Raw genomic sequence first — 72,089 nt, 5'->3', positions numbered from 1 at the left:
CTGTGGGGTGCTTGAAAGTGAAGCATTTGAAGCTGTGTTCTCATTCGGGGTCCACGCAGATCTGAGCACCACGTATAAATGTGCAGCGCTGCGAACAGAGCAGCAGATTCCTGAAACGATGTCTGTGTCTGCCAGGATCAACCACAGGCCCTGCCAGATCCCCGTGGGTGACAAAATGCCAAAGAGCAGCCTGCCATGCCACACAAAGAAAAGCTGAAATGGCAGCGACACCTCCAGCGGCAGCAAATGGAGAAAACGTTCCTTGGAAACGAATTCCCCTTTATGCAACCATGACAATACCAAGATACCAACCCATTCGTTCCTGAGAATAACTGCAAGCAACATTTGCATAATCCTTGAGAGTTTATAAAGTGCTTCCGTGGGTGTGATCGTATTGATTTTATGTGAGCTTGGAGTGTGTGGACAGCTAGCTGAGGAGCCCTCAAGTCCTTGTGTGGCGGCTTCAGTCTGCTTGTCCCCTTTCCAAAGTAGAGCCATGGAAACTGTGGCAGCCCCGGGTGTGTGGTGGTGTCCTCCTGTCTTTAAATGACTTGCCTCCCAGCAATCTTGAACTGAAAAATCATGACTCTGAATCATGAGGTTATGAGACATTTTCTATTTTCCCCTTTAGATTTTAGAGTTTTCTAAATTTTCTGTTATAAGCATGAACTACTTTTGTAATTAGAAAAAAAAGATATTCAAAAAATCAGGGGAGTGAGCTTCTGAAATGCACCCCAATTGACAAGACTTGCCTCCCAGGGCAAGGCTGACCAGTGGGACTGGTGGGTTGCTTTGGCTGAGCTCCACGAACCAGAAGAGCCATTGTGTGTTTGAATTGGGGCCGTGGAGATCATCTAGTCAACGCCCTCAGCACACCAGCTAGCGTGCAGAGAACTCAACCAGCCAGAAGCAGTGTCCTACTTCTTTAAAATAGATACTTGGAAAGCTTTAGCTCCAGCAGAGCAAAGCCAAAGATATCGATCCTTTTAGCTGAAGTGAGATGATGCTATTTTCTCCTTTAATAGTTTATTTTTTTATTAGATAATATGAGCTTCTTAAAGGAAATGAAGTTAATTAAAACCAGTTCTATCTACTAAAGATGACCACAAAATTTCTTCTCTCTAGTCTCTTTTAATGTTTTTTATTTAACAATAATATTTACATTTATTTGGATTTCTGAATTTTCTTTTCCAGAATGATTTCTTCAACGGAATAATTGAGTGAAAATTCATTATAAATTTTTTGAAGTTTCATCCAGAGTGAAAGAAAGATTGCCTCCCACAGCCTCTAACAATTCTTGCAGGTTCCTTAGTTCTGGTGTGGTTTTTGCAGTCATAGCCCACAGACAGTCTGCCAGGCCCTTTGTAATAGGACTTCCTTGAGTTGAGTTTTCCTAATTTTAATCCTATTGTTAAAAGAAGGGCAAATAGATGATCTATCACCCTTACTTCTCCAACATTTTCTTTCTGTTCCATTACTCAGAAAGATGGCTTGGCTGGGTATAATATTCTTAGTTTGCAACTTTGTCTTCAAAATGTGCTAATCATTGCTTCACAGTTTTTTTAGCGTTTAGTATTAAAAATGTATAAGGCCAGCCAGACTTTGTGTGTAAACTACTTTTTTTTTCTGCCTATCAATGTATAATAATTAAAACTTTATTCTAGTGGTCATACATTTTTGGATGGGTCCATGTGTTTGCTATTTCTTTCCACTGATTTTCTTGAAACATGGCGAAAATGTTTATCAGCATACTCATATTTCTTTTTTTCTCTAGAGGAAGGTTTTCGTAACTATGACTTTGAATATCGTGTTTATTCCAGTTGTTCTATTTTTAAAGTTTGATCTCTATTTTGTGTTTTTTATATTTATCCTATCATTTTCATTTTTGTCTGAATTCTGGGAGAACTTCTGAAGTTTTCCCTTCATATTATTGATTTTCTGCAATGTTAATTATGCTTCTTTTTGTCTTTAATGTAGTTTTATATTCTGTTATTGCTTTTCCAATTTCCCCCAAATCTCTTCTGTTTGACTACATCACTATATCATTTTTAATCCTAACCTGTTGACTCTTAACCTCAAATTTTTCTCTTATGATGTTCTCTTTTTGCCTCACAAAGGTTAAATTGTTCTCTATTTAAATGAGAGGCTCAGACTATTTTTCCAGATTCTAGTTTTTATAATAAATATTTTTTGAGAACTCTTTTTATCCTCTGAGTTTTCGTAATAATGTTCTTTCCCATTTTTATTCAATTTACATGTTCATCATTTCATTTGTTTATTTTTTTGTTGTGTCCTCAAAGAAAGAATGCTCACTTGCTCTTGGCCTTGCCCTCTGGTGCTGGCAACATTTCTTTCTCAGAGGTCTCGCTAGATTCCATTTATAGGTGACTCTTCAGGACTGAGACAGAAACTTCTTTCCATGTTTCCCAGCTCTGACATTCTGAAAAGATGGAAAGCACAAAAATGAAAATTTCCAGCATGTAGCTGCTACTAGAGCTCTTGATTTCTCTGCTTCCCCATCCGTTATATCACATCACTGGGAAGGACAGTATCTCCTGTGATGCTAAATGCTACTCTAAGTTTCTCTGTGTTTCTTGACAGATTTATAAGGGCTGTGGAATACTCCAGTACTTACTTGTTTGAGAGTCTTGTAATCTGAGTCCATACCCTGGTTCTATTTCTATACACTTTGTGAACTTTAGCAAATTATTTCATATCTCTGGACTTCATTTTCCTAAAATGAAGATAAGAACAGCTCTATTATTATGAAGTGTTGCAAGGTTTAAATGAAGTAATGCTTGTAAAACACTTCACACGGTGTACAGTAAATTTTAAATAATAGCTGCTGTTGTCATTATTAATATTACTGTTGCTGACTTTGAATGGAGGTATTGATTGGAGTGGAGGGCATGAAAGAGCACACTGATAACTTAAAACAGGAAGCACCCCTATGGTGGAAAGTCAGCTGCCCAATTTTGTGATTGGCACAGATGTTGAATTACTGAATCTTGGTGGAAAATGGGGGCATATTTTCAATCAGGCACAGAACTGGTGAGTCACAGAACAAGTTTTCCAATCTAGTTTGATCAGCTTCTTAATTAGCAGAGCTTTCTCCAAGATTCTGGTAAGAGTTTGGCTGCAAATCCCAGTTTTTTTATTGCTATGATGTTTCCTCTCCTGCCTCTTCAGAGGTATTTTTCTAGGAAGGCTGATGGTGGTGCGTCCAGAGCTATAATCCAGTTCATAGTATTAAGTCAGAACTCTCCAGGTTTGCTTCTTTACAGTTTTCATATGCAAAGACCAAATTTAACCAGTTAGATACATAAAAACAAAATATGGTGCATGGGTGATTTTTTTTTAATTCCTTAGAGCTGCTATAGGCAGTTCTGTTTTTATCCAGATTTTATTTGTTAAATGTGTTCTCTAAGCCAGGGATGATGGAACCTTCTTTGTTGCTTCATTATCATGTTGCTATTCTACCATTCTCATATCATACCATAATGGAATTACACGTTTTGCATTCTTATGGACATTTTAAACCACTTATTTGTGTTTCCCACAGCATTCTTCAGGATCCAGCACAGAGATGAATTCAACGCCCTTGGCATTGAGCTGCGAATGTATTTGAAAAGGATGCTTGAACTCTACTGTATGACACAGCACTCCCGCTGAAACCATTGTTATGTTAACAAAATAAATCTTGGGATGTATATCTCCATGTTATGGAAGATATATTTTTAGTCACAATGTTTTTGAGATAACCTCTGTCTGGCTCACTAGAGTTCAGATTCTAAGCTGTTGTATTTTCCTGCTGATGGAGAATGCTGGGGAAACTTCTTTCGTAGTGATGGAAAGAATAGTGCCCCACGGGGTTGGGGCAGTGCTGTCCAACCTGAGTTTTGCTGAGGCTGCGTCCAATTATCCACTAATAAATTTAGCACCACTGTGGCACTTAATTGTAAAGTGTTTTCAGTTTTCTGAAAATCTCTCCTCAGACGTAGGCTATTACCATTACCATCCCATTGTCCACAGAGTCTAGTGTAATATGTCCTGTGGGTTTTTGGTTTCTTTAGTCAATTCATTTCCATTAATATTTACTAAGATGACATTTGGTTGCTTGCGCCATGACAAATGGTGAGGGTAAAATGCCTTGTTTTGTGGTTGGGTCATTGGGACATTGAGACACGAACAGGATGCCTTTTTTTTGAGCACAAGAAATACAACGAAATGAACCAATTAGCTCTTTGAGTGCGCACAGAGGATGCCAGGGACATGTGGTTAAGTTACATAATGATGAGAAAGTCAAAATAGGTACCATTCTAAGGCCAGAGAAACGGGGTCACTGCCTTGGGGAATTGGCCTTATCTCCAGGTGTGCTTGATGGGGGTTATGGGGGCTCTAGTTTCTCAGGTATCTGTTCCTGATGATAAGTAAGAAAGTGGAGAGGTAGATACTACCCTGAACTAGAAAGACTCAGTAGAGCCAAAGATTTTTCCAGCAATGCTTTCCTGAAAACTGTCAGTGCCTTCTGCTCACTTGTCTCTCTCAGTCTGATCCGAGGGTATCGACAGAGTCTCTTGAGACTATACTAGTTAACAGAAGTTGCTTCTTGCAAAATCCATGGGACAAAGCAGAATCCATACTCGGGTTGAAGTTAGAGCCATGTCCTGGGAATCAAAGTCTTCCCTGAACTGTAATGTGTGAGTCTTAGGGGAGAGAAAGGTAGAAAAAGACATCAGTATTTCCTGTGAAAATATAGCATTAGAAATGATGCATAGGCACTTTACAAACATTGTTTTGTTTAATCCACACAACACTCCCCTAGTGAATAGTAATATATACATATTTTTGAGACAGAATCTCATTCTGTAAGTGAAGTGGCATCATCGTAGCTCACTGCAGCCTTCAACTCCTGGGCTCAAATGATCCTCCTGCCTCAGCCTCCCGAGTAGCTGGGGTTGCAGATGTGCACCACAATGCCCAGTTTTTTTCTATTTTTTGTAGAGATGGGGCCTTGCTCTTGCTCAGGCTGGTCTTGAACTCCTGATCTCAAGCAATTCTCCTGCCTCAGCCCCGCAAAGTGCAAGGATTACAGGTGTAAGCCACTGTACCCAGTGTAATAATATTATTATTATCCTCTTTTTCATCAACAAGGAAACTGAGGGCAGGGAATTTGTGAGTCTGGATTCAGTCCTGGTATATTAAATGGTTCTCAAACTTTAGCAGGTATCAGAATCACTTGAAGAGCTCCTCAAAATACAAATTGCTAGTCCTCATTTTCAGAGTGGCTGATTAATTTGGTTTGGGGTGGCGCTCAAGAATTTACATTTCTAACAAGTTCCCAGGTGATTCCGATGCTGCTGGCTCAGAGACATCTCTTTGAGAACCCTGGTTTTATATGATAGTGTATCATCAGAAACATGAGTCCAACTGGAAAAGTGAGCTCAGTTGATTGACATCTTTGATTTGAGTGCTAAACATTAGTCCAAGCCCCATTAGAGGTACTTAGGCTGCTTTTGCAAATGTCCGTGTGTTCATTTTAAACTACTCAGTCTATGGTATTCTGTTATAGCAGCACAAAATGGACCGAGACAGAGGTGATGCCACTCAACACCAGTGCATGAGCTGGGAAGTGACAGGGAAGGAAAGGGAGCCAACAAAGGGCACAACCTGAAGCCCAAGTGGGCAGCCGGAGCTGTCTTGCTGAGGAATTCTGGCAGACATGCAGAGTTACCCAAACTGGAGGGAGAGAAGGTGAAGGTGCTTAGCCATTCCCCTCTAGTCATCTCTGGTTGAGAGCTGTTTCTGGTGGCATTAACTTCCCCACACTTCTGGCTTGTCCTGCTCCTGTGGCCAGAATAGAGCCCTCAGGCAGAATCAGTGAGCAGACTTCAAGGTGTACAGATGTGATGCCACCGAGCAGTGTTGGCAGGTGTCAACTGTGTACAACAATAAACATTGTGAGAACAAAGGAAGGAACAAGGGAACACGAAACACATGCAAAGGGCTCCTACTGCTCCTTGCCCACTGTTTCCTTCTAGAACACACACGTGCTTTAGGCTTTTTCTGTTTGAGCCCATCCTTCCAGTCTCTCAAGGTGCCTTCATGTTACTTCTCTGTCCTTGAGCATGTTTACAACATCTCCCAATTTAGTCTCATTTGAAAATTTAATTAACAGGCTATTTACCCCTCTTCTGGATCATTAATGAAGATATTAAATAAGACCAGATCAAACATCAATCCCTGAAGCTTCCTTCTTCTTCCTCCCCCCACTTTCGCTTGAGTTTTCTCACAACTCAGCGACCATTTACTGTCACTTTGGCCCGCCAGGCCTTCAAGCCATTTCTTGGTCCTTGTCACAAGTCATAACCAAGATAATCTGAGTGAATTTGTCAAAGAACATTTAATGAGACACTGTGTTAAATGCGCCGCTCTAATCACATAGTATTAGCTGCGTTTCCTTTGCCCAACTAATTTTTCAGTTCTCTCAGCAAATGGTTTCCTGAGGCAAGCATTCAAACAAATTTTAATAAATCTCAGCCTTGGTAGAGCTTTATGGCGGGGGGAACCCCCAATTATTTCTTAAAATGTCACTTACTTTGAACTATAATATTTCCCTGAGAGGTGTGGAAACATACAAACATACATAGTTCTAGTCAATAGGTGGGGTGAAATGATTCGTCAAAGGCACCTGAACAGGACATTGGAGCCCACATACAAGCACTGACTCTGTCACTGAATGAATCCCAGTCTCTACTTGTTCCCAGCACACTGTGAAGCCTTTTGAAGCCTATCTGACTCCGGAGATAATCACTCTCCCCTAGCTAATAGGCAGAGGTAACTTGACTTTGCCATACAGAAGAATTGGCCAACCCAGCCCAACTCATTTTAATTCATCAAACATTTCTTTTTACTCTCATAATACATAGAACAAGGAATTGTGACAATGATATTTTATTAAGGTGCTTTAATGCCTGAAATGTATGGAGGTGTAGAATCTGAGTGTTGGAAAATACTTTAGAAGTCATTAGTGTGAGGCTTCTTACTCTGGGGCCCATGGCCATTTTGAGATTGTGTACACACGTTTCTGCACAGCTGTGCAGGTGCTTCCATGGCTTCCAACTGCATCCCTAAGGATGCCACAATCCAACCCCTGCCCTCCAAAGGTGTGAGAACTTCTGAGAGGTGAAAGAAAGTGTTTAATGGTAATGCAACCCACCAAGTGTTCCCAACTGTGGTCTACCTCTGGACACATCTATTTCTCTGTGCAGACCTAAAAACGAGCATGCAAACTGGTAAAATTGGGAAGTCTACAAAATGAGCTTTTGCAAACTGACTTTTCTGTGCTCTTTCCTAGGCCTTCATATCTCAGTTTTTCCTTTTCAATGTCTTTGCATCTTCCCGTCTCTAGTGAGCATGTTGATTATTGCTCCCAATATCCCAACAGAACCCATTCCATTGGTGGACAGGCAGAATTCTTAGAAAATATATATTTTTTCTAACATCAAATTAAAAATAGGCCCCTGGGGCTCCTAGGGAGCCATCTAATCTCTTTTCCACACAACACAATTCTTTTTTTTTTTTTTTTTTTGAGACAGAGTCTCGCTGTGTTGCCCAGGCTAGAGTGAGTGCCGTGGCGTCAGCTTAGCTCACAGCAACCTCAAACTCCTGGGCTTAAGCGATCCTACTGCCTCAGCCTCCCGAGTAGCTGGGACAACAGGCATGCGCCACCATGCACGGCTAACTTTTTTCTATATATATATTTTAGTTGGCCAGATAATTTGTTTCTATTTTTAGTAGAGACGGGGTCTCGCTCTTGCTCAGGCTGGTCTCAAACTCCTGACCTCAAGCGATCCACCCGCCTCGGCCTCCCAGAGGGCTAGGATTACAGGCGTGAGCCACCGCACCCGGCCAACACAATTCTTTTAATATTTGATGGCAGCTTCTACGTCCTTCCAAGAAATCTTTTGCAGGAACATCATTAGTTCTCACAACAGGTACTGATAGGTGTGGTTTCGGCTGTTTTACTAACCCGGCTGACCTCTCCTGGACACCCTTCAGCTTTTCAGCATCCTCCTTAATGATTCAGGCACTTAGAACTCTTAAGCCAGGTGTACTCTAACCTGTTAATGTGCAGTTGATTTTTAAAGCTATTTTAAAAATCAATCAAGCAATCAGCAAGAGTTTATATCCTTTAAATGCTTCATATAAATACTTAAAGTATGAAGGCAAAACAAGGTCTGGAGAGACTCGGGGATGTATCAGTATGCACAAGTTTAAGGGGGTAGAGGCAATTTTATTTAATATCAGTTCTTTTTTTTTTTATGACCCCCACCCACCTCAATATCAGTTCTTGAAGCCCTCACAAGGAAGGGAAAGTGTGGTTTTAAAAAGCGTGCAGAGGCCGGGCGCGGTGGCTCATGCCTGTAATCCTAGCACTCTGGGAGGCCGAGGCGGGTGGATCACTTGAGGTCAGGAGTTCGAGACCAGCCTGAGCAAGAGCGAGACCCCGTCTCTACTAAAAATAGAAACAAATTATCTGGCCAACAAAAATATATATAGAAAAAATTAGCCGGGCATGGTGGCGCATGCCTGTAGTCCCAGCTACTTGGGAGGCTGAGGCAATAGGACCGCTTAAGCCCAAGAGTCTGAGGTTGCTGTGAGCTAGGCTGACGCCACAGCACTCACTCTAGCCAGGGCAACAGAGTGACACTCTGTCTCAAAAAAAAAAAAAGCATGCAAAGACATCTAAAACAGTGGTGCTCCAACATGGGAAATATTGCGGGCACGTTAGCATAAACCAAGTCACTGGTACCAACCTCCACTGGCAGTCACTGTATTATTCATCACTGCCATGCATTCGTGGAAAAAAGTCAGTTTCACTTAAGAATGTTCTTGATGAAGCAATAAAAGTTATTAATTTTATAAAATCTCAGCTCTTGAATATCTGTTTTAAACATTTTGTATGATCAGATGGGAAGGATGGGTAAAACACTTCTGCGGCTTACTGAGGTATGAGGGTCATTTCGAGGAAAAGTGCTCGTGAGGTCATTTGAGCTGTGAACTAATCTAGCTGCTTTTTTCACGGAACACCATTTTTACTTGAAAGAACGATTGGCAGGAAAATGAGAATAATTCAGATCTGTGTTATTTGGCAGACACTTTCTCAAAAATGAAAAAAGTGAACCTGTCACTTCAAGAGAAACAACTGACAGAATTTGTTGCCTATGATAAAAAATTGAGCTTTCAAGTGAAAATTAGAATTTTGGAAAACTTCTATCCAGCACCACGAACTTGACAGCTTCACAATACTTAAAGACTTTCGTGACGAGATTGGTGGTGATGGTAACAAATACAATTTTTTAATATTGTATAATTAAATGTGTCAACATTTGGAAGATCTGCATAACTCAGGGAACCAATATTTGCCAAATGAATAATGTATGATGATATAAAATCACGCATGGGCAACCAATCCATTTAATGTGTAAGATAGACCAATTGATGTTAATGTAACAGATTACAAACACCTCACTGATATGGTTTCACATTCCATATTGTAACCAACCTTAAGAAACGATACCCTTTTGGGGTGTTATGTAGTGTCACAGAAGAAAATCCATAATTATCTCAAAAGACTATGAAAATACTTCTCTGTTTTCCAACTACAGATCTGTAGGAGGCCAAATAGTCTTAATTTACCTCAACCAGTGCAACATATTGCAACAGATAGAATGCAGAAGCAGATATGATAATCCAACTATCTTCCATTAAACCAGATACTAAAGATATTTGCAAAAATGTAAAATGTCAGTTCCTACTGCTCTTGTTTTGTTTTGTAGTATAGTTAATTTTTATAAAGATATGTAATGTTAACATATAATGGGATTATGATTGTTTACTGTAAGGTACATTAATAAATATTTTCAGAATTTCTCAGTTTTAACATTTAATACAGTAAGTCCTGACAGATATAAATAAACCTGCATCAACAAAAGCTCATTGGCCTCCTCAATAATTTTTTAAAAGTGTCAAAGAGTCCCAAGACCAGAAAGTTTGAGAAGCACTAACTAAAGCAAGAATGGAAGATGAATGGATAACTGAACAGGAGAAAGAAATAAATCATTTGGAAATGATGTGGATGGAATTTTGGGGGCTCAGAAAACAATACTCCCAAATAAAGGCCACAGAAACAGCCTCAGATGCAAAAGTTATTCTCTGACCCTCTCCTGTTCTCCTGTCTTTTAGTTCCATTCTCCCCTGAAGACAGCAATAGAAACTGTAATCCCGTTTCCCCAAGGCAGGTCATAAAAGCCAGAACTTCTTTTCCTGAAAGCTGGCCAGGTTTCCTGAAACCTAAAATAATTCTGCGTAAAAACTGGCCACAAAAAAATTATCTGACTTACCTTGTTAGACTGTCATAAGACCCCAGTCCAGAGAGGGGCTTGTCCCACACCCAGAAGGAAGGATGCTGCTCAGAGAGGCCACGAAGAATCTAGACAGACAGGCCTTGCTGGGTTTCCCCACTCAGTCTATTAGCATTAGATCATACCCTTTTTGTCCAATCATATTTCTACATGGCTGTCCATACTTTGTTGAACCTAAGCAGACAAATGGTCAATGTCTCTTGTACCTTTGGGTCTTCATTCTACAGGCTCCCATGTATACCTGTTAGATAAATTTGTATGCCTTTTCTCCTATTAATATCAATCTATCTGCTTCATGCCAGTGATTTTTCAGTGAACCTTTAGGAGTTCCAGGGCCTTGGTCTCTACAGGATCAAAAGTGCAGGCAATAGAGAGAGGGCTGTGATATGAGAAGGGTGTAAGAGGTAGGCTTGGAGTGATGACTGGTCTACAAGGAGCACTTAGGGAGGACAGAAAGAATAAAGACATCAAAGGATTGAAACTTTTATTATGAGCTTCAAAAATGGGAAAATATGAATATAATTGTTATACTGCTTATGCTCCTTTGTGCTAATGATAGAATGGACTTAACAGCCATCTGGGGATCTGAGTCATAGAGACGGGATAAACTTATTTCAGTGAAGATTAATGTTGGACTCCTGAGATATTTATTTAGTAATAACAATAATGCTCTAATTCATTAGGTATAATCTATGTGCAAGGTAATGTACCAGGTCCTTTATTATTTTATTACAAACCTCTTCAAGTGAATTTACTTTTGCATGTGCATTATTAGTTTGCACTTCAACACATTTTATTCGAGTGGAGTTTAGCCTCGAAAGGTGAAAATGTAGTACATCTAAGCTTTGATCCTAGACATGATTTCGGTTTTAGGCTTTAGAATCATGTGGACATTTTTCTTAAAGAAACATGTTGTCTTTTGTTGTAGACATTCTCTGTCACTTTATTGGGACATAGCTTTTTAATCTTTGTTCAGACAATGCAATCCAGGTAAAACATTAGAAAACAGCTTTTTCTACAGCATATTTCACTTAAGTACAGAGTCGATGGCTTGAGCTCGTATCTGATGATTTACCCTAAGACATCTCTTCCCCATGCTCTCAGTTCAGCTTTTTTTTTTTTTTTTTTTTTTTTGTTTGAGACAGAGTCTCACTTTGTTGCCCTGGCTAGACTGAGTGCCGTGGCATCAGCCTAGCTCACAGCAACCTCAAACTCCTGGGCTTAAGCGATCCTACTGCCTCAGCCTCCCAAGTAGCTGGGACAACAGGCATGCGCCACCATGCCCGGCTAATTTTTTCTATATATATTTTTAGTTGTCCAGATAATTTTTATTCCTATTTTTAGTAGAGATGGGGTCTCGCTCAGGCTGGTCTCGAACTCCTGACCTTGAGCGATCCACCTGCCTCGGCCTCCCAGAGTGCTGGGATTACAGGCATGAGCCACCGCACCTGGCCAGCTTTTTTTTGGATGTATCTGAAGAAGCCTTGGATAGAGCTTCTCTACTTAAGAGGTGTCTTTCCTTGACAGCTTTATGACTCACCTTTATTTGACTGTCTCAGATTTAATACTTAGCCTGTTCTTAAATTAGGGGCATATTTCTTTTCATTTCTGTTTTTTTGAGTAAAACATATGAAAATGTTATAGATCATAATTTTTTTCTTTATAGTTCACAGGTCTATGAAACTCCGGATTTGACCTTTCCCTTCCATTTCTTTGGGTCATTTCTTTTAGTCTCATCCTTGTCAAAGTGGTGTGAAGTAATTCATCTTGATGGAGAGATGGGCTTTTTTGTACTCTCAGCCAAACACTGAGGACAAATCAGCAACCTGAGTGATTGGTGGTCGGGGGCCTGGGGTGCTGGGCACACTGGGGACCTCAGAGTGCCCAAGACCTCTCAACAGAATACACCCACCTAACCCACTGCCATCTCAGTACTGCACAAAGCTTACCCCATTTACTTTTGACGATGGCCTTATATCAATTTTTTGGCTGGGCAAACTAACCCTTGGAGAAGTTAACTAACTTTCCCAAAGTTCAAAGACAGCCAGAGGCAAAACTAGGATTTGAACCTCAAAATGTCTGACTCTGAATCCTACATTCTCCATTTTCTCCAAGGATGCTATAAAAACAGAATTAAATCTTATCTTCTGGCACATTTAGGCAATGCTAGACCAATTTTAGACCTAGGAATTTTTATGCCATGAGTTTGACATGACATGTAAAAAAAATAAAAAAAAAAACCTGTTCATTATAGATGATGGATAAAAATAAATTAAACTGAATCACCTACAAGTTCTTCTCTTAGCTCTCCAATTCCTTTTAAGTGATCTACTGAATACAGAAAAGTGTCAAGGAGTCATAGATACAGCACTGGAAGTCTCAACTTCAGTTGCCTCATCCTTAAAAAGAGGAAGTTGCTATGGAACAACTCAAATTCCTTTTCTGGTTTCAGTCTTCTATAAAAGAATTCATTTTTATTTTCGTGGTCCAACATATACAATCAAGTACATCACCTAATAACCAACATCTCTATTCTGTTACTTCTACAGACTTCAGTTGAAATTATGTCCACATGCTTTACTGGAAGAACCAACTTCTTGATTTGTGTTTGATGTTAATGGTAATGGTAACGGAGATTGTAAAATCCATTCACTTTAAATGTTATCTTAGATCGTGAGTAATAATCGAGCAGAAAATTCTCACTTTCAAAAGCGTGTATATGGCAAAGAACTTGTCCCAAGTTTTTAAAAAGTAAAGAGAGAGAAACCTTAAACCTCACATACCCAAATCTTCTGCAGGACACACATGGAATCTTTTAAATTACATTTGTATCAAATTAACTTGGGTGGTCCGAGCGTCATCAAGCATGCAGAAAGGGTCCTCTTAAAAAGCTAATTTAAGAAAGTTGTTAGGACACTGACAATAGAAGCAACCTGTTGCCTTGTTGTCAATATGTTTTCTTTTAGGGAAATTTGCTCTTTCCTGCCCATGCTGAAAATATCTACAGCTCTCCAAGAGCTAAGCCTTAACATCTTCATGGGTGGCTCCAAATGGCTGCCATTTTTGCCATGTGCACAGTGATAGCTTCACTTTATGTTTTCAAATACCATAATGATTAAAATATTGTTGGGTGGATTCATGTGTGCATTGAAGTCGAGAAGTGCTCGAAACTTACCAACTTTTTTTGTAGTCAAATAGTATTTCAGCAATTCAGTCATTTATTAGAAAATGAATAATACCTCTGGAAAATTTTATCACATTGTTCTTCAAAATATCCAAGAAATGGTATTGTACTAAGAAGCCCTAAACAGCACAGGGAGATTGTGAGTGCTGGACTGTAGTTGGAAGAAGGAGAGGGAAGACAGAGAGCGGGGTGGGAATAGGATTGATGAAGTGCATATGTGCAGAGGAAGATCACAACTCAGCAGGGGAGCCACCTATGTTGCCTCCGGAAAGGATAATGATGCTGATCTCAGCTAGAATTTACACGAAGTCTTATTAAAACAAGAAAAACAAAATTCACCATATATGGTTTGCCTCTTCTCAGGACAAACTTCAAAGGCCTTGGGAATTAGGTTGGTCTGTAGGACCAAAGAATGGAAGCTTGATTCCATCTAGTTCATTTTTACATTGTTCATCCAGGTAAAGTGAACAATGCATTACAGGATAAAATGTTGGACTTTGCAACATTTTATCCTTTAATGAATATATATCCTTTAATGAATATATAATGAATACTTACCATAGTATGTGTTTAGTTATGGATATTACACTAGGTGCTGGAAATCTCATTAACCTGAGTTCATCAGCCTGTGTTGGCTATCAGCAATGTGTGCCACTTTAAAGATCTATAATCAGGAAAAGAAGCCCTTTGTTTATTAATATCCAACAGCCATTCAATAATTACTTGGTGCTAGGCACTGTTTTAAGTGCTTTACTTCTACTAAACACATTTGCTCTTGTAATCTGTGAGGTATCGTAATAACCCTATTATCATCCCCATTTTACAGATGAGAAAACTGAGGCACAGAGAGATTAATCAACTTGCCCACAGTCACTTTGTAAGTGGCAGAACTGGGATTTGAACCTGTGCAATTTGTCTCCGGTGTCCATGCTCAAGGGTGAAGCTCCTCCATCACTTGGCTTCAAAGGTTGATGATTAGGACCTTGATGGCATTCTGATTGGCCACTCCTCAGGAAGACAGGTCATGCAGACCTTGCTCCTCTTAGTGCTTCTTAAGGAGACTACTGTTCAGATGGGGACTGGTTCTTCACAAGCTCTGTCTCAATTGGGGCCGGTGTATTAGTTACCTGGGTGAGAGTTAAAATGCAAATCCTGTCCCCTCTTCTGGTTCTGCCCCCTGGGGCAAAGCCTGAGAATATGTAACTGTGATTGGTGGTTGGTTCCTCATGGTTGACACAGGTGATCTGATCTGCAGTCCAAATTGGAGAACTAAAAGCATTTTAAAGACAAGTTCCCAAAGCCAGAATATCTTAGAAGGTCCTTCCAATGGGTTTCCTGAGGGGGCAGCTTGTAGGGTGCACAGAGCAGTTATTTTGTGGGTCCAAGAAAGGAATTCTAATTTTTGTTTTGCCTCATTTATTTAACCCTTCCGAACCCAAGTGTTTTCATGTGGAAAATAATGCCCTCTTTGCCTACCTCAACAGAGTGTTATGACAGCACTTTGCAAACTGACGTGCTATACAGATATGAGACATTAGTATTCATTGTTGTTTTTTCTGCTTATCACGAGTACTGTCAACTTCACATATGCACTGTTAATAGCCCGCTTTCAAACTGTGTTGATATTTTAGGTGATTCTTAATGGACTTCGGTGTATTTCATTTGGGGGCTCTGTACTGCTGCTTCTGGCTGGCTCTGGGGATAAGAAGATGAGGGACAAGAAATGGCCCAGACAAGAAGGGCTGGAAGAGGGGTTGGCAGCTGCTGAATTCAGTTGGCGGATGCTGGATCTGGTCAGACATTAGGTGCCCAGACCAGATCCAGCATGAGGGGTTGGGGCTTCCGGTGAAGGGATGTCGCCTGTGGACCATGTGGCCTCTCTCCAGCAGTATTTGCTGTTAGAAATAAGACAGCAAGCAGGATGAATGTGTCTCCAGAGGCTGTATTTTGGCCATAGCTGCTGGGGTATGTGTGTAGGGAGGGAGTAGGGGATTGATTGGGAAGAGGAGAGAGAGAGAGAAAGAGAAAAAGAGAGAGAAAGTTGTTTTAGGAAATCTTCTCATGGAGCTGCCAAAGTATTACACAAGGTTTGCATTAACTCTGCATCAGTTATTCAACTAATTCATCTTTTGATGTTCTGTATGTTCATTTGGTTGTCTCTCCTTTAGATATATTTTGCCTCCTTTTGATATATCTGAAGCTAGGGCTATCTCATGCTACTTGATCAATGGTTTTTCATAGGATGCCTTGTCATTTTAATGAAATAATCAACCATTAGGTCAATAATTGACTTGACCTCCCTCATAAATACATTATTGTGTGGTATATTATGTAGAGCCCAAAAGGGCAGTGGCTCCCTCTGTAAACTATTGGGTCTCTAGCACAGAGTTGTGTATAAAGAAGAGCATAGGTAGCTAAATATTATATATACTTGTTTTGATGATGAAAAATAACTTTTGAGGCAACTATGTAAAATATTTCAGGTGCAAGAGACCAGAATTATTTTGTATGTATGCCTGACCTGTCTTGTTTTAATGGCAAATAGCTCAGAGTGCCTAATCTGTTGGTAGGCCAATCTGTCATGGTACCCAAAATATATTTTTTAATTTATTTCATTACATTTGCTTACTTGAAACACTGAGTGAAATCAGTAGAATTTAGAAGTGATTATAGAACTGTACAGTGATGAACTTTATGATTTTAGTTTTTCGTTCTTTCATGTGAAAGTAGCATCTTTGTCAAAGTACCCAAGAGTTCCTAAACAGAGTTATATGCTTAGTTCACCCATTTATTCCTTCAGTAAGGAGCATTGATTCCATGGCATGCCTGTGTTAGAGTCTCCCATGGGGAAGGGAAGGATTTATAAATCTCAGGTTCTCACACTCAAGTTCAAATCAATAGATGACAGTATTCAGGTTCAGAATTTTTAAAAATGGCCCAAACAATAAAAATTTGTGCAATAATCTGTGCAACCCTAATAATTTTCATTGTCTATAATTTAAGGAGGTGATACATTTTAGATAAATATTAATAGAATGATTATTTCCATTTCATAACAGTTATTATTTTTTCGTTATTTTTATTATTTTCCAAGACTTGAGACATTCTTAGGATGAGAAAATTTCTTCTCATGTTGAAACCTTTTCTTACTTCCATTTTGTTGAACATTTCAGATGAACATTAAAATGTTCAGTGAAAGAAAGGAATAGAGAAGTTAAAGGCTGGAGAATTATACAGCTGGGGAAAGAAAGAGAAAGATGCCATTCTAGAATTCAATAGTCTAAACTCCAGTCAATTAAATTAATATTAAAGTGGAATGAAGTGAAAACTAGATTGCTTACATTACTTTCTTCTGGTCAAATTCCTCCAAGAATTCCTGTTTCCGTGAATATTTAGCTTTCCTAGACTTGGGAATGAATATGATTTTTACCTTGAGGAAACACATACCGTATATGTCCTGAAAAATACAAATGCAAATTCAATGAAACCTCCCAATATTGAACCCACCTGTATTGAATCCCTGTGTATAGCAATCAAATTGGAAATCCAGGTCTATTACACGCACATGTAATATTTCTAGAGTATATCAAATTCCATTCTATATCAAATTTTTTCCTTGGGTTCCTAGAAATTTAATATAAGCAAGTTTCACTCTATTTGAAAAGGACATGATGCAATGTAATGTGTTTTTCAATGAATAGAATTCTCGGTAATTCAATTTATGTTCAGAACTTCTTAAAGGCGACTAATTTCCTAGAAGCTTCACATCGCAGTTCAGTTCTGAGAACCCTACTCAGGTAACATTTCTTTTGGCTTGAAAGACTGTGAAGGAAAATCAGAAGTTTGGTAATTCATACACAGTGATTTGAAAAGTAACTATTCCGCATCCCGGTCCAGTAGAGAAGGGTGGTATATTTGGGCGACCAGGCCAATCTTTGATTCAGGCTTACAGCATATGGCCATCCTCTGGACAGGTGGCTCCTTGTGGGAGGAGACCTGTTCCCATTCCTTTTTGTATCCTCAGTACTGGGCTCACACTCATTAAGTGCTTAGGAAGACTTGGCTGAATTACTCAGTTCACCTAGTGACAGGACCAAGGTTACAGGCACATAATAGAGCTTAAAAGTCAGCACTTCCTACTGCTTTCATGGGGGCAGGTTTTTAAAATTTTTTAAAAAATCTATTCCTGTAATTTGAAGTTTTCTTCAATAATCCAAAATTGTTATTTTCTGTTGGTTTTCATTTTCTGCCAATGTTTCTTTAAAAAATTTTTTTTAGATATCTAATTCTAGTTGATTTTCATTTTATACACACATCTACGTATCACATAACTCCGATTACGGTTGTTGTTAAATAAAATATACTGTTACATTCTGTGTTCAGCATCCCCTGAGTAGTAAACCTGGCCTGTTACAAATGATATGCACTCATTAAAGAAATTTCATTTAAAATCTTGGAAAGCCTACATTAAGAATACTTTCTCGTATTGCTCTGTCAATCTTTCCTGCACCTGTTAGCATGTTTATAAAATGGCTTTTTATAATTCACCCATCTTATTGCAAGTGGAAGAGGATTCACAAAAGTAATTCCGATTATTCAAATTGTTTTGTAAAACATAAAATTAAGAACATATCCTATAATAAGCACTAATAAACTTAGCAACTAGATATAAATAAAATATAGGTTATTAAAGCATTCTAATATGATGGGAAAGAGTTACATGCTCATATAATTATCCTTGCTAAATGTAAACAGTTTCTGAGATAGTTTTAACTATTTTTAGTGCTTGAAATCTTGAAGGCTTCTTGGATATACCAGTAGAATTGGCACGACTTCCATCATTACAGCTCTTGTTTTTTTAATTCTCCAACACATCATAAACTTATGAACTCCATTAACTGTAATCGATACGAATGCAAGGATGGAAAGGCCTTTCCTGGCCCTCTTGCTGACTCAAACAAGAAGCCAAAATGAGGATGACGCCAAGTCCCAGGCAAATAATCAGGCACGTCATTTTTCATTTGAAAAGAAGTCCTCTCCAATAATATAAATGCTGAGAGAGGTTATTACAATAACAAATGAGTTGGCAGGGTGATTTATGCTCGAAACAAATGTACCTTCTGATGGAATCCTTGTGAATTCCTTATAAATCCTGAGCTTAGTGGACAGGGTTTGACTCCGGAAATCGGCACTCGAATGCCCGCAGTACTTGGAATTCGCTTGATTCGTTTCTTGTGGACCAAACAGCTGTTTTCCATAGTCCTCCCGGCAGGTATCTGTTTGGGGATTAGTAATGCTTCACGTGGTCATATATCACAAGGAATGGTTGTGTAATTACATTTAATATGCTTCATTTCTTTGGACTCACTTATCCCAGATCACTAACATTGGAGCCATTCAATAAACTGGTTTACTTTTTAAACAACAACATCTGACATTAATGCAATGGTTTTTAACCCTTCAAAATGCTTCTGAGAGCTTCCTCTTTAGGTTTGTCTCTGAATATGCCTGAGTGTGTTTACCGAAACCTGGTGTTCCTGAGTGAGAACATCCTTATGAGTTTACCTGAAGATAGAACTAGGCACGTTCATCTTTAGGATCTAGATTAAATTATGGTGAGAACTTAGAACCTGGAAATGGTCCATGCAGGACCATGGATTTTTGAGCTGCCGTGGAGGCTACAGGGGGGTCAGACCACTTTTGCATTACCCCAAACATCTACCATAGTAGATGCTTAATAAATTTGTCATACATTAAATTACATTAATGAGATGAATGATGCTTGAAAAAATGATTCTGCTAAATCTAAAACAGTGTTCATGGTTAGGGCAATTGTTGCATTATAAAATACTGTTGGTTTGTTTTTCAATTTCATTCACTTATTTGTGGTATTTCTTGAGTATACACCGTGGGCCACGTGTTGCTGTAGGCACTGGCGATACAGCAGTGAACAGGCAAGTAAGATCCTTGCTCTCATTCCAGTGGGAAGAGACAGAATAAACAAGGAGGCAAATAAGTTTGGTAACTTCAGAGAGTAATAAATTCTGTGAAAAAAGTGAACCAGGGAAGTTATGTGAGAATGTGCCTTGGTTAGGGAGGAGAGGAGGACTTTTTGAGAAGATGACATTTAGGATGAGACCTGAATCATGAGATGAAATTGTAATGTGGCAACAAGCATGGCATGTTTTTGGCATATACAAAATAAGGAAGACCAATATGACAGCAGCCAAGTGAACTAGGGGAAAGTGTGGAAGATAAGAATGGCGTGGTGGGTACACTTACAGGGTGTGCAGTGAAGTGACGCTTTTTGGAGTGGGTTGGATTGAACCAGGGGAAATGATGGTACTGCTTTCAAAGTGTTGGAAATGGGGTAGTGGGATCAAGACTTCTCTCCTCTCCTCTCTCCTTGTCCCCTCCCTCCCTCCCTCCCTTCCTCCCTCCCTTCCTCCCTCCCTTCCTCCTTCCCTTCCTCCCTCCCTTCCTCCTGTCTGCCCTTCCTCCCCCCTCCTTCTTTCCTTCCTTCCTCCCTTCCTCCTTTCTGCCCTGCCTCCCCCCTCCTTCTTTCCTTCCTTCCCATCTTTTTAAATTGTGAAATACTAGCATTTGTTTGTGTTCTGATGGAAATGAATCGTTAGACAGAGGGAGAACAATGACACAGGGGAAAAAAGGTTAAATTTCAGGGGGGCAGTCCCTGAGAAGGCAGGAACACAAACGCCAGCTACAGAGATGGGGCAGAGGTGTTGGGATGAGAGGGATGGGAGAGGGTGTGGATGCTTTGCAGGTGAGTTCTTATGTTTGCAGGTGAGACTGTGAGGGGGCTCCAGGTGGTTTGCATTTATCTTCTTAGCAGCGTCTGGGGCATAGCTATCAGCTGAGGGTGGGATGCTGGAGGAGGTGTAGGCAGTTTTGGAATGGAGAAAGTACAAATTGACCTTTCGGGAGGGTGGGAGAGCAAACCTTTCAGGGAGGTACAGTAAGGTTGTCTGGAATTGTTGACATAGGGGGTTGGTCATTGTATGCGGTTAATTTTGAGGTTGGCACCTTTTAATAGAAGTATTAAGAGAATCCTGTAAATGGAGCAGGATTGAAGAAAGGTCTAGAACGGGAGTCCCCAACGTATGGTGAGTTTTATAATTAGTTCATTATATATTACAATGTAATAATAATAGAAATAAAGTGCACAATAAATGTAATGTGCTTGAATCATCCCCAAACCATCCCCTACCCCCACCCCAGTCCGTGGAAAAATTGTCTTCCATGAAAATGGTCCCTGGTGCCAAAAAGGGTGGGGACCACTGGTCTAGAGAAATGTTCCACATGAGGAAGGACTAAAAGAATTGGGTTAATAGAATTGTTTGACTTGAAGAAGAAATATTGAGAAGTGAAGTGTAGTGGTTAAGAGCACAGGCTGTGAAGTCGGGCAGACTTGTATTTAAATGTTGGCTCTTCTGTTAGGTGACTTTATGTTTCTGATATAAACATCTTATATCAGATCACTACGCCGGGGATCCAGTGATACCCGCTATTATTTGTGTGAATGTGTGTGTCTGTGTGTGGAGGGGTGTTACGGTCTTAAATAAGCAAAGAGCTGTTATGGGAAAGAGACATCAGACCTATATAGCACCAGTGAACAGATCTAGAACATGAGGTAATAAAAGAGGACAGCCAAAACTACTTTCTTGTAGCGGGGGCCGTTCCCACATAGAATAGGTCTCCTTGTGAGGCAGTGGGCTTCCCCCACTGGAGGTGTTCACACTGTGGCAGGGTGACCACCTGTGAAAGGTTTTGTAGGGGCTATTCCTACCTTGGTGGGAAGGTTGGATTGAGATGCTACAAATTCTATAGCAAATGTATTGATATGCAAGAGTATGTTCTATATATTTGCATGTTCAAGTCCTCATAGTAAATAATTTGCATCGCAAGTTTGATTTGTGTATGTACAAACACTTTGGTTCTTGTGAAGCCTGAGAAATCAACAGTGTTATTTTTTGTGCACACATTATATTATTGGATCATTTTAAGAATCTATTAGGTAGATATTATTTTGTTTTATACACTAGGAGTGAAAGTGAGAGGTGAAGTTATTTGGCCATGAACTTATAGGAAAATTAATGTAAGGATCAAGACTCAGTCCTACGATTTGCCCAATAATTCCCACATCAATTCCTTCAAATTGAATGTCTTAGAGTTTATAGACTAAATATTAAGTGTTATTAAAAGTCCACTTTCTTTATTAAATATAATAAAAGGGATGATTTTTATATGATAGTGTTTTGGATTTAATAATTCATTTTTTATAATGCCCTATTATTTTAGCTAATTTATCTCAACAGTTCTCTTATGTTGATGAACAATCTTAGAGCCAATTTGTAGACTACTATAGCAATTTACTAGTATTGTAGTATTTCTAAGGTACAAAGTGTTATTACATCTAAATTTATGATGAGCTGGGGAAATGGCTGGAGACATTCATGGGAGATACTGCAGGAAAACTTTTAAAAGACATTTCATATTATTAACTAAACAGAAAGGCTTCAGCTAATAGAGTCGCATAAATCCAAATGGATTAGTTTTTGTTGAGAGAAAGACTAGTTCTCATAAGACTTTCTCCATCATTGAAGGCTTTTAGCAATTATGCTCAAATATTGTGTGAAAGGAAAAGATTTTCTGTCAATATTTCTGGTTACATGGAGAAAATATTTCACTCCAGCGAGAACCAGAGTAGCATTTAGGATTTTTTTTTTAAATATTCAATGCAAGCTGCCTAATGCTTCCTTCTAAATTGGAGAGGAAATATCACAAAGCTCACTTTCTTAGAGATGGAAAATAATACCTTGCTTTGGAGGAAAATTGAATACATTGTTAAGCAGATCAACTTCTGAGTTTTCGGGAAAATTATATAATCTAAGGAAAATAGCTGAGGCTTCAGCAGCATTTGCTAGAAACTGGAATGTAGTCAAAGGTGGCTGAATGGGGGGAAATTAGAGGAAGTGGAGGAAAGAGCTGTGCAGTGGATATAATTCTATTCTGGTGGATTAAATGTGATGGTAACCAGATCTTTTTATTCAGTAATCAGCCTGATACTAAATACCTTCAGAGCATAATGACTTACAGAAGAACTCTTTTTTTTTCCTCCCAACAGTAATATGAGGTAAAAATAAGGAAACTTTTCTCCCAGTTGTAAGAAGAGTGGAACTTAACCAGTGATATAAAAAACAGCATCTTTGATCATTGGAATGTCTCCAAGAAAGCATTGCGTAAAGATTGACTCATGCAGAATTTGCTCACTCTCCATTACTGTCACTTAAATAATTTCTGAAGGGATTTCAATAAAGTGCTGTCTTAGTTTCCCAGGGCTCCTGTAACAATGTCCCACACATTGGGTGGCTCAGAACAATCGGAATTTATTGTCTTGCAGTTTTGAAGTCCAGAAGTCCAAAATCCAGGCGTCCGCAGGACCGTGCTCCCTCTGCAGGCGCCAAGGAAGGATCTGGTCCAGGCCTCTCTCTTCGCTTCTGGTGCCCGCAGGTACGCCTTGGCTTGTAGCTGCATCTCTCCGTCACGTGGTTGTCTTCTCCTTGTGTGTCTTCCCACAGTTCTCTCCCTGTGTGTGTCTGCGGCTGTGCCCAAATGTCTCCATTTTATAAGGATACCGTATCATATTGGATTAAGGCCCCACCTCAAAGACCTCATCTTCACTTGATCACCTACTATTTCCAAATAAGGTCATATTTGGAGGTGCTGGGCTTGGGACTTTAACATGTCTTTTTGGGGGGACACAATTCAACCCATAACAAGTGCCTTAAACATATTTTCCCTTTGTTGAGAAGAGAGCTGAAGAGTTAACCCTGTATGGAGAAGTCACAATTCTTTCCATTTCTCATTACAGCACCTGAAAGATATGTAAGCGCATTAAAGTGCTATTTAGTGTTATCATGGGAGTTTGGCACAAGGCACGCGCCCAAGATATGCTTCCTGATAGCCTGATTGTGTGATCACGTGGTAGGGTCCTTCCTCAATGTTCTTTATAACCTTTAACTTATTCTGGCACCAGTCAGAGTGAATGGCTTGATTTGTAAGCTAAAGCCAGAGAAAACCTCCTCCAGTGTCCTTGTCACACCTAAATTATTTATCAAAGAGCACATCTGAGCAGAGGAGACTCTGGATAAGAGAATAAGGACAAGATACCTTTTGATAGTATATCTAAGACCCATATGTGAATTTAAATGGGATTCAGAATCCTTGACTCCCGGGCTCTGGAAGAGTTAATGATGAAGCTACTGGCTTATTTTTAATTTGGTTCTGCCAAGGCTCCTTTTCAGATCTCTGAGATGAACAATACATTTGCTTGGCTCACTGTCTGCCCAAGTGGGCCTGCCTCCCTCTTCATCCCTTCTCTTCATGCATCCTAACTCCGTCCACCTCGGAGGCCTAACACTTACTCATTTCTGCAGTATAGATTTCTCTGCTTACAATTCTGCGGGTCTGGTGAATGATCTTTCAGCATATGCAACTGTCTCATTTTGTGACAAACTTGTTTTGTTGTTATTTAACTCCCAAACATTTTGGGTCTATATTTCATATCTCTCCAACTTGATTCTGAGCTCCTTGGGGCCAGGGTCCATTTCTCCCCTAGTCCCATGGAACCTGGTACATGGTGGATACTCAATGAACTGATAATTGAAACTGTAAAATGCTACTCACTTCCAAATGGGGATTCTCTTTGTGGTTTTGCTTCCCTAATGTGTGCATTTTCTTAAAAAATGGAAATGATGGTCTTCAAATGATAAGCCACATTTTCAGAGACTCTCTTATTATTTCTGTTAATTATACCAAAGGAATCCTTGGAACATTCCAGCAATGCAGGAAGGGGGCATGTTCACCTCCCTGATTTTATAAATGATAATATCATGGGTTGTGATTCCTTGCCTAGATCCCATGATTCTCACTCAGATAAGTACAAAAATAAAACTATAGCATATTTCATGTGATTGGATGTTTTGTGGAAATGAGTGAAAGAGTTAATTTTGTGTTCAGATTGCCTTAGGAATAAAACAGAGCAGCACAAGTAGACAAGTGACCAGCCAACATCTGGATGACACACCCAGATGTTTACACGTAGAGGGTAAAATGTAGTCACATACGTAAAGCTCAAGGGCTAAATCAATGGAGCGTTCATCCTGTGATGGAAGTGCTATTTATTGACAGTGTATATATCCATATGTGTATATCTATGCAGTGGAATTAGACACCATTGAAACAGAAATTTTAATTTCCTGAAGAGTGTCTTCCCTGAAACTCACAGAATTGTAAAGTTGGCTTGATGGTGCACAGGAAATTGAAATGATGGAACCTTTTGATAGCATGAGTTGACCCAGTGCATAGAGGCTGAACCTAAATGGCAGATTGAGGAATAAATTCTAATTCCTTGATTATAAAGTCCTTTTCCCTGAGCACAGCACCTTACCATCTGTCTTTTTAATCTCTGCAAGGAAAACTCCAGCCTGATTCCAAACTCTCTCTCTCCATAATGGGAAATCTCTCTGTGTTTGATGAACCTAAGTGAAAAATGCAGTCTCATATCCATGTATTTATTAAATCTCTCGTTGTATAAAGGCCTCTCTCCAAAGTAATGTTCAAAATAAATTGCTTCCATGATTGTATTGTTAGAATGCACATGTATGATTTCTTCTCTCTGCATTCTAAGATGACAATGAATCTTGGGGAGTGTTAATGATACAAATTCAAACTACCAGGGCAGTCAGCCAGAGACAGATCAGAAAATTGTAGCGATTGGCCTAAAGACTCCTTCTGAATTCTTCTTAGTGCTAGGAGGGCTCGGAAGCCTCACAGGGAGATTCTGCTTATCACTCTTTTTCTTTACCCCCACAGAGACTCTAAGTCTGAATAAATGATTTTTGCTCAGGGCACTATAGTTCTTCTCTGTGCTGTGCTTGGGGTTCACCTGAGTGCTTCTTCAAGATGCCAAGCTGCCATCGCAGCCAACAGAACTTCCTGTGGATCTCACAGACACACGAAATCCCTGGCACCCCTCACGCATCCAGCAATACACAGGGGCATGTGGCATCTATGGCGGGTCATTTTCAATTCGGTCTGGTGCCTGCTACAGTGAGAAAAGTCTCCTCACCTATTGAATAGATTTGAAACCCAGCAGTGTGTAGATGTGCTCTTGTGGGTTCTTGCTGCTCGTGGGCTGTTAGCTTCCGAGTGGTCAGAAACATTCTTTCCTATGTGGCTAATATTTTTCATTGCTTAGCACGTTTCTGTGAGTTATAGAGAAAAGCAGAAGAAAGATAACTTATTGGCAGCATGGTTTTGGAACTTAAAAGGGAGTAGGAACTAATAGTCTACAAACACTGACCATGTGCTAGGCATTATTCTGATGCTTTTTATATATATCTCATTTGAGTAAAGAGATGCTTAAGCAGTAAAAGGCAGTGGTAAAGTCCATTGTCTTTAAATTCCTATTTTTCTGTAGATTTGGGAACAAATAAAAATGGGTTGTTTTGTGCTGAAACAAATATTTGCTGGGCTAATACCATGTATGGCAGCTTCTCAAGCAAGTCTAGGCTGTGAGCAAGAGAGTCAATGTGCTAGAGTTCAGGAACTTCATCTTCTTTGAAATAGGAAGGCAGGGACCAGGTTCTTCTTGTTTATAAGCTAAGTCCAATTCCTCATGCAATGCTTGGCATTTAGTAAGCACTCAAAAAAAAAAATTCTTAAATGAATGAAGGCAAGTAGGTTCTCAAAAACACTTAATATTTGGCTGACTGATGCCATTTCCCTCTTAGACTAGGAGGGTTTAACCTTAGTTAGGGTTCCCCAAAGCAGACCCCAAGATAAGAATTTTAGTGCATGTAGTTTAATTCGGAGATGATGCCAGGAACATCTCTATGAGAGTGAAGAAGTGAGCTAGGGATGGGAAGGAGGTCAGTGTCCATCTAAGGTGCATTAATGGTTAGGTTAAGATGTGGGCAGCTGGAGCTCTGTCTTATTCGGGAACTCTGGGAGACAGTGTAGAGAATGCGTCAGATCCATCCATCCATGGGCTGAGGGAAGCTGGGGTATTTATCCTCCACATCTCCATTCATCCTTGGCTGAGGGCTGTTCCCAGGGCCCAGCACTTCTGAACAGCCTCAAGTGTGGTTTCAGAGAAAGCCCTCTGGCAGAGGTGCAGGTGCTGCAGTAGCATGACGTGGTGTGTATTAGAAGGGTGAGTGGCTGACAGTGGCAACGTCTGCTGCAGGTGCTGAGTGAGAGCAGAGAGAATGAGGACTTAGACTGCAGGTTGCCTTCCATTTGATTTACTTCTGAACAAGCAAACGTGCAGTATAAAGGACTAATGTAAGATTAGGTTTGAAGTAAGTGAAACCTAATGCCCCTTCCCTCCCTGCAACACTCTACCTTCCCAGTTTGTCACGGACATGAACTTGGAGTTGAGTGATCTCTGAGACACTCACCACGTGGGAGAAGCCCAGAGCTTCAGGCTCTACAGCAGTTAAGACTTCAGACAGAGGGATGGATGATGGATGTCCCCAGGGCCCAGCCCATTACCTTATATTCTAATTCTTGCACATTTATTTCCTTCTGTATTCTAATTTTTGCTGAATCACTGGGCATATAGCATGTCTGGTTCTAACCTACCATAGGATCAATGTTATGGACTGATTTATATTTCACCTTGTCCTTAAAATTTATTTAAGATGGCTAAGAAAACCACAAATAAGATGGATTATAAAAATACACATGTAAATAAATGAGAATATCAGGGAAAAGGGAAAATCCAAAAATAAGATAAAAATAAATCAACGGTGAGAGTTAGTGTACAAAATCCATGTGTTTCTAGTGCAACATGTATGTTTGTGAGAATTGAGCCACACTTTTGGGCTCTGAACATCCTAACATTTAACGTGAAGAATAAAATGATCGGTTAGGAGAAAGAAGATGACCACTTTAAAGTGACAAAGTGTTCCTAAGGTTAAAACAAAACAAAACTCTCAAAGACACACAGTAACAACAACAACAACAATCAGTTGATGAGAGGTACAGCATTTCTGAAAGATGACCTGGTAAGACAGTATCTCCAACACCAACCTCACAATATACACTAAATGCAGGCATGAGTGTTGTTCTATTGTCCCATTGTTCCATTGTTTCTTTGACAATTCTATCTGTACCTTCAAAGCAAACTTTGGCACAATGCCAAAGCAAAATTTAATAAAAGCTATTTTAGGATGCAAATCAATGTAACCCAAGTATACAGTTTTCTGATTGTTTGGTTTGAACGAAGGGCAAATTTACTCTTCAGGAAATCTCCTATGAATATTATTTTTCACAACCAAGTTTTCAGTATAACTCTTTAGACTGCAAAGAGTTCAAGGTAATATTCTCTGGAAAAATCATGCAGTGAGATTTTTTTTTTTTTTTTTTTTTTTTTGTAGCTGGTTAAGGACAGATTCATATGTTTTGGAAATCAGTCAACCAAGCCAAAGGATAGAACTGATATTCTCTTAAGAAAATTTGGAAGTGTAACTAGGTATATGCTTAATAGATGACTTCTACTCTCTCCCTGTAGAGAGATTTCCATACTGTCTGTTAGACTGCTAACATTTAAAGAATTTCTATATTTGTAGTCTATAGATCTAGCTGTATTTTATCCTTCTAATTTCTGGGATATTATTATTAATATTAATATTAATATTTTGGTGGCTGTTTTGGTATGCTATTCAAAAGAAAAGTGCCTTGTAACAAAAATGTTTATGGCATGAATATTTTGATATCTTTTTAAAACCTGTGCAATGAATTGGCTTCACAGCCTGGCATTTTCAGGGAATGTGTGAGCAAGCAGCCTCATTATTGATAAATATTTTAAAACACGTGATATTTACCCAGAAGGTCCCAATGGCTCAATGTGCCTCCTGCAGAAATGGCATGTAATAAAAAACTCCAGAATGAAATTTCAGAGGAAAAAAGGATACTGCACTTAAACAAAAATTCAATAAAAGAAATGTTAGAAAATCCCCAAAGCATTCCAACCAAGTTATAGATTAATTGCTTGGCACGTTTCCTTTTTTAATTCCAAGCTGCCTTTTTGTTAGCTGAGTAAACAAAGCATCTAGAATGAGTCAACTTCAGCCAACAATGACAGCCCATTAACATCATGACGGATAATAATGATAATTCCCAAAGGCTTTGACAAGGTCCACACATAAGCAATATTGACCAACAGGGAACGTGTTGAGAGAGAAGGAGAGAAGGCTCTTGTTATCCCTTCTGATTAAAAAAAAATAATAAAAAAATAAAAAGCAACAACTGTGAAGTCAATGGGCAGAATGAGAAGGGCCTGGTTTGTGTCTAGACTCCCACACTGCTGATCTAGGGCTCCCTGAGAAGGGAGATTGAGACACAGCTTGCGATCAGTCCCATGAGGTATAGGAAAGGGCAGAGTTATTCTTAAATCCCAAATCCAGAAGTCTTTATAAGGCTGTTACACTGGTAGATTTTAGGGCTGGAGAGCGATTGATTGTTGCATCACAAAATTGGTAGTTAGTACACTTGTTCATGCCTCAAGGAAAATGTTTTCATTAGAGATCATTTTATTTACATAATGTAGATTCTATCTCCTCCTTTCCTCCCTGAATTCTCTCTGAGTTCCAAAAGAGCAAGGGTCCTATCTTGCATATTGTTTGCTGAAGGTGTATAGTGAATATTAAATAACATTCAACCACAAACAAGGGACATTCAGATTAGGTTTGTTTAAAAAAAAAAAAACCAACAGCAGCCACACAGCGCTTCTTCCTTACCCCTATCCACCAGCATTCCCAAACAGCTGTCAAAATAAATCCGAAACAAAATTTGGTTCTAACCTTTTGGCAATGCCCTATTGTGTGCATTACTGTTCTCAGCACACTATGGTTGTTCACGGAGATACCATGATGGAGAAATCATTAAGGAATAATTCTCCTAATACACTGGGAAACCATCTCTTGAAAGGAATAGTGTTAAGATAAACCAATTGAAAACAAAGTTAGAATCTCTTCCTTCAAATTCTTGATGTCGTACTCATATATTTTAAAAGGAAAACTTTGCCCAGATATATACTATAGAGAAACAGGTTTATGCCTACATTGCATGCCTGAGATTGCTGCTTGCTTTTGTGAATGTCTGAAACTGGTAGTGAATTTGGATGCTTATCATTCTTTACCCTCTCTGGGTACTGCATTTATACTGAAATACCCAATTACATCCACCCCTCCTATTTTAACCTTGGCAAAAATGAATGCTCTAAAAAAATCATTGGATTTTTTTAATCTGAAAGAGACAGAAGTCAGTTAATTCCATTGTTTAGTTTGACAAATAAGGAAACTAAGTTCCAAAGGGCTTTGTATCTGATCCAAGAGCATGCAGCTACTCAGATGCAGAGCTTAAACAACCAAGTCTTTATTATGGAGCACATTATCACAGTTAAGAATGGAAAAAAAGATTCATCTTTTGGAAAACATAACTGTCTGTGTATACTGGGATTATGGTCAGATACTCTTTAAGCTGTATCGTCCTAAGGTTTAGGTTTAGGATTAGCCTCTGGTTACTGCCGGAAAAATCTTGTTGAAGATGTTTGTAATAATATATATTTCCATTTTCTGGACTTAAGAGGACCTTTGACATATCTTTTTCTTCAGTAAATATTTGTTGAGCAACTATTGTGGGAAAGACACTGTGATAGATGGTATGAGGATATAGGCAATGCAAACATCATGGTCCCATTGCCAAGGAGTTATAGTCCATATGGGAAATAAACAAAGAGAGTCAATTACATAACACAAATCAGAATGGCATTTCAGCCTCTATAATGGCAAAAAGTACAACAGGGAAGAGGAAGGAGGAGCTTTTAACTGGGGAAATTAGAGAAACATGTCTTAGTAAACATGGTCTTTGGCTGGTATGGAAAGAGGCTGAAGGATTTCACAGGTGATTTTGAGGAAGATCCTTCCAGGAGGAGGAAACAGGAACAAAGGTATAAAAAGCATAGGATGTTTTGGGAGAATAGCAAACTTAACATGGTGGAGAATGTGAAGAATCGTGGTGGGCCTGAGATAAGCACAGGACTAGAAAGTGGGGGCCTTCAACCACAAGAAAGTAAAACTCAGGTTCGATGTGTTACTTTTCATTGCATTACATTTTAAATATCCCCAGGAAACAAAGTGAGTTGATCAGATAAAAACCTTTTCCTTCTAAACAATCCCGGGGAGTTTAATCATCCATTAAGTTCAAATGGCTTCTTGTCTTTCTCCAGAATGAATTAATTGCTTAGCCAGTGTAGGAGTAGGAGGCTGCAAAATCAAACAGAGTCATTAAACAGCAAGATGCAGTTTAAATCAAGCACTTCAGGTAACCAGTACATATTAGGGAATGTCAGGACCCCTGGATCATGTCTAGAGTGACACAGTAACCAACTTTTCAACCCCCTAATCAGAGGTTGGGGGCAGGAGAGGAGATGGTTATCTTGAGTTCCGATGTTTGGGTATATTTCCACCATCAGTTCATTCATTATTCATTGAACACAATTTAGTAAGCACTTTGAATGAATCAAAGAATGTGCTAAAAACTGGAAAGCAATGATTTATAAACAAAAGGTAGTGTTCTTGCCATTGTGCAGCTTCAAGTCTAGAAAGGAGGATAGACAGTTTAAAAAGCCATAAACACATGCAAACTTCAAGTGTATAAATGCCATGTGGAAGGGGAAATCCAAGGCCATGGGGTGGGTTCAGTGGCACACATAGTCTAGGCAGTTCTGGGAGAGTGTCTAGGCTGAGATCGGAAGAGTGAGGAGGAATTAGCAAGAAGGCAGAGAGGGTGGAAAGAACTGTTCAAGCAGGGGAAAGAGCAAGGATGAAGATTGAGGCAGCAGAACAGGGCATTCAGAGAACTTGAAGAATTTCAGTTTGGCCAGAGTGTCAAGTTCAAGGGAAGGTGGAGGTGGGGGGCAGGTGGTGGATGTGCCACAAGGCTGCAGATGGGCATGAAGCTCCTTGTAAGTAATTGTAAGAAATTGGGATCAAAGTCATTTTTTTTCTTCCCTTATTATTTTCTTTTCTTTTTTTTTTGTTCTGTTTTGTTTCTTTGGGCAGCAATTCTAAGGGTTAAGTTCAAAATTAGAAATATGTATTAAGTACTTTCAAGGAAAAGCTGTGAAAGTGCTGTAATTATTGCAAACCGTGCCATCCATTCAGTAGCCACCAGCCACCAGTGAATCCTGAGCACTTGGTACATGGCTAGTCCAAACTAAGATGTGCTATAGGTGGTAGACGTAAACTGTGTTTTGAAGTCTTGGTATAGCAAAAAGCACATAAATATCTTAGTGATGTTTATATTGATTATATGTTGAAATGATAATATTTTGGATACGTTGGGTTAGAGAAAACATATTATTAAAATCAATTTTACTTGTTTACTTTTCCAATGTGGATATTAGAAATTTTTATGTGATATTTTATTTTGTTTTATTTATTTTATTATTTTTTTTATTTTGGAATATTATGGGGGTACAAACATTTTGGTCATATAAACAGCTTTTGTACTATTTGAGTCAAAGTTATAAGTCTGCTCACCCCCCCAGTTAGTGTGCATTGTACCCATTAGGTGTGAATTTACCCATCCCCTTTTCCCCCATCTGCTTGATTTCCAATGAATGTTATTTTCATATGTGCATGTAAGTGTTGATCGATTAGTTCCAGTTTAATGGTGAGTACATGTGGTGTTTATTTTTCCATTCCTGTGATACTTCACTTAGAAAAATGGTTTCTGGTTCCATCTGGGTTAATACATTGACCTAGGCAAAGAATTTATGAAGAAGACCCCAAAAGCAATCATAGTAACAACAAAAATAAATAAATGGGACCTGGTAAAATTGAAAAGCTTCTGCACAGCCAAGGAAACTATCATTAGAGGGAACAGACAACCTACAGAATGGGAGAAAATATTTGCATGCTCTACATCCGATAAAGGGCTGATAACCAGAATCTATAAAGAGCTCAAGCAATTCAGCAAGAAAAAAATCAAAGAACCCCATTAAAAAGTGGGCAAAAGACATGAATAGAAACTTTTCAAAAGAAGATGGACTAATGGCCAACAAACATATGAAAAAATGCTCCGTGTCTCTAATCATCAGAAAATTTTTAAAAATACATACAGGGCTGGCAATCTATTTCTGTTGGACAATGCTGGTTCAAAATCACTTTGATCTTATTTTTAAGGGTAAGGCAAGCAAGCATGTGTAGTTAAGAACTTCACTGAAACATCTTTCTGAGCCAAACCGAATATGCTATTGAAACAGACACATTACTGTCATTAAATCAATGTTGGTAACTTAGGGGTTAGGCTGGTAGGCAGCTTTGCCTGATCAATGTAAAAGGTGTTTAATAAGCGAATGAACACTGACAACTGGTTTGACCACAGGTTGGAGCCTATTTAAGAGTAATAATGTAACAATCATCTAGGAGCAGCCTTCCATTTAAACAACTAATGGGAAAATTATGAGTAATACAAATGTGTATTTATTGTCAGATGACCCTTGCCGGGCAATAACTTATTATAGCTAAAAATAATATAATTAGTAGTTCATAATCTCTTCAAAATTTTATAATTCAGACTTCAAGAAAGCTCATTCAGACCTCCTAATAAATGTAAATTAAAGAGGTTTGAGTTTATTTCCCGTGGCTTCATCCTTTGGCCTATCCTTATTCATAAAGCTGAGTACTATTGTTACAAAGATGAGGCCAGAGAAACAGGCAGAAAGTCTTCCAATGAAAACCTGCTGGGCAACAGAAATCTGAAAATATCCTGACACGATTTAGGTTGAAGACATGAGCACATTGGCTCACTAAAGGTGTGAGAGGTCAGGATCCTGGAATGGGTTAGAAACTAATTATTATCATATATTAATATTATCATTATTGTTATGTTTATGATGGACAATTTGTTTCAGCTATAATTGTAACACATTTCACAAAACAAGCAGCTGTGCATGACAATTGGAACAGTCACTCCGGGGTGACGGCAGATGGAGACTCAAATCACTCCCCTGTCCAGTCAAGGGCTCTATGGGTTGACCTCAGCAGAGGAAGCTGAGGAGGTGTGCTCAGCTATTGCCCACAATTTATAGAAAACGACCATCAAGTGCTAAATCTCAAGTGCTCTTTTTGAAAAAGTAACATTCACACTTAACAAACCAACTATTTTCTACTTTCCTTGGGGAGGAAGTCTAACAGAAAATTCATGATTGAGCTATATACCAAGACAAACAGTCCGCCTCTTGTTGCAATAAAAAGAGACAGAGACAAGCATACATGTTTTAATACGGGAAACCTTATGTGTGTGCAGTGATTCATGCCGTTGCCTGTTCTGGCCCTCCCTACTGCTGTTGTCTGCTATAATTCCATAGAAGACTCTAGACCCAAACAGGACCTCCGTCCAACTTATTTTCAAGATTGAGCATCTTTAATTGAATTATCATTGTTTTATCTAAGCATAGAGAATAAACCCAGAGAATTTCCTAAGCTGACATCATACAGAAGCTGCAGGAAATTGATTACAGAGAAGGCACAGAGGCTGTGGTATTAACTTTCTTACAGAAATGCCTGGTTGTTTTAGGATTTCAGGATGGTAAATGGATTCCTTCGGTGAGTACAATTTCAGCGCTTGGAACAGGGTTTGTGATGGCCTATTCACTTATAAAATAAGACATTTAGTAATGTAATAGTCTTAACAGTTAAACCTCAGATGTATTTCCATGCACAAATGGTTAAGAATTCAAAAACAAGTAATTATCAATAGCATATGTATGCAATAAGAGAAGCATCAGCTGAAAAAAGTTATATTTATGACATTGGCAAGAAAGATACATTAATTGACTGCAGAAAGGAGCCAACATAATATTTATTCTGCATTTTCAAAGGATATGAAGAAGATCCTAGAAACTTAAATGCACTTAGCTTTATTTTGGGAAGAAAAGCCCAGGGGAAAACTAATCAGGAGAGAACCGACTAGGGTCTGTCTAGAGCCTTCTGATTTCATTTTAGACACCCAGATGGAATCAATAAGTGGATAGTCTCACAACTAGTGCACGAGATAACATTTTTGGGTGTGTTAAGAGAGCTGTGGTTTTCAAAGTGGTGGAGAGTTAATAAGAAATTTTGAGTTGGAACTTCATGTAATGTGTTTTTCCTGCTATAAGCATTTGTTCATGTTGGGTTTTACTGACGAAATTAATTCTCTTCTCTGTCTAACTCTGCTTACCTATGTTTCACCTGCATTTTAAGGCTTGGTTCAAATCTATAACTTCTAAGAAATCCCAGATTTGACTCTCACCCCCACCTTTACTGAAGGCTATCTTTCCTTTCCATAAATGCCACAGCCATCTCTCTCTAATTTTTTTTTTTGCATTGTATTTATGTGTTGAACTTATGTCCCTTACTAGGGTGTAAAGTTTTAAGGGTCAGGCTCTGAGTCTTATTTAATTTTATCTTGTGCCTCCCCCTTTCCCTCCTCCCCACACTAAAGTGCCAAGCAGAGGTGTTACATGTGGAAGATACTCGATAAATATTTGTTAAAGGGATCAATGAAATGAGTGCTAATCTTGCTGTGGGAATAATAACATGGCATAGACCTTGTTTCAGTTAATTTAATTCTGTGAGTCAGCTATAATAGATCTTTAGTATTATTAGGATTACTAATCTAGAGTGATCACACTCTGAAACTGTCCACTGGATTCTTGGACACTTCCTGCCAAAACCATGAACTCCCTCCACTAAAGTGCCAAATTGGTTGAAGAAGAATAGCTAAAATGAGGATATTTTTCAAAATTAATATAGTTTCGAGAATTTTGAGATAGCTCTTGAGGTAATTGACATCCTATCAGGGTATGACACACAAAAAATTGAGAATTCATATTACTTTATAGCTAGACAAAATTTAAAAATCATTAATAATAAAATGCTATTTTAATGTCTAAAATTTATGGGAGGAAGAGAGAAAAAGACCTCAGATTTCATAATTTGAATCTAATTTTCCAGTTACCTTTGTCTTGTTGATATATGTTATGCCAAGCAACAGTTAAGAAATAAGACAAATACTCAGAAATTTCTGTCTAAAACTATTTTTATTTGCTATGTCTAGCTAGTAGCCAAAAGTGCTTAAAGAAATCCCTGAATTATCTTGATGATTTTCTCAGTTTTACACTAATTACTATAATGAGAAACCTAATGACCTAATAGCTCCTCAAGGAGAAATTGTTTGGCATATCACTTTCTGGTGGAAGGATGTAGCATATATCATGGTTTTAAGAATATGTGGCTATCAGCCCAGGTTACAAAGCTTGGAAAATATTGTGGTAGATGAGAGGCGTCATCTTGCTATTACAAGGTCCTTCTGGCCATATTTTACATTTAACCCCAGTCTTGAATTAAGTGTCAGATTTCCTTAGTGATTCTTCCAGTCTATCTGTTCTCTGTGTCTTGTTTTCCTCTGCCACATCCTCTGAGGAGCTCTCCAAGTTGGCTTCTCTTTCTGTTATTTCTTGCACTTCCCCTAATGTCATGTGCTTCTCTGAGAACAAACCTTGTCTAAATCAGGTTAGCTGAACTGATCAGATTACTTCCTCTTAGGTGGAGAATGATCCTTATTACCCCAGTGGTGGAGGGAAGATGCACCCACCCTTTGGGGCTGGAGCTCTCCCCAGGTCCAGAATGCACCCTATGGTCACAGCCAGTCCCATGTCCACTTCCCAGCAGAGAGCTGACTTATCCACCTTCCTCTGGGGGGTGGTCTTCCAGATAGCCCCACTCTAGGGCCCAGAGCTCAGGTGCTCCCATGTGCAAATTTGCAATGTTACCAGACCATGTTTCCTGCTTTTCAGCCGACTTTCTGGATCAGTATTCATTATTATTTTCACCAGAAAATTCCAGTCTGCAATTATGGTGGGCAACAGCTTGCTCAGAAAAAAATGGATATTTTTCTTGTGTTTCAGTTTGTTAAAGGAGGTGATATGTTCTAGAAGGGTAGAGGTCTTATTATCTCAGTTGGCTAAAGTCCAATGTTAGAAAGGCCAACTTTACAGGGTCTCATCCCAGATGGACTGATTAGTAGGATTTGCTATGTTTCTTTTTTTTTTTTTTTTTTACAAGCATTCTCTTTGCCGCTGTCTTCTCAGTTATAAAATTTGAAAATAGTGTTTTATATCTCATGAAGCTGTTGAGGGGATTAGATGAATTAATACTTTTATAATTCTCGAAACAGGCACACAGAGAGGTCTCAATATATGGTAGCTATTGTTATATTATTATTCTTATTCATTCAGTATTTCAACAAATAATTACTTAGTACTTCATGTGAGCCAGGCTCTGTGCTGTGTGCTGGCCATTCCCAATGGATTGGTCACTTGAAAGAAGGACAACCTGGAGGGGGAGAGTGGCATAAAGTGGAGAGATAGATGGGGGACAGAACCATGGCAGGCAAACATCCTAGTTTACCAAAACTGACGAGTTTCCTGGAATGTGGAACTTGCAGTGCTAAAATCTAGATAGACTTGGGAAAACTAGGATGGTTGTTCACGTTAGCCCAGACTGTGCCCTAACCTCAGCCAGCCATCACCGAGACAGAAGGCCTAGGGCTCAATGTGAGAGAGCCCAGGGATCTCTTCTCTCGGGAAAAGATGACTCAAAGGACAAGAACTTCTGGTAGTGGTCATTAGCATGGACTTTGAGAGACAGAACAAAAAATGCACCAAAAGGCCTCACAATTAGTTTGCAAATTAAGAACCATTAATTTATCAACTCATTTGGTACAAATAGATCTGCCTTGCCTCCATCCAGATTTGGGATTAGCTATTAATACATGAAAGATGCTGACATCAATGGATTATTGCCCAACCTTACCTTTAAGTGTGTTTCTTGTATTTTTAAGAAGGTGAGTTTCTCAAGAGAAGAAATCTCTAGCTAAATGATGCTGACCTGTGGTTCTAATTCCTTTAAGAACTCAGTTACTATTGAGTCTTTTAATTATTTGGGAAAGTGTTGGTTTCGTGCAGTTTCTTGGACCCTTACAATGAATGGAATATAAGTCCTCCCTGTTGTCATGCTTGGTTTCATGTATCAGTTTGACTGGGCCGTGAGGTCTCTGGATGTTTAATCAAATGGTATTCCAGGTGTGCCAGTGAGGGTGTTTCTGGATGAGATTAAGGTCTGGATTGGTCGAGCGAGTAAGCAGATTGCCCCACCCTGATGTGGGTGGGCCTCGTCCAATCAGTTGAAGGCCTGAGTAGAACAAAAAGGGTGATCCTTTCTTAAGTAAGGGGTAACTCCTCCTGCTTTATGCCTTTGAGCTGAGATGCTGTGTTTTTTTCTGCCGTCTGACTCAAACTGAAACATCGGTTCTTCTTGGGTCACAAGCCTGCCCACCTTGGACTGAAACTGTACCATTTGCTCTCCCGGATCTCCAGCTTGCCAAATGCAGATGTTGGGACTTGTTAGCATCCATAATTGTATGACTTCATTCCTTACGATAAATCTCTTTCTATGTATGTGTGTGCATATATGTGTATGTATGTGTATATATATGCACATGCATACATCCTATTGATTCGGTTTCTTTGGGGAAACCCAACTAATACTCCTGTAGTTAAAAAACACTCCACTTTTTATTTCTTTGTGTATATATCATATATAATTAAATATTTTAACAGGTCGTTAGAGAAAAAACAGATGTGAAAGAACTAAATACATACTCTTGTAGTTGAGTTTCTACCACAAAGTTTTCAAAAGGGCCGTATGAATTCCTCTGGCTGAAGTTCAGGTCATTCCCTCAGTCCTGGCCCCCTGTGTTTGCAGCCTGACAGCCTTCTCAGGAGAGCAGGGGCTCTCTTGCTAAAGGGAATGAGAAAAACTGAGAAGCCACGGGGCATGTGGAATTTGGAGACCCACAATCTAATCTTTGGATATAAATGGATAGAGTCATTTCTAACTTTATTTTTCCTTTTACGCTCATTTTCAATCTTTTTTCCTAGTGGATTGGGTTTCAAGGGAGTCAAACACTCCGCTGCTGACTGGAAGAGGCCCAGGAGTTTAGCTGGCATCCAACCCTCTGGGACTCAGATGACATGGCAGAGGCCCTTAGAGGGCTCTGAGTGGCTGTGAGTTAGTGGTTGAGACTGAACAGAAAATGACCAATTATTTTTATTCATTTATTTTGATACACAATATTTGTACATATTTGTGGGATACATGTGATAATTGGACACATGCAATGTGTAGTGATCAAATCAGGGTACTTAGGATAGTCATCACCTTGAACATTTATCATTTCTCTGTGTTGGGAACATTTCAAATCTTCTCTTCTAGTTATTTTGAAATATATTATATATTGTTGTTGATTATAGTCACCCTCCTGTGCTATCAAACCCCAGAACTTATTCCTTTAATCTAACTGTATGTTGGTACATACAAACTACCTCTCTTTATCCCTCTCCCACTTCCCAGCCTGTGGTAACCATCATTCTACTCTCTACCTTCATAAAATCAACTTTTAAACCTCCAATATATAAGTGAGGACATGCATTGTTAGTCTTTCTGTGCTTGGCTTATTTCACTTAACATAATGACCCCCAGTTTTATCCATGGTTGCTGTAAATAACAAGATTCCATTCGTTTTTATGGCTGAATAATATTCCATTGTGAGTATATACCACATTTCTTTTATCCATTCATCCATCGATGTACACTTGGGCTGATTCCATATCTTGGCTATTGTGACTAGTGCTGCAATGAGCATGGGGGTGAAGATACCCTTTGATATACTGATTTTCAGTCTTTTGAACCCAGCTCCCGGGCCACTCTGTCCAGCTTCCTTCCTTTCCTGCTGAAATTGGGTGGGACACATATTTCCCCCTCAAACATTCTTGATTTCTATTTAGAAATAGCCCAGGTAACTAAATCCATGTATAAAGCACATTTTTTCCTAAGAATAAAAAATGAGGTTGTGGTAATTTGCTATGTAAAGGGCAGAAGAATTTAAGATAATATAAATAATATCACGATAAAAAATAACACATTATCTCTTTTAAAAATTAACCCCCCAATAACAGACCTCATATTCCCCTAATAGCCTTTAATATGTGCGTTATTTAACATTATTGAGATATAATTTACATACAATAAAATTCACCAGTTTTAAGTGTACACTTCAACAAGTTCTGACAAATGTATGTACCTGTGTAACTGCTGTCTTGATCATAGTACAGGACATCTCCATCACCTCCAAAAAGTTCCTTTGTGCCCCTTTGCAGTCAATTCACCTACTCGATGCCATAGTCTCTGGAAGCCACAGTTCTGCTTTTTGTCACTAGAGTTTTGCCTTTTCTAAAATTTCAAATAAATAGAATTATGTATTATGAAGTTTTCTTATGTTTGGCTTCTTTCACTTAGCATAATCCTTTTGAGTTTCTTGTGTCCCTAAAAGTTAGCGCTCTTTCTTATACGGATATATATTTATATACATATGTATACACATAAAAAAATTTTTTTTTTGTGTGTGTATATATATATATATATATATATATATATATATACATATAGGCCAGATATATTTTTGTCCTTCTAGACCTTTTCCATATTCTACATGCATACATATGTATTTAGAGAAACAAGATAGTATTTGAGTATGTGTGTATGTATGTGTGTATGTTTTTAACATAAATGATATCATATCTTTTCTGCAACATTTTTACTCAATACATCTTTGAGATCATTTCATGTTATTATAATAGATCCGGCTCATTCCTTTTCAGTGCTGTGTAGTACTCCACAGGACAAGTCTCCCACAATTTTTTCAGCTGTTGCCATGACAAACGATACTGTCATGACCATCTTCGTGCATGCCTCCTTGTGCTCTGTGCAGGGTCTCTTTAGGCAGACATTGTGAATTCGAATTGCTGGGTCAAAGTGTGAGCTCGTTTTTAGTGTCAAATGACATTGCCAAACCAAATGGCTTTGTTATAAGCTTTGTAAATATGTCATTAGCTTGCTGTCAACTAAGTAAATAAAATTTGTAATAGGTGGTTCTGTAGAATTTGGATTTTACATTCATTCAACAAATGTTTATAAAACATTGAGCTTGGGCCAGGTTCTGTGCTAGGGGCTGGGATGTGTCGATCTATTTTTGATTCTCCTTTCTCATGCAGCGGTGCCTTCTGGAAACACTTTGGACAGGGCCTGGCCCAGAGTGTCCGGTCACAGCTGGCTGCCTCTTCTTGCCCCTCTTCTTCTTCTTACTGCTTTGATGCAAGTGATTATTCTTTTGTGACCCAATGTGCTTTCTGTCCTTACTACTTGTTTAGCATTTAGTACTTATCCTTTTGCCCTTGCATTGTTAATTACCTTTTCGTGCTTATAGCCAAGATAACTACTGGTGACCGTTCTTAGGTAGTCCTTATAGGGATGATATAAAAGTTTAGGAGCATGGAGGGAGTCGGTAGAGGTTTAGATAGCATTGCTTTCTTTTTAAAAAAATTGTGGTAAAAAACACATAACATGTAATCTACCCTCTTAAATTTTTCAGGGCATAGCATGGTATTATTAATTATATACACATTGTTGTACAGCAGATCTTTAGAACTTTTTCGTCTTGCATGACTGAAACTCTACACCATTGAATAGCAACTCCCCATTTCCCCTTCTCCCCAGCCCCTGGCAACCACCGGGCTCCTCTCTGCCTTTGCAAGTTTGAGCGCTTTGGATAGCTCATGTAGGTGGAATCATGCAGTGTTTGGCTTATTTCACTTAAGATTATGCCTTGTTTCCTTGGGTGGGGGTTATAGGCAGGGCAGATCTTGTGGCCCCATGTATAATGTACCCTTTTTTGACTGGTACTGTGAGGCCTGAGTGGAGGGGTTGCTGTATTCCAGGCCTGTTTCTATGATAGATGCTTGCTTCACATTACCTCATTTGAGCCTCTTAAAATCCTAAGGAGCAGGTTCAATCATCAGTATTTGAATGATAAGGCACAGAACTTAGAAAGGCTGTCTCGCACCTGATCTCTGGTCATGCAGCACGAAAGTGGGGATGCAGAGACCCTAATCCAGGTGTCTTGCACTCCAAAGTCTGCGTTTTGAAACAATATTCTCGTGCCGCTTTTCCGGGGAGATCTCGGTCCTCCAGTTTTTAGCTATGAGATCAAACGATGGCATGATTTCTAAATCTGTGAGTCCTTCGATATGTCTTTGAAATCAAATGTGCTAGCATCCAAATCTGTTCTTTCTCCTGCCTGCCATGGACTCAGGGCACCATCTCAAGTGACCCACCCTGGAGGCCTGGGAGTCCTACTGAACTGCCCTCTCTCCCTCATCTCCAGTCCATATCAAACCGGAGCAAGAGCGATTACTTGCTTTTAACAGACTGTGCTAATGTCAATTGTTAGTTTCACTTCTCCTAAAGTTAAATTTCAGCTTTGTAAGTGAGACCATACTCATAGCCAGTGCTTCTTTGAGCAGGGGTGGGAGCAAACCAGCTCTGTACAGGACCTTCCCCCCATCCCTTTCTCAAGCCCCTCAATCCCTCCAACCTCCCTTTCGTGGTATTTTCCTAACCATCAGGCTCTCCAGCCTTCAGGAGAATGGAGTACCCTTTCTAATTACTGCCTTGCAACAGGTGACGGGAAATTGCTCAGCCCCTTGTACACAAGCAATAGCAAACATGAAGACTCATTAACTTTCCTTTTTATTTCTTCAAGATTTCGTCCATTAGGCATTCTATTATCCCGTCAAAATCCAAAGTATACTCTAGCAGCCCTTGTGTAGCCAAATATACTGTGGGTCCATTCATTTAGCATATTGTCGTTTTCAGACTTTATGTCTTGTCAAAGAAAGACACTCACAGAAATAAAACAAAAGAACAGAAGTCTCCAAATGAATGGGCTTGCTTCATGGAAGAGAAAGTTGAAGTATTAAAATCGCTCATCAGATGTTCTGAAAAATCATTTCAGCTGCTCCAAAAAAAAAAAAGAAAGAAACAAAATTTTATTTTGAAGGATGTGTTCCAAGAACTTCCCCTTTGATTTTTTTAAAAAACCATCTGTCATGTTTGTTTCATTCCAGCCTTGAAGTAAATAGATTTAGAGAGTGTGTGGCGGCCATTGAAACCTTCCACAGAAGAGCAGAAACAGCCTGCTCTGTCAGGGCCCTTCTGGTACACTTTAATCAAAAGGCTTTGAAATTAAAAAAAAAAAAAATCCATAGACATTTTGCTTGAGTTTGGAATATGGTGTGCAGAACACAGAATGTTATTTTGACCTATTGTTGAATGTCTCAAAACTTTTGCTTTGAGCAGCAAGGAGAGACTTTATTGGCACCAGGGAATTTATTTCTCCTTTTTATGCTTTGATTTAACCACCTGAACACAGGACTCTATTTTTCTAATAGAAGTGAGCCTGGGAAATGCAATTTTTCACCTAAAGACGCTTGCCTTTTCTGTTCATCTTGCCTATTTAACCTCATGATGTAATATTCACTTTCTTACTTATTCCACCATAAGGAGTTTGTCCCACCCGCCATTACCCGCTGCTCCTCCCCGTAAGGATCTCCAAGGTATCTGAATGGTTTTCCTGATAATATCCTCGAACTTGCTGCTTTTGTCCTTTCAATGCTACATGGAAAGACCCATGAACTGGACACACTCCCTCCCAGAAGACAGATGAATTGTTCCCTGGAATGAGGACACTTTCACAGATCAATAACTGCCTGGGAGCAGGAAAGAAAACAAGAATGTGAGAAACTCATTATAATATAAAATATTCTAAATAAATAAATGGCAAGTACTAACATGCTCAAAATAATAGTGTGGAAGTGACTGACAAAGTGTGAGCTTGTAAACACAGACACGTAGCTGTGCAAAAGCTCTGTGATGATTAAAAATGATGATGCTTATAGACTATTCCAATGATAATTTGTTTAAAATAGATGGGCCAACTCTACCACTTATACGTGTAGATAAAATACAAATTATCATAGGCTGTAGGATGTGAAGTAGGATGTGAAGCCTTACTGATACCTCGAAATATCAGGGATTCATTAAAATGTAAAGGAAATTTAAAAACTATGCGACGACACTGAAATATTTACAGAAGAAAGGATATGATGTTTGAGATTAGCTTCAAAATAATCTGGCCTGGGGGTTATGGGGGAGGGGGCGGGTGGACATTCAGATAAAAATTGACTAAGCATTGATAATCATTGGCACTGAGTGAAGGATACATGGGGGTGCATTATATATTCACTCTACTTTTGTATGTTTTTGAAATTTTCTAGAAGAAAATGCCAGTATAAGAATGGGGAGGAAATCATTTTGACAACCTGTGGGGGTTTTGAGTATTGGAGGGAGTGTTTTTTCAGAGAATTTGAGCTAGAAAAGCACATTCTGTAGGCAGGTGTAGTTTCTTTTGTAAGTTTCCCCTAGACATTGGTTAATGGCAAGATAGACACATCTGGGATAACCACTGGAAGTGTTGATGCTCAAATTGACAGAGATCAGAAAGATAAGAGAAAGATGTACCAAGCAATTCATTTTTATAAAAGAATGATGTCTTGGAATTCAGGTATTTGCATGATTTATTTTCTCCCCTAATAGTGGGCAAGTTCCTTAAATTACTGGCTTCATTTCTTGAATAAGTTTATGTCTATCACAGAACCTGGCAGAGAGCATTGTTTGTAGTAAGCCCTTAGTACCTATTTGGGTATTGGGTGAATTATAACTTTAAAAAATGCACATCTAATCAAACATTTCAGGTTTACAACTGTGCCTGGATACCTTATTCACAAATGTCTGTGCCCCAAGGGATGTTAAAAGCTGGCAGATGTCATTGTTTTTATTGATAAATAAGAAGAACATAACAGAAAAAATACATCAATTTTTACGCCTCTCTCTCTCCACCTTTTCAACTGGATCTCGGATTGCCCTGTGCAAAGATCTATGTAATTTAGAGATGTTTGACAGGGCGCACTCGCATTTTCAAGCTAAACTGAAGGGGATGGTTTATGTCACTGACAGATCCACTAGGGTTGGTTTTTCCAAAACAATATTCTGTGCAAGCTTCAGATTTTTCAAAATGCTTTCAATTTGGTGATGTTGTTGGAAAAATATTTGCTTCCAAATCAGTGTGCAGCGTAAAACAGAAGGGCTCAGGCCTCGCTGCTTTGCGTTAGCAGGGATGCCGGGGAGTATTACAGCCGTTGATTCAGACGGCGTTTCCCACTGCTGCGGAAGCCCAGCAGGTCTGGAAAAAACAGGAGGTTGTGTTGCTAGAGTTAATTTCCTCAGAGTAGTTGAAAATACCAAAGCTTGCGTTTTAGTACTGGACAGATTGATAGCTCAAACTGTGATTGGTAATACTTGGGTGAACATCTTGATATTTTTACATCACGTTCGAGCTAAGAATTGAAAAAAGAAATTTACATGTTTGGCTATGATTCTACTCTGATTGCAGGATGCAGTCCCCCTTCGTCCTCACACCTGGGGATGTTCCCCTGGGACCTCAGACACCCTGGAAGTCTTCGGTGCTTGGCATCAAACTGAAGCTGACAACAATCTGTGTATTTATTTTCTTTTCTGAGAAGGAACATTCTGGAAAGAGCTGACGGGAAGAACTTCTATGGGCAGTGGGCTGAGTGACTCTCAGAACAAGGTTTCAGATCAGATGTTTTCACTTCAAAATTTCCCATCCTTCCACCCTGGACATCTCTGAAAAGAGGCGACCTGAATTTTTAGCCCCAAGGGCAGGGGCCGCTGGGCAGGGTTGGGAGTGGGTTTAACAGGGCACAGTCACTCTTCTGTCTGCAGAACCCGGTAGCAGAATCAGCCCTTGGATCCTGATGGCAACTGTTTTCAAAGATGAGATTTACACCACCTTAAAAATAAAATGCGAATGCAAAAGAGAGAGAACTGAGAGAGTTTCAGTAAAATTATATTTTTAAATGACTTAACAGAATCTTTAGTGTCTGGGGATGATTGTGGACTTAACTCACTCTCAGCATTTTGGGGAAATTTGACTGTGAATCTAATTCCTCGGACTGGAATCAGAATCTTTTGGTCTGGAAATGTCCCTCAGAAGTAAACGTTTGGAATAGGAGGTAGAAGAGGCTGTCCTTAGTGTGTCCTGAGAAGCAGGTGACATTTGTCTCTAGTGCTTTCCAAGCCTCCCCTCCTAGGCCCCCTGGTGTCCTCTCCTCGCTCCTCTCAACTCTTCGTGATTTCTTTTCTTTCTTTCCTCCCCCTCCTTTTTCCTTTTTTTCCTTTCTCTCTCCCTTCCTCCATACTTCCTTCCCTTCCTCTCTTCCTGGCTCTCTTTCTCATGTGTACTCACATTTTCTTTCTTTGTGTCAAAACCTGTTTCCTGTAAAGCATCTGAAAAAATCTTACACAGATAACCAAAATATTATCCCTTCTTGAAGCACAAATATCCTGGAGTTATTTGAAAAGAAATCAAAAGTTTGTATTTACCTGAGACTCTCCAATATCCTTTTCTTAAAGGGACAACACAGGGTCATTAATGGGCTTGCAGCAAACAAAGGGAAAATAAACTCCAGCACTGAGATAAATTGATAAAGGCTTCAGAGCTTGTTTCTTCATGCCAGCTAGTAAAAGGGAAGCTTTAGATTCTGTTTCCAAGAATTCCAAAAAAGGTAAATCCCAAACTCATCTTGCTTTATTACAAGAGAGTTTATAATTAAAAGTTACACTCTTTAGTATTTCTATTTTGCTGTCATCTTTTGCTACAGGTTGTCAATAGGATCATCAGACCTGGTGTGGGGCAATTTCTCCTCTCCTATCCCATACTCCCCTCTCTCTACATTAGAGCAAGACCCTCCAGGTCATAAGATGATATTCCACCAGGGAAAACCATAGAAACTGTATGAAGCAGGTGAGAACATAAAACAGGATGGTGCATGAAATCACCTACTTGAATTGTGGAATGGAAGATGTTGCAAACATCTTCAAATTTTCTTCAAGGCAGAATACAAGAAAAAAAAGAGGTCAACTGCATTTCTTCCAGGATTCTATATCTGGAAGTTTTTGTATCTGAGCTTCTATGGGAATCCTGTGAACCCCCAAATGGAGTGAGGGAGTCTGTGAGCTCTTGTTAATGAATCAAAAGGCCTAATGGATACTGCCTACTTATCATACATAAGATGGCATTGAAGTTATAGACACTTAATGTGGTTGATATGGCTGTTGCCACATGATCTAAAGTTCTTATTGACTGTCATCTGGGTCTGTAAAAAATAAAACAAGGTAACTTTTTGTTTAATAATGTTTAGAAGACTAAAACTTTTTATACCTTAGGTTTCATAGAAGAAGACATAATTAGAAATGGAAATGTGAGTTTCTGTATTCTAGTAGGTCATTTATCATTAAGATTTTTGGCTTTATAGTGCTCCAGCATTTTTATAGTCCTTTGATACTTATATCAAAATATAAACACAATTATCAGAGTAGCTTCTCTAATAAAGAGTTAAGATGTTTATTTGGTGACATTTGGAAGGCAACTCAAACAACTAGCAAACCCAGCAACCAGAATGATTGCATAGTATGTGAATTTTAATCATGCAAATTTAAAATAGCACTATATAAAATAATAATTTAATACATAGAAATGAAAATAATGTAAAAAAATTAAAGAGTATTCTATAATTTCAAAACTGGGGAAGCTAAATGAATTATAAACTGTGTGATGCCATTGCCACCTGGTACTGCCCCTTGAACTTGCCTACAGAGCTAGTCACCCTTTTTTTTTTATCATTATCTTGTTTTTTTACTTGCTTGGGAACTTCTATGAGTGAGTTGGATGACTAGTGTACTGTTATTTTAGCATTCACCATTATTATAATTTAAAATCTTTTGCCTAGAACAGTGTTTGGCTCATAGTTTGTGCTCAGTAAGTCCTTGCAAATGAATGAATAAATTAAAAATTCTTTCTTTACATTCTAAAAGAGTATCATCCCAGCATTCATTAAATGGTAGGGTTAGTGCTAGTCTTAAAGCGCACTGAAAAGATAAATAATGTTGGTATTGAAGGTAGATGTGATACATACTGTCATAATATATTATTTTGATTGTGTGTGTGTGTGTGTGTGTGTGTGTGTAGGGGGTGGGCGAGTGTGGGTGTGAGTGTGGGGGTGTGTGAGAGAGAGAAGGAGGAAAAGAGAGAAAGAGAGCCTGTGCTTTAAAAATGTGTTTCAAAGCAAAAACAAATTAAGCTACGAGGGTTGTAGATTTTTGTACATTCTTTCATTTACATTTATTCTTATGAAAACTAAATCTTGATAAGTGTGACTTTTGATTCTGTGAGGTCTTCAGCTATGCGGTATTTGTCTGGCATATAAAGTTGTTTAGATGAGCCTGACTCTACCCCAGAGAGGATGTTTGCAACAGATGTTCACACCTCCCTTGAACTTCAGGCAGTCATCCTTCGCTCTGTGTACCTTTGAACTGATGCGGGGTTTTGATCCAAGTGCATATTTGGATATTTCATGTTTAGGGTATTTGGCAATTTCATATTTAGGGTATTTGGCAATCTTTCATCATTTCTTTCTTTCTTGATATTATTACCTAAGATGCAGCCATGTTGGCAAAGTCGAGCTGGAAACTTTGCAGCTTCTAAAATTCAAGATTATATTTTTTGAGCATTTGAAGTGAATAGAATAAAAAGGTCAGGCTTAAATGAAAAGCTTTTTCTTACACTGTTCTTGAGCTCCTGAGGATGCTGAAACAATGTCTCGTACTGGTTAAAGCTAAACACTGAAACTTGGGTAGACCTATTTGGAAGACAAACATCATTATTAAAGATAATAAGGCAAAGCATGGATCTCTTTATGGTCTAAATGGAAAGTCACACTGGTTGTCCTCTACAGTAACTGTCTGTTTCTCCCCAAGGGGGGAGGATACAAGCCATTTGCCATTTTTCCACCCTATTTTCTGTTCCTTCTCTTTTAGTTGAGGTATGTAGGGCTCAAGGTCAGACTTGAAGACTTCCAAGATGATCTTCAAGTTGTAAATTTGGGTCCCATGGAGGTGGTATAAGGCGCCATTTAATCATCTATTTTTTAGTGGAATTTGAGGATGTCTTTGTGGATATTGGCACAGATTAACAAAACAATTGATCCTAATTAGGCCAAACATTAGACCACTCATCTACAAGAACAACTCTATTCATTATGTATATAGTGGTTTGAGGTCTATTCTGTTAGGTTGATCTACCTTAATAATTAAGATGGTTTGTGTTCATGATGTGATAATTCTCCTCGTAAGTGATTACACGTAACGTATGTAGGAATGTTTATATTTACTTAGTATGCTATGAAGCTTAAAGGTGTCCTATAAAATGAGGGAGTGTCCACAGATCAGATGTCTACTTCATTCAACTGTCTTCACTTCAAGACCCTGAGCAATATGTACCTGCAAATCTATTTAGCCAACTATCTGTGTATATTTATTTAAATAGAACTTAGAATGTAATAGGAAACATTATTTAATATCAGCCACATTACAATTTTTGCAGTAGAAAAAGCGGTCAATTTCAATAATCCCCAATTCAAATGATTAGTTATCCACTTTCTGTGCTTGGCTATTTTGACTTTGTTTCATCAGTGTTCTGGGATGATCCTCAATTTTGCAGAGTTTAACCCTCAGAGATAAATAAAAATGTATTTATATATCTTCTTCCTTCTTCCCTGTGTAATGAAATGGGAAAATCTTCCAGGACTGATGAGCCACCCATCAGCTATACATGGTGAGCCACAAAAAGACTATAGAAAAGATTATAAACATCTACAGTGTTAGTTACAGGGACTTTATCCATAAAGCATGTAATCCTATCCAAACCTTCCTACTACAGTTTCACATTGCACCAGAATTTTTAGGATATTTTCTATTTTCAACCCGTGATCCCATGTAATACATAGTCTTGGCATTTCTTATCACTGCCAAGCATGCATTTCTCATTTTAAAAAAATGTTTGTTCCAAATTTCAATACTGTGCATCCTTTTTGCCTTAGACCAAATGCCTATCACGCATTCTCATCATTTTAATTAAACTCAGGCCAATCCAGGGCAAATGTTTTATTTCTACTCAAAAGGTGCATGCAAATCACAAATTCTATGCCATTCAGAATGGAAATATTTCCTGTAGCCTTCTTTCAGCATGTGGAATGAGACAGTCTGCCAGATTTATGATTGCACATCATTAGAGAGGAAACCTGCTGATTCAAAAATAGAAAAATAAACTCATGTCCACCCAATGAGTAAACATCATGCATCTGTAGTTTTAAGGTCATCAGTCTAAAGAAAGAAAAGCCTGGGCCTGGAATAAGGCAGTCCTTGGTTTTATCCCAGCATCAAGCGAACAAAGAGCTAACTGGCCACAGATGTTAGAATGGTTGGGCCTTAGGAAATCATATATGGAACTCTTGAGTTCCTTTGACTCTTCTAGTGCGCTCCTTCTGCATGGCCTTGAGCACGGAAACTATTCCTTTTCCTGGTCTATAAAATAGGGGAAACACTATGTCTGTTACACATTTCTTGCAGCTTGTTTGGCCAATTAGAGCCTTCAAAGAGGCAGTTCTATAGTTGCCGAATTCATTTTCATGAATCAAGATTTTATGTAAGCATTGATAACTGGGAACTCATCAAAGGGACATTCATAATAAAGAATGTCGTCAAAGCAGGCTCCTCAAAATCCCCTTCAGGTATGTTTGTTGCCCTTAGTGACTTGTAGCAATATTACAAAATAGTTTTTTTTTGTGGGGAAAGAGTTTCTGCACAAATGGATTTCGGATGTACTCATCTGTTATGAACATGCTACAGGCAAAGTACCTGAGCTTTTATGATTTTATTACTAAGCCTAGGAGGAGGGGTATGGGGACTCTGTGGGGACCTGAGTTTGCAGCATAGGATACCTACAAATATTGGAGTGGTCAAAGAGGGCAGGTGCTATTAATGTTCGATGAAATAAGCCAGGATATTTAGAAGGATTGAGGGTTGAGCAAATAATGAGAAGGCTTGTTCCTGGGTTTTCCTGAGCCTCCCTTTGGCACTATTACCTTCCCCATCAGTGGTCCCTGGACCAGTGTTTCAGAGTAAGTAACTGGACACTCTGAAAGCCATGTCCAGTATTACCATATTTACACAGATACTGTCATTTAACAACTTGTACCCAACTGGCTCAACCTTTCACCCAGTGCAGCTATTAGTTCAATAGTATATTTTACATGCTTCATCTCATTATCATTCGTAACATCTCTCTGGTGTACATGCTACTGTTATCGCTGCTTTATAGATGAGGAAAGAGGCTTAGAGAATTTAAGTGACTTGCTCAAGGTCATGCAGTAAGAAGCAAAACCAGAATTTGAACTCTAGTCTCCTTTGCTCCATAATCAAATTTTCATCAGTCTGGGAGACACCTCCCTGATTTAGAAACTCATTCCATTGTTGGACATCTCTAATGGATGCATTAAGTGCAGATCTGCCTTCTCAGCCTAGTTCTTCGGAGCAACAGAGACTTAATCTAATTAGATCACTCACATGCTTCAACATATCTTGGGTTTTTGCTGTGTCGCAGGCACACTGAAAATTAGGCTCGTAAAAATTGCTATTATTTGCTCTGTTTTTAAAAATAACTTTTTTGAGGGATAACTGACAAATAATAAACTGCACATAAGTAAGTGTATAATTTAATGAGTTTTGTATACATCTGTGAAATCATCGCCATCATCAAGATAATGAACACAGCCGTCACCTCCAAAAGCTTCTTTGTGCCCTGTTTAATCCTTTCCTGCAATTTTAATTATTTTGAGATTTATCCATGTTGTAGAGCATATCAGTAGTTCAGTTCTATTGCTGAGTAGTAGTCCCTTATATGGCTACAGCATGCCTTATGGGCATTTAGGTTGTTTCAAGTTTTTGCCTATTACAAATAAAGTTCTATGAACATTAGTGTTTGAGTCTTGGAGTGGACATAAGTTTTAGTGTCTTTTTAATGAATACCTAGGAGTGGAATTGTTGGGTCATATGATAAGTGCATGTTTAACTTTTTAAAAAACTGCCAATCTGTTTTCCAAAGCAGTGCTACTATTCCAGATGCTCACTAGTAGTGTGTCAATGTTGTATTGGCTCCACATTCTTTCTTGCCAACATTTGGTATAGTCTTTTAACCTCTAATTAGTATGTTGTTGTGTCTCATTGTCATTTTGCTTTGTATTTTTCTAAGACCAATTACATTGAGCATTTTTTTCATGTGTTTATCTTTAGTATAAAGTATCTGTTCAAATCTTTTCCCCACTTAAAAAAACTTGGGTTGTTTGTTTTCTTATTATTGCATTTTAAGAGTTCTTTATATATTATAGACACAAGTCCTTTATCAGATATGTGTACCATAGATATGTTTCTCTCAGTTTGTAGTTTGTTTTTTCATTCTCTTCATGGTATCTCTTAAAGAGCAGAAGCATTTAATCTTGATGAAGTCTGACTTATTAATTTTTTTTTATTTTTATAGAACAGATTTTGATGTTGTATCTAAGAAATCTTTACCAAATCCAAAGCCACAAAGGTTTTCTTCCATTTTTCATGTCGAAGTTTTATAATTTTAGGTTTTACATTTAGCTCAACAATCCATTTTGAGATTATTTGTGCATGTAGTATAATGTATTGATCAAAGTCCATTTTCTTATTTTTGCATACAGATATCCAATGGTTCCAACAACATTTGTTGAGAAGACTATACTTTCTTCAATGAATTGCTTTTACAACTTTGTCAAAATTCATATATGCCCATGTATCTGTGGGTCTATTCCTGTAATCTGTATTCTATTCCATTGATCAATTTCTCTTTTTACACAAATACCACACTGTCTTGATTACAATACCTTTTAATAAGTCTTGAAATCAGGTAGCGTTGGTCCTCTAAAGTTGTTATTCTTTTTCAAAGTTGTTTTGACTATTCTCTATTCTTTGTATTTTCATATAAACTTTAGAATCAGTTGGTCAATTTCTACCAAAAATAAGACTGCTGTAATTTTGATTGGGATTGAATTGAATCTAGAGATTAATCTGGAGATATTTGACATCTTACCATATTGGGTTTTCCAATACATGAACATAAATATTTATTCATTTATTTAAATCTTATTTAATTTCTCTCAGCAATATTTTGTAGTTTTCAGTGTACAAGTGACTTATAGTTTTGTGAAGACTTATTCCTATTTATTTTATGTTTTTTGATGGTATTGGAGATGGTATTGATTTTTAAATTTCAATTTCCAATTGTTCCTAATATGTAGAAATACAATTGATTTTTTGTGGATTATCTGTCATACAGTCTTGCTAACTTCATTTGTTAGTTCTAGATTTTCTTGGATTTTCTACACATACTAGCATGTCATCAGTTAGTAAATATAATTTTATATCTTTCTTTCCAGTATGGGTTCCTTTTATTCTTTTTCTTGCCTTATTGCATTGGTTGGAAACTCTAATACAATATTTGAGAGAAGATGTGAGAGGAAACATCCTTGTCTTATTTATGATGGTGGCATCTGTTTTTCTTATTTTATGTTCTGTAGGGTCAGAGGCTAAGTCATTCTCCTTTGTATCCCTAGCCATAGCACAGTATTTAGGAAATAGCAAATACTCAACAAAGGGTGGTCAAAAAATTAATGAAAGAAATGCATAATCTATGCCCTGCCTGTAGCTTAATGGGAGATGGAATAGAGACAGACAATGAAATACAAAGTTCTACTACAGTGTGAAAAGCTTTTCATGGGTAACAACAGAGTGCAGAGAGAAAGAATGTCTAGTCCTCTGCTTATGGCAGAAGAGAGGAAATGGGAAGGACTCTTGGAGGATTTTCTGGAGAAAGTGACACTAAGCTCGATCTGGAGGCATCAACAGGCAAGAGGAAGGGGAAGAGAATTTGAAGAAGAAAAAACTACACAGACAGAAAATTCATAATCTACTTGGAAAAAGATAAGAAATGCAGCATGAAAGATTTTCAAAAAGTTAGCTTTCACTTCTCTCTCTCACTCTCCTTTTCTCCAGATTTACAGTCCCAATTCCCTTAAATGTGTTTCCCATGAAATAATTTCTGAATTCATCACACTCTGCTGGAGACTTTCTGGCCAATCTTCCTCAAAATATACCCCCTAGAACTGAACCCAGTTCTAGGCACAAGTAGCCAACCAGAGTGTAGGCGTATATCACTCTCTTGGTCTGAATGTTGTAATTACAGGATCCAAATGAACATGACCGATTTACCTACACCTGCCTCCTCCAAATATAATTTTGATGTTTTAAGGGAACTAAACTTGGCATTAAACTCAATGCCACTTTCATCACATTTGATTCAGAACCCTAAGGGGTCTTGCTTATCTTCTAATATCTCATGTTATATAATTTAGCCTGAGTCTATATATTGCTTTGCTCATTTATAAGGGACAGCTTTATCTCGTGGGGCAAAGCATGCTTGTTATTTCAGTGGGAGTTTCTGGAGCTACTTGGATGAAGAGGCAGTCCTGGGGCCCTTGGGGGATCATGCTGCTGTTCTTCCCAACATTTCTTAGGAACTCTGATGAAGCTTAGTGGAGCATAGTGGTTTTATTCTATATAGTGGGAAAATGATATTAAATCCTTTTGGTATAAAATAATTATAAGAGATCAGCATTCGGAATTTGTCTGAACAATATTTGGTGCCTTAAGTACTGAATATCCACTCTGCAAATTGTTCTTGGAAAAACATGCTTTTAAATCCTTAAAAGCTCAGCAGGGTGGATGGTAAGGTCCTATATCAACACACTTTATTATTATTTGTTATTTCATGTTTACTTTTATGTCTCCATGAAGCTTGCAACCCAGCAGGTAGTTCTTGAAATAAATAAACACTTTCCTGCACACATTCAAACACCTGTGCACACACACACATATGCGTTACACACGCAGAGGAAAGGGCCTCTGGATCTGCCAGCGCAAGCTAATGTGTCTGAAGAGAGGATGCTCTCTGTAGCAGACACCTTGGTAGATTCTGGGGAAGGAGGATTTTGTTCTAAGAACCTCTAGAGTGGCATCTTCTTAATGGGCCATCTTTGTTTAGTTTGAAGTGAGGTAAATTCCTCAACCGCAGACATATCTTCATTGTCATGAAGTTGTAGAAACACATTTCAGAGTCCACTGCAGTGAAGAAAAGTGGAGGAGGAGAAGGAGCTGCCTTCGTGTGTGATTATGAGCAGCGACCTCTACTGTACCTTCCAATGTTTAATTTACATGCAACCTTTAAAACGATCAGCTTTGTTCGCACAATCCTGACCTCCTGGGACTTCACAAAAAATCAGCAGGACTGAGCACACCCTGACTGACCTCCAAGGCACAACCGGACAGGGGAGACCCCGTGAGGAGAGGCCACATTTGGAGTCTGATTAGTTGCACTGCCCTCGTCTCCTGCTACGCCATGCTCTTCCTTAACAGCACAGTTGAGATAAATCTGCACGTGGTTTCTGTCTTGGTTTCTCATCTGCATTTAGTAAACCTTCCAGTAGCCACATCACCCGATAGAGCTGTGGTCCCCTACCCCTGGGCCGCAGACCAGTACTGGACCTGTGGTCTGTTAGCAACTGGGCCGCACAAGGGGTGAGTGGCTGGCAAGCCTGTGAAGCTTCATCTGTATTTACAGCCATTCTCCAGGCTCCCATCACCACCTGAGCTCCGCCCCCTGTCAGCACGAACCCTACTGTGGCCTGCACATGCGAGAGATCTAGGTTGCGGCTCCTTATGAGGATCTAATGCTTGATGATCTGGGGTGGAGCTGGGGCGGTGATGCTAGCGCTAGGGAACAGCTGCAAATACAGATTATCATTAGCAGAGAGATTTGCAAAATAAATGTAATGTGCTTGAATCATCCTGAAACCATTCCTCCCACCCCCAGCCCCAGTCTGTGGAAAAGTTATCTCCCATGAAACCAGTCCCTGGTGCCAAAAAGTTTGGGGACCACTGCAAAGAGCAATGAGCTAGCAGCTCAGCCTAGAATGCTCTTACCCACCTTTTCCCGTCTCTTCTCAGCCTAACAACTGAATTGAACTGAGCTGAATCAAATGGAAAAAGTTGCTGTCAGCTAATCCTGAACCAGTCTTTCTTTTCTTTCTACTGCTATAAATTTAGTAACTATGCAGAACTAGGCTTTTTTGGGTCTACTCTTAGCCTGTTGCTTAGGTCTTGTATTTCCTTTGGAATAGTGACTCCTCTGTCTTTTGGGGAAGGAGACAAGAGGAGGGAAGCATGCTGTGAGGTACCTAAGAGTAGTGAAGTAGTGATGGGGGAAGAAGGGGAGGGAGATGCAGGCCTTTGACCAGTTTCAGGCATCTTCTTCCCTGTCCGTGGCAGGCAGTATGATATACTCACCTCACCCCTGTGGGCATCTCAGGAATAGGTGTCCTTCATGCAGCTGGAGATTTACAGACCAGGGCTGAGGAGGGGAGGTTTATTGGCAACCCTCTAGCTTGTGTCGGGCTATTGCAACCTGCTACATTTTGCACACCTATGCTGTACTGTTGCCTTGCTTCAGCTAGCCCTTGGCCCTGCGTTTTAGAGCTCCAGGAATGCCCGGATGGAACCCCTGCACCTTCTGACTTAAGATTCTGTTGTGTCCTCTACATGCATATTCCCTCTAGCCAGCCTTGTCTGAGAAGACAATGTGCCACCCTGCTACACTACAGATTTTTTTCTTGACTGTAATGGGACCAGAGTGGATTAATTCAAGAAGAAACTACTTAAGCCCATTTCCTCCTGGCCTCTCTACTAAGTTGCTGCAGAGTCTTTGCTGAACACCCATAGGATGCCTTGGCCCATATAATTCCCCATTCTCCTGCCAATTAATAAGAAGTAGGGGGACTTTTGTGGGTCTGAGGAAAAAAGTTCTGACTCTCCAGCAAATAAAAGCCCTAACATCACTAGGGAAGTGATATAAATAGATGACAAGTGACTTTCACGAACCTCAACCAACCGCAGTTGCATTAAACCGATGACCTGAGAAATCTGGTATTTTGTTATCGTAGAGGATATAGCCCAATGTCAACACTCTGCAGGAAAAACATGTGTGAGAAAAGCGACCTAACTTCTGCCAAACATAGGGATAAAGGATAAACGAGCAGCTGGAGATTTAAGACAGAGATACAGAAAACGCAAGGTCAATGGTTTCTAACCATATCTCTCTTTGCAACAGGCAGAGCAAACCCAGAGAAAATTTCTCAGCACAAGGAAATCTACCCCTACTCCATTAAATTAGACAGTTATACTATATATTTCACAATCAACTGAGAGTTTAAAGCTCCTGATTAGAGACAGAGTTTAGTTTCTGGGTCATCTTTCTCATAGTCCAGTTCAGTTAAATTCAATTCAGTTCAATCCAAGAAGTATTTATTGAGCCCTTACTGTGAACTAGACTGTGTATTATGAAGGATGTGGGAATGACTAAGTTTCTGCTTCCAAAGAACATAGCATATCCTGGAGAAGCAAGAAATTTTTGCAAGAGAAGCATAAAACAAACGACAAAAAAAAAACTCCCCGAACAAAAAAAACAACCTCCCCACAACTAGCTCTATCTATCCATAAATATTTTGAATCACAAAATTCACATCAATAAGGAGAAAAAAGGATCCCATTGGAGATAGACGCATCTAATTATGAAAGGAGGGCTGCATTAAGGACCCTCCAGTAGCTAGACAAGAGTGCTTTGGATTCATAGAAGAAAACTGCAGCAGCTCAGAGGAGATGAGGACATTTGAGTTGAGCCTTGAGTAGAATTTAATCTGGGGGAATTGGGGATGGAGGAACTGGGGAAGGATAAGAAAGGACGCTTGAGAATGAATTAATGGGTATGAAATTTCACTGTGTGTTTAAGAAACAGCGACTGGTCTGATGTGTGGCTTGTACATACATACTGGGAGAGCGCCTACAAACGTAGGTTAGGGCAGAATTGTGAGGAGCCTTGAATGACGAGCCAGTGAGTTTGACTTTCTGATTGATTGAGAAATTCATTTATTTAGTGAGTATTTGTTGAGAACCTACCAGGTAAATGTAGACATTGTGGTTACAATGGTGAATGAGAGAGAAGTTTTCTTGCCAATGGGGCTCCTGTGTCAGTCATGCAAAGATACATGGGGAGAGAGCTCCACTTGGAGAAGCAGAAAAGAGCAAAATCCAAGAGAAGCATGTGCTTGGCATGTCTGAGGAACAAAACACCAGGAAGTCCGGATCATAGGAAGTGAAGGGACGGTGGTATGAGATGAGGTTGTAGAGGGGGCATGGCCCATTCAGGTAGGGCAGAGCTGGGCCTCTATTCTGAGTATACTGGAAGCCAGTGTGGGGTTTTGGCAGGGACATCATATTCTGGTTTACACTTTGCTCTGCAGTGAACAGATAATAGTGGATCAAAAGCAGAAACAGAGAATCCCATGGAAAGGTTCCTGAATTTCAGGTGAGAGATGATAGTGGCTTGTGCCAAGATGGTAGCACCGGCTATGGAGAGGTAAACGATGTGGCATATATTGGAGGTTAGTGCCCACGGGACTTGGTGTTGAACTGCATGTTGGGGAAGGGGAAAGGACAATCAAACCTGGCCCCTAGGGTGTTACTTGCATTGCTGAGATTGGTAAGACTGGAGGAGAGGTATTGATTTGAAGAGTATGGCAAGAGTATTTTCTTAGATACGTTGTTAAGTTTGAGTTGTTTATTGATCATCCAAGTGGTGATGTTGAGGCAGTGGCTATTATGTGAGTTGTTATTCTGACCTCAGGGGAAAGGTTGTGGTTAGAAATAATAAATCTAGACATGTACTTAGCCTAGAGGAGTAAAGAATGTGAATTAATATCTCTTCTTTCATGAAAAGCTGTACTTTTTTGTGTGTGTATGGGGTAGGGGAAGAGGGGTTACTAATGACATTAAAGACTCCACAAGTATCTCTATGAAAAAGATTTCTTAACCACCAGCTTAATGTCCCAAGCCTAAAGACACCATTATTTTGGTAAGACCAAAGATAAAAATGAAAATAGTTACTAATTTGTAAAGTTTCAAGCCCTGTGTATTGCCTGCATTTATTTCTATGGATTCATTTTATTATGACAAGATATAGGAAGGTCTGGTGGGTGTGTGCTAGTGCAGTAAAATCTTGTCATAAACTTGGGACATTTTTCAAACTTAAAAAAACCTACTTCCATCTATGTATTTTTTAAAAATCACAAAATTTATTCTTAACAGTGGGAAAAACAAAGCCAGTTGAAAATTTTGGTTTGGAATTGAGTCTTCTTAATGAGAAATACTGCAAGGATGCCTTAGGAGAGAAGACAATACTACCCCAAAAGCTCTGTAAAGTTGGAAGTATAACAGGAATGTATCAATAAGTAATAATTAATAAAAATTATGGAATAATTTTTATTTATATATTTTAAAATTTATAAATAATTATAGTAAATAAATACTAAATAATGCTTCAATAAATAATAAACTTGCTCAACAGAAATTCATTAGATCTTCCATCTCTAGGCGAAATCTTTCAAAGGATGCTTTATTCAGCTAAAGTGCTCTCTTGCATGATGTGCAAATGAGGATGAAATAAAGCCTGAGAATGTGGTCAGAGAGACTGAGATGGAATAAGCAGACCAAAAAATTTGAACCAAAATGTAATGCATGAGCTGAAGTACATCTGGTGAGTATACATGCCGTTGTTCTATTCTAGAAACCATTATAAACCATTTGGGGTGATCAAAAATCACTGCCCAGGTGCAGCAGTTTATATTTTGAAAATGAAATAAATCTAGTGGATACTGTGGACGAAGAACTTGCAAAATCTTATTAGAAAAATAAATCTGTTTTGAGTTAGAGGAGTGAAAAAATCCTAACAAATTACTGGAGTAGACGTGTTGCAAAACTCAATACATTCATGTTTATTCAATAATCACACACATGTTCCATTAAGAAATGTAGAAAAAAAGTGCAATAAATATTGACTTTCACAGCAAAATGTAGACGTATATGTGCAAAGAATAATGAATCCTTTTCTTGACAGTTTGAGAAAAACAGAAACTTTGAGCCATTTGCACAGGTTGAAAAATAAGAAAGCTGTCTTCTTTATTAGCAGGGAAAAAATATCTCAAATTAGTTGTGTAGAGATTATTCATCTGGCTTTATATTCTTTATATGCAAAAAAGCCAGTTTGGGTTTGTTTGATTCTTTCTTGAATGTAGGAAGTAATGGAGCAAGACCTGGGTTTGGAGCTCTTTTTGTTTGCAAGGAAAAAGAAAGTATGGGTCTACTCCCCACCCTGCCTTCCCCAACACTGAGCGCCTTAGGGGGCTTGGGGATCTTGGTAGAATCATGCTGTGTTCTAAAGTGCTCACACCACTTCCCCCACTCCCCGGCAACATTCCTATCCATGAAAATTCATGTTAAAATGAACCTTAAAAGCAAACTTAAAGGGGGGGAGGTAGGAGGAAAAATATTTTGGGAACTCTAATGCTCTGCTAATCAGATTATAACTTGGTACTTTTTTTTTTTTTGAGGAGGGTGTGCAACTAGAATATATGTATCAAAGACCTTTAAAATGTTCTTGGCCTTTAATCCATCAATTCCATGGGATTCTGAGAAAATGATCAGAGATACACACATGAAACAACTTTCACACAACTACATTCATACAGTATTTTTTTATAACAGTGCAAACTTGGAATTGACTCAAATCTCAATGGCAAAATGATTTAATAAATTAAAAAGGACTCAACATGGACTACCGTGAAACCTTTAGAAATCATGTTGTAAAGAATATTTATTTACCTGCAAAACTATTTATGATGTATTATTAAATGCAAAAAGCCACAATTCATGTGGCTTAGCCTCTGTTATGTGTGTGTTGTGTGTAAGCTGTGTAGAAAAAAGACTGGAAGGAAATGTGTAGAGAGCATTAACTGTTTAATTCTGGGTGTTCGGAGTATGCATGATTTAGGCGTTCCTATTTTTGTGCTTTTGTGTATTTTCAAACATTTCTGTGCTGGTAATTGCTTTTATACTCAGAAAGGCATAACCTAATAAATGTTATTGAAGACAAAGGCAACACACCAGGTGTATGTAGAAAGTGAAAGGGAAAGTTTTGTCGTTGTCACTGGGAGAAGGAGGCAGAATCTCAAGTCTTTGCTTTCCTGAGTCAGTGGGGGAAATGCACCCTGCTTGCCTGAGATCTCCACCTGACTCCAGTAGTGTGGAGTCCCCGAATGGGCAGGATCTGGGTCAACAGCTCCAAAATGTGAAACTCTGGTTGGATCTAAAAAGGATACCCATTAGTTCAACTGGAGGGAACTAATCTCTGGAAGTAACCAATCTGCTGTGGGATTCCTGGTGGAACAACTGAACGGCAGGTTTAACCTCTAACCCCCTGCAGTGCAGAGCTTCCACCAGCCTCCCTGCTGATTTCTGAAGAGTTCCCAGGGTTGCCTTAAGCTTGGTGGGGCATAACACGAGGCGAGAAATGGGCCTTGGGTTTCTCAGCTCCACGAGCAAATGCGGACGCAATCGCTTGCCCTCAACATTATAAGATCATATAATGATGCTCGGTAAATTGCTTTGAGATCCACAGGCAAGTGTGCCATTCCATTTCCAGTCTTTAATCGGTATTTCTACTCACTCATGTAAGAACCATTGAAAACCATTGATCCTGAACTTTATATAGTCATCAGCAAGTGAGTCTGGGAAAGCTTAAGATGCCAAGATCTCAGCAAACTAACAGGATAAGCAACTGTAATAGCATTAGGCAGATAAAATCAATGCAGTCCAATGTTAATATGAAGATAAAGGAAACTTATTAAGGTCATAAATTTCCTGAGAAATAACGCTGTATGAGAAGAAATTGAAAAGAGTGGGAATACCCACGACTGATTTGGTTATCATTTCACTACTTCCTTCTATTAGAACACACATTGGAGAGCTGATTTTTATCATCATGTAGACTAATTTCCCAATTTGAAAGTTTGTGAGCATAGTCCTCCAGATAGCAGTGTGAAGATTTTAGCTTTTTAGCAATCATTGTTAAGAGGAAATCTTTTCAACACTTTCTTTTCTATGTCCCATTCACATTCTCGCAGGGGTTCTTTGTACTGTGGATTTCATTGGCCACACAATGCAAGGAGTCCCAGAGTCGCTCTACCACGAGGGAATGGTGCTACACTCTGAAAAGTTTCTATGAGTTTTATATGTAGCTATTGACTATTGAGAATTTTTCACAAGTGTTTATGTACCTTGTTTGTCAATTAGCATTATAGCACTAGAACTAGTTTTGTAGAGAGCCATCCATTTATCTGCCTTTCCCATGCCTAGTGTCAGATATAACTTCAGATGCCTGACAAAATATAAAATAAAATAAAAAACATAATGGTTCATGAAAATGGTACAAATACAAAATAGTAAGAAAGATTAAGTAAAGTCAGGAATGAGTTTGGTCGGTCTTCTGCTTTTTCTAGAAGTGGGACAAAAAATCTAGTGGCCGATGCAGAGAGAGTGAGGGTCATCAAATCTTGTCGCATGCAGTCCTTGGCTGCCCCGGAGGTAGTCAGGGGCAGGTATAGCAGGTGAGAGCAGGTCAAAGGTGATGTTTCAGTATCCCTCTACCCACCTGCTCAGCCAGAGGAATTCTGAGCTTGTTTGTTTTATATGGTGTGGGGCTCTGTGTAGAATTTAAGGTTTAAAAACCATGCCCCACTAAAAGACATGTTCAAAAGCCACATGATTCACAATGGCTCTAAGGGCAGAGCCTACTCACGTGTGGGTAAAGCATACCCATTCTTGGTATTAAGGGTGATGTAATGTCCTTGACAACACCCTTGAAGAGAATCGTGGTAGATAAATATATGTTTCCAGCTGAAGGTTTAAGAAACTCACCCATCCATTCATTTATTTAACAAATATCTCTCAAACACCTATTATGTGAATTGCTTATAGCCCGGAGATAAGAAGTAGATGATATACTACTGAATATAAAGTATGTTTTTGGATTTTGAGAAATATTCTTTTTGATATGAGCCATACATGAACCATTAAATGATAATACAATAAGATTAGAACCATCAAGTTCATACCATGAAACTTTTGTAATCCTCGGGAAGAAAGTGAATTTTGCCCGAGTTGTCATAGGATCTTCTAGGAACGAGATCAGCCTGAGTTAAACTTTAAAGACGTCCTGGGTTCAGATATACAAAGAAATGTGGCAAGAACATGCAGATAGGTTGGTGCACTGAACACACGGCTCACTAGAGAGGAAATTAAAGCTATTAAGAAAAGGTGCTGGGTGTGAGTTTTTGATTGGGGAGAGTGAAGAGGAAGAGACAAAGTTTACAACCTGTGTGTGAAGACCCCGAGGTTTACTGACATTCCGCAGTGCACAATATGGCACTTGCCAATGCTAAGTGTTGCTTTCCCCCCTCACGGCATAGACAGCTTATATCTAATATGACATTCCTGGCTTGAGAAGGAAAGAGGGCAACCTGGAGTGGAGTCAAATGCAAAAAGTAGGGCAGATAGCAGCTTTCGAGATTAAGGCTATACTTGCCACTAAGCCTTATTCGATTATTCTCTTTAAAAAAAAAAATCCAGTATTACTCCACGTTTTATAAGATGTGTGATTTTTTAAAGAGCCACTCTTTTGGAGGCAGTGTGGTGCATAGAGGAACACTGGATTTGAGCTCCAGCTATTAACTGCATGGCCTTGGGTAAGTAACTTGGCTTTTCTGAGTCTCAGTTTCCGCATTTTCAAAATGGGGATAACAGCAGATAATCTCCCTACTCACAGAGCTGTAGTGAGGATTACATCAGGGTTGTATCTGTGAAAGCTGCCATGATTTACAGAGCTTTAGAATACCCTTGGGAGGATCCACAAGAAACTAACAAAAGTCATTGCATTTGGGAAGGAGAAGTGAGAAACAGCGGTGGGGGAGCAGGAGATAGTGGTAAGGCGGGGGAGAGGAGAGACGTTTTACCTTCCACTGAATAACCTTTGGACCTTCTTGCATTTTGTACTAGGGATGCTTATTACCTATTCAAAAACTAAATAATGAATAATTAAGAAATAGGCTTAATTACCAGAAAAATGAGAGAACTACACATTTGTAAGTCATTGTCTAGACCAAGGGTCGCAACCTATGGCCCTTGGGTCAAATCCAGCCTGTTGTCTGTTATTGTAAATAAAGCTTTATTGAAACACAGCCACACCCTTTACAAGTTGTCTGTGGCTGCTTTTGAGCTAGCTACTAAGTTACAACTGTAGAATTGAATAGTAGCAACAGAGGTGACTTGCAGAGCCCAAAATATTTACTGTCTGGCTCTTCACAGAAAAATTTTGCCAATTCCTAGTCTAGATGTTATACAACACTTTGAAATTTAAGAATATCTGTTTCCCCTTTTTGAAAAAGTTACTTTTTATGTGCACTTTATTTTCTCTCTTTCTCTCCTAATGAAGAGGGACTGTAATTTCTACATGCTTAGCACATACCACTGTGCCTTCCACATGGTTGATGCTCCACATGTTGTTGATTTAATTTCCTATTCATTCCAATGAAACCAGGAACATGAATATAATTAATTTTGCCACATTGAGCACATATAACCAAAATTTGCTGTTAAAATTCTATATAAAATTCATTCATTTTTTAGATGTGGTTTATTATTCTGTTTATTGATCAGAAATCTAAGCTTACTGTCAGAAAGTACTGTTTATTGTTTTGAAAACTTAGGACTCCCTGTGTGATGTCAAGTTTGAGCTGAAGTTTCCACGTCTATAAACAGGGATCATTAATACCTAGTCATGCCTGCTCCATAGGGATGCTCTGAAGATACCTAGAGTAGAATCACTGTCATTTAAGCATTCTTGATGGCTGGAAAGTAGTTCTCAAAATGGTACTGACAAAGTAAGTTTTTTGATTCTTATTTCTTACAAAGGTGAAAAGAGGTGGCTGTGGAAATGTTCTCCAATCAATTAGGAAGAAAATATTTGCTATGAGCAAACATCATTGTTTATGTTTATTGAGCACTTACTATGTGCAGGGCAGTATTTTCAGGACAACTGGCTTTGACTGCGTACTGGTGTTCTCAGGAGAGCAGGCTTCAGCAGCATCATCATTTCTCTAGATTCTCTGCCTCAATTGACCCATGCTTCACCTTCCTCTCCACATACTGCTTAGACAGTGGCCCTTTTTCTGGGTGAGAAGCCCGTGAAGAGCTCTGCTGCTCACACTTCGCCAGGAGGTGCTACCAGATACTATGGTTTGTACTATAGCCTGAAAAATCCCTTCATTGGGAAGCTCTGGTTCTTCCTACACAACAGGTTCATACTCAGTTTAGTTAATTCTGCAAATGTGACAATTTGATGGGGGCATTGCAATCAGCATGTGAAAAATCAAGCAATACCTATGTTCTGCTGGTAGACTGATGCCAAAGTATAATTAGAATGTGCACCATTTAGCCACAATGGGCAGTGAGCCAAAAGGGGGACAGGGAACAAGAGGGAGTCTGTGTTTTACAAAGGTGATTTACAGATCTTAAAGTGATATTATTGGAGATTTTCCAAGTTTTATTGCTGTTACTTCTTTCTTTCTGTAGATTACAGATAATATTTTAGACAAAAAGAGATTGCTACCAAAAATGTAAACTGTCCCCTTTTTCCCTTGCCTACAAATTGGAGATGATAGTATTTCCTGTTGATGTACCACTTGGGGATTGGGAAGAAGGTTATATTTGTCATCATCATCAAAACCATAATCAACCTCAACCAGTTACTGAATGCTCATGATTGTGGATATCAGGCCTTAATGCATAAACATGAACATAAAGAGTCATCCAGAAAACAGTCATCCTACTCTCCCTCTCCTTCCCTTCTTTCTCTCACTTCCTCTTTTAATCACAAGGAGATCACTCCCTTCCCAGGTTTTTGCCGGCAGTCATTTTGTAGGAGGCTCATCACTTCTTTAAAGCAATTAGCATATGCCTAGCCCAGAGTAGCACTTAAAAAAACAGTAGATATTATGTCTTTAGCAACTTAGATTAACAGAACACCAGTACTGTATTTCCACTCAAATAACGAGTCCACATTCTGTTTTAGAATCTTTAAGTTGTCATTAGAGTCATTCAAGATGATTTGTTAAAAAAATACAGCTAATTACATTTCCAGTGTCACTACATATGGAAAATCAGAATATCAAATACAATGTTTATTATTTCCTCATACAAAAGGGAAAAGCACAAATTCTTTTAATTGCATCTTTAATAATAAAAAGGAACATGATCATTACTAGTAGAAGATATATTACTTCCATGGGGCTTTGCACACCAGTATTTTGTCCTATCACTTCTCTATTATGCTCACAGCATTAATTATTGGGGCCTAATTAGGCAAAATTACAGTACAGACCCTAATGAAATCTCTAGATTCTTAACAAACCCTAACTATTTTTCCACATCCATTCTGAAGTTAGCCTTAGTAGTGTATGTGAGGCAACCCAGCTTTCTTTTTCTACACAGCTTGTCTTTGAAATACTCATTTTTCTTAGTTCACCGGTCAAAGTTTGAGAGTTTTCTTTTCTTTTTTTTTTTTTTAAGTTAGTCTTGTTTCTACATCTACCTCAATGCTGTTAAAGAATTATCCACTGAAAAGGATTCTGGAGCAGAAAATAAAGGAGTAAGGGGCTGTAGAGGAGACTCAGAGGTTTTTTTAATAGTCATTTTTAGAACCTGATTGAAAGTGGAAGGATGTTAATAGATATCAAATATGGCCTGTCTTCCTTTCTGTACAGGAAGATCTGGCATGTGTGATAGAGACAGTTCATTATTCTCTTCCTTGTTCTCTTGCCCACTTGCCCTTAGACCACTCTGTGTATTTGTCTGTCTGTCCCTTCAGTCACTCAGCAGTGTCAGTGGCCAGGCACCCTCGATGGGTCCGTCCTGAGTGGGGTTTGTCTCCACTCTGCACCCACACAAAGGCTCAAGGTAGGTTGCCCCACAGCCTTTTTAGATAAGTCATCACAGTGTTACGGCCCTTTTCTCTAGAGAGATTCTTTCATTAAAAATAGTTAAAGGTTTCTTCTCTCTTGGAAGGTGACAGTCCTGGACCACAACTTTTCATAGTTATCTTATAAATCTAAAATGTTCTTATCTCCAATGCAGACATTTGCCTGTCTCCTTTTCTGGATTCTCCTAAATGCCTTTTCTTTTTCCAAGTCTTTCCATCGGGGGACATTTTCTCAGTCTCTTCCCTGATTCTCTGTGTGTCTCTCTTGGCATCTTTCCCTTGGTGACTGTGGCCACAGTTGCGTTTACATCCTTTATTCCCACATTGACAGTCTCAGCTCTGGGCTCCCATCCCAGCGCCCACCTGCCTGTCTCTTCCTGGACGTGTACTCCCTAAGGGCAGGGGTTTCATCTGTTCCATTCAATGATGTATCTCCAGCTCCTTCATTTCCTTCTCCTTCCTCTTTCTTTGATTTATTCACATTTCAATCCACTTCAGTTTGTCTTCTGCCCTCCTTACCGACCTACCCTGACTTAGCTAAGATCACAGTGAGCTCTGTCTTGTCAAGTCCCTGGTCTCACAACTCCTCTGCTATAGCCTCCCATAATACCTTATACTTTATAGCATCATGATTTGCTTTCTGTTTCTTTCTCCATTAGATTATCAACTCCATGGAGACAAGACTATATCTGCTTTGCTCACCACTGCTGGACAAATAATAGGCGCTCAACAAATTTTCATTGTTTGAACAAATGGATGAACTACTTATCTAACTATGAATTAAATATATTTTTATTCATTCATTCATTCCTGGTTCCACAATCCATACTGTGTACATCAGTCACAATTTTTGCAAGCCATCATGCTCTTCACATAGTTTCTCTATTCAAAAACTCTAATGACCCTGTTTTACTACTGAAATTACTGTATTGAAATACCATTCCTGATTTGTGAGGCACTTAGGCTAGCACAGCGCCTTTAAGAGCTTCATCCATCTGGCAGCCTGTATAGTTGAACAAGAAAAATCTCACCTTGCATTAGTCAGGGTTCTCCAGAAAAACAAAATCAATAGGGAATATCAGGTGCCCCTTAAGCCTTTCTTGATCCATATGATCCATGCTCATCTCCTGTTCCATGGTCCGTGCTTTTCATTTGGCACATGCTGACGTTCAATGTCACTTAGCTGTCTTCTGCCCCTCAGAGGTCACCATTTTTTGGGGACATGGTCTAATAAAACTTCTTGGGGAGGAACATAAAACTGCAGAAGCTGGATGGCAAGTCTGTGCTTGGGAGAGTTGAGCTGAGAGAACCTGCAGTAGGAGATGGGTGAAAAATTGGTTTGCTCTGGAAAGAGGTAGGGAGAGGAAGAGAGAATACTTTGAGAAAGAGGGTCATTGAACCAGAGAAATGACAAGTGACAATTTTTTTGTGAAAGGCCATTACTGTGCAATCTTCTTTCTCTGTATGCAATCTATACTCAAGACTACAAAATGAACAAGTCTCACGATTCTTGGTGTCATGACTCTCTTGTGATACTTAAAAAGAGGTATTCTAACTAAACAGGGAGTCATTTCACATATCTATGGGAGATATTCAGTAAAGCAATAGTAAAATGGGGCCTGGGAGTAAGTTGCATAGCCCGTGTTCATCCTGATGTATGTACTGGCCAATTTCTTTAAAAATAAGTGATCAACTCACATACAGAATTTTCAGGGAGAAAAACATGGAATTTAGTTTATTGTCTCCCATCATGCCATTTAAAAATTTATATTTTAATGTCAAACTAATCTTTATGTGAAGATAAATAAAAGCATAATTTTTCCATAATACAATATTCCTTCTGTGCATCTATCTATGGCTAATGAGAATGGCAACTGGAACACGTATCCCAACTCATGCATGATATTCATGGACTTCAGTCATTGTTCAACCTACCCTCACCTACTCTTGGCTTCTCTATTCAGCCTGATGCATGATCCAGTCTTTTCTTGATGACTGGGGTTCGTAGCTTTTCATCTCCTTGACTCTAATTGCTCCTGACACAACACCCTTCCTGTCTTACCTGGTTCCTGGGAGCTTCCTTTCCCACGCACTGCTTTGGCAGGCAGCCCTCTACCCATTCTGTTGTCCTGCATGCCCATATCCTACTTGAAACGGTGTTAACTGTATCTGAAGGAGCAAAACAGGAGTGGCAGGGCAGTCATGATGGGGTGGTGACAACTTCGGTGTAGTGGTAAAGAATCGGCAACCCTCTTGAAAAAGCTGGTCCAATGCTTCTAGAACAGAATGATTTGAACCAACAGGAGTGATGTGAAAAGAAAGACAGTGTGTGTTATTCCTAAGTGGAAGACGAAAGTTTTCTGGAAAGTGTGGATAAAAGTGCTTTCATTTTTCAGGTACTAGAGAGTCACCACTCATATTGCTGGAGATATTCTCTCAACATTTGCTTTTTAATTAAATCTCCTCTTACATTAAGAGTTATTATTATGCTTTTTGTCTTATCTTGCTAATGGCCTTGAATAATCACCTATACTGGGTTCATCTTATCTTTTCTGGAGGTCCCTGTAAGCTCAGGCACCTAGAGATTTAATTACAAAGCTCAACCCTCCTCTGTTATTTTCATAGACAGGCCCCTGTAATCAAGCGGATCTTTGGCAACTCTTCACTGGAAACTCCTTTGACACCCATCAAGTCGCTCTCTTCATTAATGCCTTAATAAGTCTTCAGAATCAAAGAACAGCTTAAAAATAAACATAATTTCAGAGACCAGAGCCAAAAATAGGCCTAAGTTAAAAGGTGTTTGATATGCCACAAATAGGAACAAGAAAAAAATTGATTAGGGAAATAAGAAGGGTATCGGTAAACCTAAAGAGATGCTGGATCAAGTGACGGTGAGTTTGGAATTTGGGAGATTTGTGTAAACACGAAGATTAACTTCTAGATACATGTGATATTTTGGCTATACTTAGATTTTGAAATTTTTGGAAAAACATTAGAAAATTTTGAGAGACTTCCTCCTTAAAATGGTGAGAGCTTGAGTTATTGCTGCAATGGTATCGATAGTGAAATGTTCTAGTAATAGCTACAATGTAGCTATCATGCTGAAATCCTCAAGATCCAGGAAACTGTATCTTGAGTAGGGTAGTCAGGGAAGAAAGAATTACTGATAACATATTTAAACCCAGTCCTTCTGAAAATGTGATTTGAGATTGCATCCATGCAGAATAAACTAGATTATTTTAGTAAGCAAAATACAACCACCATCCAGACCCAAGCCAAAATGATTGAATTCAGTAAAGAAAGCCATTAGAAACGTATCTAATATTTAGAAAAGAGTTTTCTACATTGTTTTCACTTTTTAAGCTTGTAAGAATACAAGCTTATAGTTCCTGTACTCACAAGAAAAATTTTCTCACATAAGAATCCACCTCTATTATCACTTCCACTCTCCACATCTGCAAATGAACTCACTTCTGTTCTGAAAGGAAATAGAAGCCATTTCAAAGGAGCCCCCTATACCCCCTCAAACTTTTGTTTTCTTGCTTTTACCCCAACTTTTTCTGTCAAGTCTTGAAAGCTAACTGCATCTACATGCATCCTTTCCTCTCAACCTTCTGTTGGAATAAGGAATTACTCCTCCTCTCAAAAGCCACCTCCTCCTCTTGTGTCTGGGTTCCATCCCCTCCTGCTTTGCATTATCTTTACCAATATAATCTGTCTTCATGGTTCACATCTCCACTGATTTTTCCATCAGCATTTCAGCACTGTAAAGTCTCATGCATCTTTGAATCCCCCTCCCTCAATTATACCTTAATTTTTGGCACGTGTCCAGTCTCTCCCATCCTTTACAGCTAAGCCATACCTTCTTTTTTCCTGTTATTCACTCACTCCTCAGCCCATTCCAATCTACGTTTCATTCCCATCACTTCACTGAATTGACTCTAAGGTCACTCATGACTTCCATGTAACTGAACACAATGAACACTCTTCAAATCTCATCATAGTGGATCTCTCATAAATGTTGACCATTACCTCCTAGAAACATTTGCATATCTCTTCCCTCTTGATGTTTATGTTTTATTCTTTGGCTAGTCCTTTTTAACCTCCCTTGAAGGATCATCCTTCTTTACCTGTCTATTGAACATTGATATCATTTCCTCAGTAACGTACGTGAGTTCTACCAGAATGGGATCAGGCTTGATTCCCTGTGAGTTGTAGATGCATGAGGATTCCATTCTTATAGAACTCATGTACATTATTGTAAAAGTGATACTTGAGCAGTCATCTAAAGGATGTCCAATAGTTAAATCAGGCTTGGTAAAATCTCTGTCCTTTCTAACTAATGCACGAATTTTTATGTAAGCTCAGAAACATTTATCCTTCATAGTGTAAGTGCACATTCTTCCTTAATTCATGAAATTGCTAACTGTTTGATTCTACTTGGAGGTAAGCCCACCGTGAACAGGTGGCAGTCTATTTGGAGACACATGTGCAGTGTCATGACAATTAGAATTTTTATTTACTGACCTAGCTAGACCAGTAGTTGTGACTGCCCACTTCAAGCCTAGAAGGCAGTTTCCAGTGATTAATTGTTTTTCTTTTCTCTTTGTGGTAGATGGGCTCTCAGATGATGACCAATGATCCCCTCCTCCTGGTATTCATTCTGTTGTGTAATCCCCCCACCTGAGTGTGGGGTGGGATGGAAGAAACCTGTGATTAGCTTCTGACTAATAAAATACAGCAAAGGTGATAGGAGTTTGCTTCCATGGTTAGGTTACATCAGACTATAACTTCCCTCTTGCCAGTAGACTCTTGCTCTTGCTGGCTTTGGAGAACAAGCTGCCATATTGTGAGCTGCCCCATGAAGAAGCCCGGTGGTGAGGAACTGAGGGTAGCCTCTGGCTGATAGCCAGGAAAGAACTGCGGCCCACGATCCAACAATCCTTCAGGAACTGAACGCTACCAACAATCACCTGAGCTTGGAACAGATCTTCCTCCAGTCAAACCTTCAGATGAGACTTCAGTCCTAGTTGACGTCTTGACTACAGGCTTGTGAGAGATGCTGAACCAAGGACCCAGGGAACCTGCGCCTGGATTCCTGAGCCACAGAAACTGTGAGATGTTAAATGTGTGTTGTTTAAAGCAGTAATAGCTTACACATCAATAGAAAATGAATACAGTTTTCTTCTTGCCATAATTGCTGTATCTTAGTTTTTGATAACCATATAATAATAACTAAACGACCTCTGCTGACTGCATGCTGCCTGAGGTTCCACATCTGAGCTTCTTAGTTTAGCAGATAAAGCCCGCTAGGATTAGCTTTTGACTAAGTTCTCCAGCTTCCTCTC

This window comes from Lemur catta, chromosome 16, assembly GCF_020740605.2.
Source record: "Lemur catta isolate mLemCat1 chromosome 16, mLemCat1.pri, whole genome shotgun sequence".
Classification (NCBI taxonomy): Eukaryota; Metazoa; Chordata; class Mammalia; order Primates; family Lemuridae; genus Lemur; species Lemur catta.
Note: the sequence above shows the minus strand (reverse complement) of the source record.